A 72089-nucleotide genomic window follows, 5' to 3' on the forward strand; every position below is an offset into this window, starting at 1 on the left:
CTTTCCAAATAGTAGCCCAGGCGTTTAATATGCATTTATTTTTGCACCGGCCTCCACCAGGCCATTATTTGGTCACAGTTCTTGTCCAGCATGTTTTTTCTTTGTCATTTGATTTAATATTGAGAGAGAGCATTTCACCACACAGGTGTAGCCACTAAATGATCTGATTGAACAAGGGGCGGCAGCACTGAGAAATCGCAATAACGGCCTATCTCGGCCCCGACCCGCTCTCATTGTGTTTAGTCCACCAAGATGCCGGCAGCACCAGGAGGCGGTGGGGCGGAGGGGAGCGGGTGGGACAGATATAGGCCCTTATTGGACTGCATTCACACATTCAAGACACCCGTCTTGTGTCTTGTCTGTGTTTAATGGTCACTTAGTTACTTACTAATTGCCACTCCACGTATTTCCAATGGAAGCCCGATGGCTTGACCAAACATTTGTTTGATGGGGGGGAGTGGGGCAGAACACAGCCATCAAAGATGTGTTCAGACACAAGATGGGTGTCAGACACAAGACAGGTGTCTTGAATGTGTGAATGCAGCCCAATAAGGGCCTATCTCGGCCTCACTCCCCTCCGACCCACCCCATCCTGGTGCTGCCGCCGTCTTGATGCGGCTCAGGAGGTAGAGCAGGTCGTCCAATGATCCATGGGTCGGCGGTTCGAATCCCAGCTCCTCCTGTCTACATGTCGAAGTGTCCTTGGGCAAGACACTGAACCCCAAATTGCTCCCGATGTGCTGGTTGGTACCTTGCATGGCTTCCGCTGCAATCGGTGTATGAATGTGTGTGTGAATGGGTGAATGTAATGCACAATCTATGTAAACGCCTTGGATAAAGGCGCTATATAAATGCACCATTTACCATTTACCATTTTGATGCCTAAACACAATGTAAACAATGGGAGTGGGGCGGGGCCGAGATAGGCCCGCCTATCCTGCTGGGATTCTGTGGACCTGTTTAACATGTTTCATTAAGATTGTGTCGCTTGTACATTGTTATAAGTGTCGAGATGCCTACGCCTATGTACTATGTAGGCTATCTCCCACAGAATACTGATGATAGAAAATGTAATGACAAGCACAATCTATGTGAGCCGTCGCTTACACATGAACTCTTGGACGCTTGAACATTATTACCTGACGTCCGCCTCTCCGTATCGTTTGATAGCTTGTAGATCTGCTACTTTTATGTGACACTGTAGTAGAGTTTAAATATGGAGATAGGCCTACAAGGTTTCTGCCCGACATAGACGATACTGTGCATGCATGAGATCCCTGAATAATGCATGGATGTGTTTTGGAATTTTGTGTCTTCTTTTTTTTTTGTGATCATCTTCAGTTGAGTCTCCTCCTTCTATCTGCTTCTCAGCTCTCAGTTCCTCATCCTCACCTCCGCTCTCCTACAGGAGGGCAGGGACCATCCGTACCCCTGAAAGGTCATTCTTCATTCCCGTCACTGTGTGGTACAGAATATTATCAGCACGGACGTTCATGGAAGCGTCTTCCTCTTGTGTTCTCAGGTTCCTGAACTCAAAGTCACCTCCTTGAACGTCCTGGGTATGTAGACTTTCTTAAACACCTCTTCGTCCACACGGTCCCTGGTGGGGCCCCTGGGGTATGCTTATTCTGGATGGCTGGATTCTGAAAGCAAACACACAGGTAGGAGCGCACACCATAGTGTGCACAGCTCGTAGTCACGATGCAAAAAAAAAAACTTGTTATTGAGTTACCAACGTTTCGACAAAACAAAGTGCCTTAAGTAAGTTCATACCCTGGAGAAGCGTTGGTAACTCAATACAAAGATTGTTTGCATCGTTCGTGGCTACCTTTTGCATTCTAGGCTTAAAATAATTGATATAAATATTTTTGTAAATCTCTATGGGAAAAATGAATGGCTGATTTTTGAGTGGGTCCATGCTTTAGCCTCCCCTAAATGTACGTGTGAAATCAATGGCGAACAGTTCAAGGTCGCCTGCTGCTAAGGAACAAAACATTCTTAAAGAAGTTGGATTATTTAGGCTATATACGACATTATTTATTACCCTACTTGAGTATTTACTTGCGTTAGCCAGCCTACATGCTTATTTGGCTGAAAAACTGATTCTTTCTAGCGGTAACCTGTTTTCCCATCACTGACACTGACTGGAAAATACCTCTAGGTGTCAGTGTTGGAAGTGGAACACTGAATCGTCCGTCCGTCTGTCTGTCTGTCTGTCTGTCTGTCTGTCTGTCTGTCTGTCTGTCTGTCTGTCTGTCTGTCTGTCTGTCTGTCTGTCTGTCTGTCTGTCTGTCCGTCCGTCCGTCCGTCCGTCCGTGATCCATCCATCCATCCATGCATGACCCCCCCCCCCCCCCCGCTCTCGCTCTCTCTCTTATTGTGAAAGTGCAGACAGAATGTGTTGCTTGCTATCGCGTTTAACTTGATGCTTTGCTTTAACATTTCTGTTGACAGGCTGCAGCTTTTATATACTCTATGGGCTGCAGCCACGACTAAGATAAACATGGTGTTAAATCAGAGCAGAAACGGAGCAGACGACTACTGCTAGGCTTCATCTCACGGAGTGTTTATCAAACGCTGACTGCTCTTTGGGATTTTTAAAGTCAACAACAGAGTTGTCTCAGCGATGGAACTCGGTATGTGCTGTTTGATCATGGATGCATTCTCTTTGCTTGTGTTCACTCTATAGTCAGTTAGCTTAGCGGTTAGCTTAGGCGTTAAATCATTTCAAATCATAATTATTTCCTCTCGTGGTGATTTGAGAATATCTGTGGCCAAACTAACAGTCTGTCATGAACATTAAGATTTATGTAGGCCTAAGTTTAAACATACAAATCCTCCAGTGTATTTTGGTTAAGACATGGCCTGACATATAGACCTGAGCCCTAAACCAGATGTTCTCAAAGTGGGGTCCGGCAACCCCCAGGGTAGCCCTGGTCCAGTGCTTACAGCGAGTAGACTCGCTCTACTACTCGCTGTAAGCACTGGACCAGGGCTACCCCCAGGGGTCCCCATGGGTCCGGGTGGTCCCATGGGGTCTCCATGCAGCAACATGCGGTTGATGTTTACGATCCAAATGGACCCTTACGGCCTGTAACTTTGAGATTGTACAGGTCCATTTGGTTCCACTTGTACAACCTCACAGTTAAACACTAGACTCGTGACTCGTGTGTCAAACAAAGATTGACACAATAGGGAGATCTTATTCGCGATGTTAGTGATAGATTCACAAAGTATAAGTAGTGACTTCAAATCAGAGTGACTTGAACTGACTTCAGCTCTCTATGATCAGTCAATTTGGACAACTCTGTATTTGCTACTTGCAGACAGTGCAAGGTTACTTGCAGTGCAAGCTAGGTTGTCTTTCATCATAAAATTTATGCATATGTGGTACAGAATTGTGGCGATACTTAATATTGTCCTAGCCCTAGAATTGACCAGGGAAGCACAAATGTTTGGGGCACACAATTGACACTGACAGACCGCGTTTTGAATGGTGCTGGGTAATTAATCACAACGTGTGCCCCAAACATTTGTGCTTCCCTGGTCAATTTCAATTTGTGATGACGTTTGTGGTGATCAGAGGAGGTTTTGGTAAATTAATTCCGGGCCCCTCGCCCGGAGTGAAAGAAGTCTGTGTGCAGCTCGTGAAAAAGTGGAGATATTTTTTTGACTAAACAAACGTTTTAACCAGAACTTTCACATGGATATGAAAGTAGAGGACCATATCTGACTCCAAGTCTTTGGAATTATTTATTGAGTGAGTACACACGGAGCGCTGACAACATTTATGCCGCCGTTCTGCCGCCACTAACCGTAAGTCTATGGAAGCGTTCTATGGCTCTGTATAGTGGCTCTGTATATGCATGGTAAAATAAAATACATTTTTGGCTTCAGGTTTTTTTGGCATTGTGCGACCTCTCCTTTCCTTTTAAAAATATGGCTCTGTATAGTGAAATGCTTGCACATGTATGAAACATCAGAGACATTATAGGGCTAGTGTCCTACTAGCAGCGTAAAGTCTGTAGCTGATCGGTCCAGTGAGTTAGCTTGCTCACACTCCCTTTTTCCAAGCCCTCCTTGACTCTTGTGGATTCAGATCAAGAACGAGATCCCCTCTGTAAGGGTCAGTTTGGAACCCCCTCAAGGAACCCTGATGGTCTTTAGACCCCACTAATGAGTATGCATGGCTGCTCTTATCTATTAATTATTAATATAGCTGACAAAATATAACAGGAGTTGCAGCCTTCACAAATCAAAAAGGGTTTATTTGTCACATCTCACATACAATTAAAGCAGCCCTTTCTCCCTTCCTCAAATGTGTGTTTGGCTCCATATGGGACACGTCATTGTTATGTTTGTCTCTCTCCAGTCAGGGACAGAGAACATCAACGGATCTTTGAAATATTCGAAGAGGAGAGTGACGAAGAAGAGTTCCCTGGATTCCCTGCCTCAGGTATAGAGGATGATCCAAAGAAAGCACACACACACACACACACACACACACACACACACACACACACACACACACACACACACACACAAGCACACACACACACAAGCACACACACACACACACACACACACACACACACACACACACACACACACACACACACACACACACACACACAAACTCACACAAATGACCTGCCAGTTATGTTAAACACAATAGCAAACAAAAATAAATAAAATATCTGTTATCAACTTGATATTTGAGGACTTTTCCAAAAAGTGAAACATTGCTATTATCATATTCACATTAACACATTGAGACAGTAGGACGAGTAGAACTGTCATATAAATGAATTACGCCGGGTACAGATGACGAGCAGGCTCGTCTTAAGGCCTTTGATATCGCTATGACATTGCCTCGCTGTGTTTCAGCAAGCATACACGTGCATTCGTACCAGCACGACCACAATACGTGCGTGCTCTGCTTGCGCAAGTAATAAATGTATTTCATTTTTCACAGACATGAGAACATCAACATGCCCCCAAAAATCTATACACAAGTAGTATGATTTTTTTATATAAAAATCACACTTGAGAAGTGAGGGGTGCCCACTGTATTTATATCGGCCACATGACGTCTTATGTCGTCATTTAGTACCCTAAACAAACATTAAAGTCCATAGACTTGTCCAGCAAATGATTTACGTCATAAGTGCTCTAAACAAACATTAAAAACCCCATAGATGCGTTAAAGTTTCCGTGAGCCGAACCGGTTGTGTGAATGTGGGCGAAACATTTCATGGTTTTCTCTCATTTTATATTTTCCCTAGACTTCCTACACCTCCCTTTGTATGAAGAGGATTCATGTGAACAACATGAGAAGACTCCCCGTCTGGTCCAGGAGGGACCGGCACCACAGATTAAAGAGGAACAGGATAAGCTACTTCAAAGACCACATGAGGCTCATAGGTCAACAATGACATTACTAGCTGTGAAAATTGAAGATGAGTTTCTAGACAGCACCTCAGATGAACACATGAAAACACAAGCTTATGTAGACGATTGCGGAACATCACAAACAACTAGTGACCAGCTCCTCTCTTCACACTGTTCTGAATCTGACAGTGAAGCCAGTGATGAATGGGAGGAGACCAAGGATCATCAGTCAGCTTTAAACACACTGAACTCACATAAGACACAAAATGTGGAAGGACAGATATTGTCTTCGAGCAAGAAACTGTCCCAGGCCCAGAAATATTTTAGTTGTACTGTGTGTAGCAAAAGATTTAATACTAAGGACAATATGGATGCACACATGAGGACTCACACAGGAGAAAAACCCTTTACTTGTCAAATTTGTGGCAAAGGCTGTAGTCAAAAGAATGGGCTAAAACAACACATGAGGACCCATTCAGGGGAGAAACCCTTTATTTGTACAATTTGTGGCAAAGGATTTCGTCAAAATGAAACTCTAAAGAAACACACACGGATTCATACAGGGGAAAAACCATTTAGTTGTACAGTTTGTGGCATAGGCTGTAGTCAAATGAGTGATCTGAAAAGACACATGAGAACACATACTGGGGAAAAACCCTTTAGTTGTCTAGTTTGTGGCAAAGCCTGTAGTCGAATGAGTGATCTGAACAGGCACAAGAGGACTCATACGGGGGAAAAACCCTATATTTGTATAGTTTGTGGTAAAAGTTGTCGTCAAAAGGGTGATTTGAAAGTGCACATGAGGACTCATACAGGAGAAAAACCCTTTATCTGTACAGTTTGTGGCAAAGGCTTTCGTCAGAGATGTCAGCTGGAGACACACACAAGGACTCACACAGGGGAAAAACCCTTTGTTTGTCCAATTTGTGGCAAAGGCTGTGGGGAGAAGAGCAAGTTAAAACAACACATAGCGACTCATACAGGGGAAAAACCCTTCAGTTGTGAAATGTGTGAACAAATGTTCAGTAGGAATGATCATCTGAAAAGACACATGAGGACACATACTGGTGAAAATCCCCACATTAGTTGTATCGTTTGTGGCAAAGGCTGTGTTAGAATGAGTGATCTGAAAAGACACATGAGAACTCACACAGGAGACAAACCCTTTATATGTACAGTTTGTGGCAAAGGTTGTCGTGAAAAGGGTGATTTGAAAATACACATGAGGTTTCATACAGGGGAAAAACCCTTTATTTGCACAGTGTGTGGCAAAGGTTGTGGTCAAAGTGGCCATCTAAAAACACACATGAGAACTCATACAGGTGAAAAACCTTATACTTGTCCAGTTTGTGGCAAAGGCTGTGGTCGAATGGGTCAGCTTAAAATGCACATGAGGACTCATACTGGGGAAAAGCCCTTTAGTTGTACGGTTTGCGATCAAAGATTCAGTCGAAATGATAATCTGAAGACACACATGAGGATTCATACAGGTGAAAATGACCTTTAGTTGCTTTTATTGTTTTATTGTCAAATGTTTGGTCAAAATGCAAGATGCACATGAGGATATACAAGGCAGAAACTGTTAGTTGAACAGTAACAAATGTGTCTTCTTAGAGAAGAAGAAAAAAGTTTTTTGTTTTTAAAATTATGGAATTGTCATTCCAGTATGACAAAGCCAAGTCAAATACACTAAAGCAGAGGAATCACTCAATCAGACAATGTACAAAAAGGGAGAGAGAGGGAAAACATGCATACATGTTGCGTTACATTGCTTTTTATACGCCATTACCTGCAGCTCATGTGTAATAGAACAATATGAGCATCAGTGTATGTTCACATTTGTCAGGGTTTTAAAAATGTATATTCTTATACATATGTGCATGCAAAAATGCTGAAATAAAGTGCTGACAAGCTGCTAGATTTTTGTTCACTGTGTTGACTGTCAAATTATTACATTTGGTACTGTAGGTGCTAGAGAGACACAAGTAATCATTAAACCATGAATTAAATAGTTCATGTGCATTAAGCAGTATGTAGTATAATAAACAAATAATCACATTTAGATCTTAGTTTGATTTCTTCATACTGTATTAACTGGGAGGTGATCTGTAAAAAGTTTTTTTTAATAAAGGTTTTACCGTACATCGTTGTGTATTATATAATTTCAGAAAGATGATCCACTTAAGCCCTCAATACTTTGTGAACTTGACCTTTGGCTCAGTACTTGTACTGAACCTCTTTGCCAAAAATAGCAGATCTACAAGTTCACAAGGCGTGTCGGCGAATGTTTTAACAGCTTAGCGTCTCCACTTTCAGGTGGGGGGGGGGGGGGGGGTGTAGTTCCAGACTATACAGTCGCATTCTGAGATTGTGGAATAGTTGGCTGGCTAAGCAAGGCTACTGAACACGCACAGTGATAAAAATGGAAAATATTAAGGAAATTATGATTGAAATATCTAAACATACAATTGATATACAGTGGTGGAAAGTAACAAAGTATTTTAAATTAGGAGATCTGCTATATTCATAAGATTTGTATACAGTACATTTGAAAATGTGAAATGGGACATTCTTATTTAATTCATCTGCCAGTGCCAGTGTTTTCATCGACACGTTGACGTTGTGAGCTTGTAGATCGGCTATTTGAACTGTTTTAAAAAGTTTTTCAAAAAAGTAAAAAATGGCAAATAAATGTAGGGATAAGGGTAAGGGGGGTGCAAGATATAGCCCCTACAGTGCCCATGCAGCAGACTTACTTATGCCTACTACTTCTGGAGCATAACCAAGCTTAATTAAGTAGCTTGGCTGTAAATGTTCTTGGGTCTTTCAGCACCTCATCAAAAAGAATATCCATTAGGTTTTGGACATACACCTGTTTAGTAATTTACACCAGTATGCTGATGGTTCTTTGAAGCTGGGTTAGCTCATTTGTGGTACTGCCTGTTAGGAACCGAAAAACACTCCAGTGTGTGTCCGACCAGCAACTAACAGCTGATGAAAGTGAGTAATAATGGTGCATTCAAGTATTCATATTAAAACGTCTTGGTTGTACTTGTTCCATACTAAGTTATTTTCATTCACACAGATCAAAGAAGCAGAAACAGGTGGAGGAGGCAAATGTTTCCATTCAAGCGTCTCAAAGCCTCAACATAACTGCACAATGCTTCATGCTTCATGTTGCTTCATGTTGCAATAGAGCTATTGACCAAAGTAAGCAGGTTATGGCCCATAGTTTTTATGTAAATAAACCATGCAAACATAGTTTATATGCACCTGCATAATCTAATCTGTAACAAATCCTGGACAAATAATTTGACTTTTGTACATTAATTCATGATCCTAATGGGATTTTTCTGTCATGACATGTTTGTCATGGAAGAAAAAACAATTGAGGCAAGATGGATCTCAGCAGTCCATCCAGGGCAGCAATCGATATTGAAGGTTGGGATATGATTTAAAAAAAAAGGAGTTTGATTGATTGATTGATTGAAGTATTTATTAACAGTTTGCAGAATTACAGTACATTTCAAGCACAACTCAATACAAACAGTACTAAGTAATGTTCATAGAGAACATAATAATGTTTAATCTACATCTCCAACAGAAGAGGATGCTGACTCTGGAGACTGTCTTGAAATTTTCCTCTGGGGTGTCATCTGTGCCTCCACTTGGACTCCCCAACCAGCTACTGATCCACTTTCTCCACGAGGGCAACAGAATATTCCCAGAAGCAAATACTTGTCTTCTTGTACTCCGTCTGCCACTGCACTCTTCCTATGAAACCTTCAAGAAATTAATGTTAGAAGGTATTTCACAAGCCGATATGGTCGATTTCGATACGCTACCGATTATATTGTGCCATCATAAGTATCATAAAGATTACTTCTACTTTTGGCACTTTAAGTACATTTTGATGCCAATATATTATTTTAGTCAAGTACATTTTGAATACCGAGCTTGTACTTGTAAAAGACTATTGCTACAAGAAGGTATTGGTACTTTTACTTAACAGACAAAAAAACGTTTCCATCACTGGCTGGCAATGAATATTATTATGACGGGGACAAAAGAAATAAAATGGAAAAAGAACCCGTCTCAAATGCACACACGGATCCTCTATCCGTGTGAATAAAATTATAGAAAAGGAAATGTTATCCGATCTGTGTGAATATGATATGAGGCAGGCAGGCAGCTTTGGTAACATTATGTTGACCCAATACGTTTTACAAGGTGACATTGTTCTTTGATCTTGATTATGAAGCCTTAATGGGCCAACTTGTGATTCGTATCAAGGATCTATTGTATCTATTGTATTATAGTCTTTCTTAAGTTGTTTTATGTAGCAGGGTTTTATTGTTAGTCTATGGACGGGAAGGGAGCTCTGTCTATAGTGTTTATGAGCAACTGGTTCTGGCAGCACCATTCAAAGAACACACAGAACAAGTTGCTCTATTTACCAGTGGTGGAAAAAGTACTCACATTTTGCACTCGAGTAATACTGCAATATAGAAATAGCAACACGTTACAAGTACAAGTTCGGAATTCAACATTTACTTGAGTAAAAGTACAAAAGTATTGGTATCAAAATGTACTTAAAGTACCAAAAATAGAACAGAATGTCTCATTTCAAGTTTTCAAATGTATAAAAATCTAGCAGATCTACAAGCTCACAATCCATCACATCGTGATTCGTGACCTTGTCAGCTTGTAGATAGGCTATTTTCAAATGGTTAATGTATGTTTTGTAATAATAATCAAAATCTACACCACAGAGCCGACCAGTGCCATGGCAAATGCATCACCGGACCTAGCATTGTCGCGATTCTGCAACTTCTCCGTAACCTCCTTGAGCGTCTCAGAAGGGGGCTCGTACTTGTGCAGTACTTGGTCAGGTACTGGATCATGGCATGGAGGCTTGTGACCGGCTTGATGTCCATGTTGGCACGCCAGCACAGGAAGGCATCTGTCTTAATCGGGTAGTTATTCATCAGCGGATCATTTCGCTCTGGGACTTAGACGACAGGGGCCATATTGTCTCATATTGTCTCATGATAACTCCTGTTTCTCAACTGTATCATATTAAGAAGCTCTGTTGTTTCAGCGCGACCTTGCTTCTCGCCCTCAAGGCGTCTTACTGGTTAGATTTAGTGTCTTAGATTTGTTTGGTTGTTTGTCATATTATTATTATTATTATTATTATTATTATTATTATTATTATTATTATTATTATTATTATTATTATTATTATTATTATTATTATTACCATTATTATTATTATTATTATTATTATTATATTTTGAAATATATATTATTTCTTAAATGTAGAAACAAGAAAATGGGATTTTTACTCGAGTCGTGACCTACTGTTTATAAACAGTGATGTACAGTAGGTCGGGGTCGGGGTGACCTGTGCTCATTTGTTACTGTGGGTGCTGCTAAATGTGAGATGGCTTTATCGTTCATATCAGAATGTGTGGGTGTGGGAAGGCCGGTAATATTGAAACGTTTGTTTTTGTTAGACATGGACTAGATTGTGAAAAAAAAAACAAAAAAAAAACATGGGGAACAAGAACAACAGAACAGGTTGAATAATGCTTTTGTACCATAATAACAGAAGGTGATGGGCAACACATAATGATCAGGAGGAGTCTCACAGTGCGTGCGTGCGTGCGTGCGTGCGTGTGTGTGTGTGCGACTGTGTGTGAAGAAAGAGCAGAAGGGGGCGGAGGGACTTTGAAAGATATAAGGGGGTTTGGGTCGGCTCTCTCTGTCCGCCTGGTCCTCACACTCACACACACACCCATACAGACCCACACACATACACACCCACACAGACACATAAGCCTACAGACAGACACAGACCCACACCAAGCCGCAGCCATGAAAACCACTCCTCTGTTGACTCTCTGTGCTCTGCTGGGTACCCTGGCTACCTGCTCCAATCTCAGCCCTCCTGCTGACTTCGACCTGCCCCAGGTGAGAGGAAGAGATTGATTGATCGATTGATTGATTGAATACTTTATTTAACAACACAATTCATATAATCAACAAATGCAAACACTATACAAAAGACAGACAGACAGACACACACACACACACACACACACTAGGCTGTCATGGCGTGGCATTTGACTTACTCAAATATTTGTGATCAAGGATTTCATTGTATTTTGCATTGAAAAGTCCCACCCGTGTGAAGTGAGGTGCGCTCTTAATTATCATACATGATCTCATTCCAGCCAATCAGAATTTGCGTCCTCACCTTCAATGTTTGTGTTACGCAATGTTTGTGTTTACGCAAATACTCAAAATTATCCATTCATTGCCAATGACATTAATAATTGCCCGGGGTTATTTAATCCATTACATTATAGCGCCCAGTTGATTTATAAACACGGACCCCTTTTCCGGACGGACCGGCGGAAGTTGTTGATGTGTGTGTAGCAGCTAACAATAGCCGATCGACAACAACGGGAGACAAGAATAAATCTATCGAGACTAGCGACTGGACCGCGGAGTGCCGTCTAACACAGGATCTTTTTTCATAATTAGACGGGATGATTTAGATCGCGAGTTATGAACGTTTTAAGATTTTCGTTTTCATCAGCTAAACGGGGAGGGAGTTTTTCGATGACGTCTCACTCTTGCGCGTCACCGAGGATTGCCCAACAGGCGCTCCTGGGCTATAGAGCCATGCGATCCGTTCTCATATCAATAAACTTCGTCTTTTGGACAATACTTCGTCCTGGGTGTCGGGCGTTACTAATAGAAAGGACAAAGAACTTTGTCCTGGGCGATGGGAGTGTTAAATGTTTGTGTAGGACAAAGTTTGTGTTTATACACACACTAAAAGCTGGACATAGGAGGCCCTCAAAAATTAAATTCATTCATGTTTGGCTATTAGGCGTTGTAAACAAAAAGTTGCACAGGGTAGATGTGACAAAACAATCACACTTGTGTATTTATATTGGCCATGACGTCTTATGTTGTCAATAGTGTCCTAAACAAATATTAAACTCCACAGACTTGGCTGGCAATTTATGTCATAAGAATCCCATAGACTTGGCTGCCATAGGACGTAATCTTGGAGGCCCTCAAATTATATATCACACACACACAGTCGCTTTTAGGTGGTCAAATGTGGCAGATCTGTGAAAGCTTGTATTGGTTTGTATTTGTTTAAATCTGTCTTCTCCTGTTGTGTCTTTCTGTTTTCGTTTTTTAGTAGGCTACTTTGTTTTTTGTTTTATTTTTTGTTTGTTTTATTTCTTGTTTGTTTGTTTGTTTGTTTTTTGTTTGTTTCTCTGTTAGTTTTATGTCGTCGTCGTCCCCCTTGGGATAGGCACAATAAGCCATTGGCTTCAGCCTAGACCCTTTCGGTCTCTACAAAAAGTCAAAAATACGACGAAATGAATACATGTAATGTTTATTTTATGACCAAAATAAAACTGAACTGAACTGAACTGTTACACATGGTTAAATGTCTGAAAATATGCATTGACATATAAGTCTATATAAGTCTAACAACTAATAAGTCTATGAATACAATACCTCAATCTCTCAATCTCTCAATCTCTCAATCTCTCTCTCTCTCTCTCTCTCTCAGGTGTATGGTAAGTGGTACACGATAGGCCTGGCTACCAACGCTCCGTGGTTTGCCACCCATAAGGCATCCATAAAGATGTTGACAACCATGGTTCATCAAACGGCCACCGGAGACATCAACAGCACCTACAGCATGTTGCGGTGAGGTCATGACCTGTAACTATGGCAAGCCGTTTTAACTTTTAATCGAACCACGCTCCTGTCTGTAATATATGTTTTAGATATCCAAAACCACATTTCTCCTAGTCAAAACTGCATTCTCACTAGTAATAATTGTAATTAAAGATAGCCATAGTAACATTCTTACTAGTAGAAATTGTATTTCAAGATATCTATAATTCAGTTCTTCCTAGTAACAATTAACGTTTTGGATATCTACAATGACATTCCTCCTATCAACAACTGTCATTTCAGATATCCATAACCTCATTCTTCCTAGGAGGAATGACGTCACGTTTCCCATGCATGTGTATGGGGCTTTTAGTTTCAGATATCTGTAACTACGTTCTGGATATCTAGAATCAACATTCTGGATATCTACAATTGAATTCTTACTAGGAGAAACGACTATTTCGGATATCTACAATGCAATTCTTACTAGGAGAAACTACCATTTCAGATATCCAAAATTACATTTGTACTATAATATGAATTGTCGATATCCATAATTAGATTTCTACTAGTCACAATGTATTTTTGGATATACAAAATATAGTTATGGATGTCTGGAATGTTTTTTTAATTTTGGATATCTGAAATGGCAGTTTCTCCTAGTAAGAATTGCATTGTAGATATATTAAATGGTAGTTTCTCCTAGTATGAATTGTATTTTAGATATCTGAAATGGTAGTTTATCCTAGTAAGAATTCATTGTAGATATCCATAATGTGGATTTTAGATATCCAGAATGCAGTTATAGATATCTGAAACTAATACACATGCAAGCCGTTTTAACAGGAATGTATTCCAGATATCTGTAATTCAGTTATTCCTAGTCAAAACGAACGTTTCAGATATCCACAATGGCATTCCTCCTATCCAAAACTGTAATTTAAGATATCCACAATGACTTCTTCCTATCCAGAATTGCCATTTCAGATATCCATAACCTCATTCTTCCTAGGAGAAATGACATCACTTTTTTTTGTGTATTGGGCTTTTAGTTTCAGATATCCATAATTGCATTCTGGATATCTAAAATCCACATTATGGATATCAACAATTGAATTCTTACTAGGAGAAACTACCATTTCAGATATCTACAATACAATTCTTACTAGGAGAAACTACCATTTAATATATCTACAATGCAATTCTTACTAGGAGAAACTACCATTTCAGATATCCAAAATTAAAAGAAAACATTCCAGACATCCATAATTACATTTTGTATATCCAAAAATGCATTGTGACTAGTATAAATCTAATCATGGATATCCACAATTCATATTATGACTAGTACAAATGTAATTTTGGATATCTGAAATGGTAGTTTCTCCTAGTAAGAATTGCAATGTAGATATCCGAAATAGTAGTTTCTCCCAGTAAGAATTAAATTGTAGATATCCAGAATGTTGATTCTAGATATCCAGAATGCAGTTACAGATATCTGAAACTAAAAGCCCCATACACATGAATGGATATCTGAAATGACAGTTGTTGATAGGAGGAATGTCATAGATATCCAAAACGTTAATTGTTACTAGGAAGAACTGAATTATAGATATCTTGAAATACAATTTCTACTAGTAAGAATGTTACTATGGATATCTTTAATTACAATAATTATTACTAGTGAGAATGCAGTTTTGACTAGGAGAAATGCCTTTACGAGGCTACGAGCGCCGACTTTGATGAGTGGAATTCTCAATAATACATCCCGATCCCGACTGACTTTGTTCATTCATGTCTATTTTGAACATGTCATGGGCTTATATATATGCTCTACCTACCTCCGACGGTGTGTTTTACCGTTGTTAACTTGTTGTATAATTAACTAGGCTGAATAGTTGGGAAAATAACCCATCTAAATGGAGGAGCATATCCTGACATTTTCAACTACCTAGTGAATTCTCCAGATTAGTATTAATAATTAGTCTTGCAAGATGCTGTTTAGATAATTTTCAACAAATACATAACATATAAAACGAAACACAATAAATTAAAACCTCAAGGGATGCGACCGTGACATATATACCGTACGACCACTTTGACTTGAGATTTACAATGCTAGCACTTTTCACAAACTGATTTAGTATATAGTATAGTATATTATAGTACATTGTGGGTTGTATATATTGAGATGGCAGGTGACATTGAAAAGGACAAATCAAACATATGGGACACTTTATTAGAACACAAAAGAAATTGCTACAGCCTCAGTAATGAACCAGTGAAATTAGGGTATTTTCTCTCTTTCTCTCTCCCCACAGTCCTAACGGAAAGTGCTGGAGAATAAGTCACGTCGTTCAGAAGACAGAAACACCTGGGCGGTTCAGTTTCCACATCCACCACAGTGAGTAGCCACGCACGCACGCTATGGACTATGGCCCTCATTTATCAATGGAGTGTAAAATCTGCCCCAAATTTGAGCCTAGGTTTTGGAGTAGGCTACACTCACGTCGGCATGACATTTATGAAGTGATCCCAAACAGCTGATCCTTCCTTAATTTCATTCCTAGCAGTAATACATAATGTGACCGGTGGCCGAATGAGTCACATAGAACTTCAGCATAACTGACCAACTCTTGAGAAACACATTCATATAGGGCGCACTGTATAAAAGTGCAAGGTGCATATTACTGTGTAACTGTGTCGGGGGACAATCAGCCCCCCCTCTCATACACACACACAGATGCACGCACACGCAACTTGCAAGCCCAACTGGTGTGTTCTATCTTAAATAAATAAAGAATGAACACCTGCATGAATTAAATAATAGCTGTAGACCTACCCTACACTATTTCCCTCTCGCCACGCTTGTCTGGCTGTCATGTCCACGCACGCACGCACACACGCACCAAGGCTACATGACACATCACAGTTGCATCGCCATGAATGGAATACGTTTGTAAGCTACTTTATTAATTTTACCCATTCGTGTGCAGTGCCTTAAAGCAGTTATGTAGCCTAGACCGACGAAGGCGATCCCATGCTGCTCACTGCTGTGGGTGCATGCTGTAGTGTGAGTGTCGTGATGCCTGCAGCCCGCACCGCACGTTAATGAGAGATAACCTGGCTGGCAAGGCAGTCATAAATAATCAACGTTTATGGAGTGAATCATAAACATATGGATGAAGGCTGGTATATGTGCTGGGTGTCGCTGTTTAACCGGCGCCCGCCGCGGTCCCGTCCCGTCTCGCATAAGCGCTCATCCTGGCCCAGATGACCAGATCTGCCAATTATCTGAATGACTGTTAAAGCACTTATTTAAATGGATTAATGATTAAGCCCCAAGCTTAAACCTATAGGCCTATAGCCTACAATTGCAAATGGGCAAGCTATATGCTTGTCATTGTCACTTTGAAATAAAGGCGTGCAGTCCATTTATGTCTAAATATATTTTTTAAATATCACAGGGATTATAGGCATCTGATGTCACGCTGCGCTCCGAATCATCTCACAATTCTGCTCACATATAACAAGGCCAGTAAAGCACTGTTTGGTTAAGCATAAACTTGTACATTGTAAACATGTTATATTGTTTTTAATTGCTTGTATGTACAGTTGGAAATCTCACTTTTTCTCTCTGTATATACATAATACAGTTTTATATTAACATTTTAGGAGTGAATATATGTTTAGATGCCTGTGACAGCCTGTCAGCTGGTCAGTCAATGCTGCTCCACTTTTCTACGACAGAAAAACAGCTGAGGACAAAGCCTACGACAGCTCCCGAGGTGCTGGAGTCTCAAAAGTATAATGAGGAAAAAATAAAGCTGATGATCGGTGGCTTTTTTACATTTTAGCCATGCTACAACAGAAACCTAGTCACATTTTAACTTGCTCCAGTGATTGGCTATAGGCCTTCTGGCTCCTTTTGCCAACTCTGAGCTGAAAGCTGCTTTCAGCGTTGGTGCACCCAATTCTTGGAATCTTTTACAACAAGAACTTAAATGGAAAACACCCTAGCATCAATTGGCCATTTTAGGAACATACTTAATAATCTATTGTGCATTACCTGTATGTAACTGTTTTAAGTGATTGCTGTCAGCATTAACAGTTTTTAATTGTTGTTGTTAACTTAATGTTTTTCTTTGTCTCGGCATCATTGTAAATGAGGGTCTCCCTCAATGATCTCTCAGAGAATTTAAATAAAGGTTGAATGAACGCACGCACGCGCACGTTCATTCAACGCACGCACGCACGCACACACACGCACACACGCACACACGCACACACACACACACACACACACACACACACACACACACACACACACACACACACACACACACACACACACACACACACACACACACACACACTTACTTACTTATACTTACTCACTTAATATAATATTGAAATATTATTTTATATTCTTTTAGAGTATTATACTTTTACTTAAGTAAAAACATCCTTCCAACACTGTGTGTCTCTGTTGGTCAGATGATCAGGACATGGAGTACGTGGTGCGTGTGGTGCACGTGGTGTATGACAGCTACGCCATGCTCCACACCATCCAGACAAAGCCTGCTGTCTCCTCCCCCTATACTCTCTGCGAGTTCCACAGTGAGTTCACCTTTAACCTTCTGCCAGCATGAAGCGGCAACACTAAAAAGACATTGTTGAAGTTGAACTGATAAGGGAGCACATGCACGTTGCTACCTTATTTTGGATTATTAAGGTGTGTTAAGTATTATTAATGAGTGTTGCTGTGTGTTGGTATTATGCTGCAGATGTGTGTGTACATAGACTATAAGTATTAAAGCCTTCCTATGTAACTGTTTTTGATATGTCCAGCTTTGAGGGTCTGTGTAAACACAAACATTGAAAGTGAGGACGCAAATTGTGATTGGCCAGAATGAGATGTATGATGACGTATGATGATAGAGTGCCCCTCTATCATCATACGGGTGTGATTTTTATGAATCGAATGCAATTCTGTCCAATCTGTAGGGTGAAGTATGTTAATACAATACAACTTATTCAATATGTATTGTAGAGTATGTTAATAACATATAACTTATACAATCTGTATGGTAGAGTATATGTTAATATAACGTGTGTTAAGTTCACCCAAAAAAGGACAGATTTTTCTATCTATTACACAACCCATATTAAGCCTTGAATTCATGGAAATGTTTTTTGCATTCCTTAGCCAATAATTTGATGACCAGCAGAGTCTCCGGTAGGAGAATTAATTGGGTCTCCTACCGACCAGCCACGCATCGAATTATTGGCTCAGGAATACGACAAAAACGTTATAAAAATCTCTATGAATCCAAGGCCGCATGGTGTGTGTAATTGATAATTTTTTTGGGTGAACTCCTATACTGTGTGCTAAGCTGCTCTATAGAGGTGTGTGTGTGAAGGAGGAGCTTGTTGTGCTTTCAGGTCGCAACACCACGGTGAGCACTGACCTGCAGGACAAGTTTAAGCAGTTCGCCCTGGACGTCGGGGTGCTGCGCGACAACATCGTGTTCCTGCCCATGAATGGGGAATGCTAGGTTAAGGAAACGCACACACGCATGCACGCATCAGGCAGGCAGGCAGGCAGGCAGGCAGGCACGCACGCACGCGCACACGCATGCACACGCATGCACACGCATGCACACACATGCACACACACACACAAATACAAATTGCATGCACAAATGCATTTTGTGTATTGTCTCTGTTGACCCCGACATACATATACATACCCAGCCAATCACCAAACGTACCTTATGTTACGTCATCAAGAATGGTGGTCGCTTATTGGACGGTGGTCAACACCGACGTACATACATACCCATTGGCCGGTGGACAACACCAACATACCCAGTAACCCAGCCGACTGAGGAAGACCGTGGTTGGTCAGTTCACGTGTGTCACACCTTTTTGGGTTTTAGCTACTTAACCACTTAGGTCTAGTGTTTCTTAAACACTTCTGGATCAGGGCCCTTGAACTTGAAAATCTCAAATAGTGTTCGTGGCCCTCCCATCTGCCCACTAAAGGAGAGTTCCAAACAACTCGTTTTTGTACCGTGATATACAGTATGGTAATCCATTGATCACTGGAAAATTAGTTTTCTTTACATCTGTTGTTGATGTTGTGGGATATAACTCCACAAAGTATTGTCACTCTGTCGCTTCCTGCTTATGCTCCACATTGTTTGACCGGTTTGAGCCTGTCTACCTTTCTTAAAGCTGCAGCGCCTGTCATGTAATAAAGGCTTTTTTTAAAATGTAATCCTTGCGAGAGTGTGCTTGAAGCTTGTCTCGGTGGGACCCCCCTTCCCCCTGTAGCGCCCTGTATTTTCCTTTTTCCGCCACTAACGGATTCATACATACATTATCATCAGAATTCAGTAAAACATTCGGATAGTCTGGAACTCTCCTTGAACTAACAACTTAGTTCCTATACTGAGTTCCTATTCATCACAATTATGTAAAGCGTGTGCTTCCACCACTGACTGTGAGGCTACTGATTTTTTTTTCGTTTATTGTTTGTTGTTACAGATGAGCGTCCTGCCGAATGAAGAGCTTCATCTGTCCCTGTGCGACCTCAACAAATACACACACGCACACGCACACACACACACAGACACACACACACACACACACACACACACACACACACACACACACACACACACACACACACACACACACACACACACACACACACACACACACACTACTGCAGCTGATTTATTGTGTTGTGTGATTATTTTTTTTGTTGAGATAAACATTAATCAAAGTGACATCATACTGTAGTTTGAAAAATGTATGTATGCAATGCTTTTGGTACTGTCACCCCTTGTAGTAGATAATAGATTGCATAATTACACAACATTTCCAGCAACTGAATACTGCCATTATATTGTTTTTTTGAGGGGGAATTGGATAATTGGAATTTGCAGTCTTGCACATCAAAGGTTCTAGTAAAATACATTTTTCTACTTTAAATAAAAGCAGTGGTGGCCATTTTGTGGTGCCACATATCAAAAGCCTGTTATTTTGTCCCATAGAGATTTCCAAAAATATTTATATGATTATTGAAAGCCTGGAACCAAGACATCCAGGCTCCTGGTGAATCATGACCAAGACCATACAACATTTTAATTCCGAGTCAAACAATATTTGCATAAGAAATGTCTTTCTTTTCTTCTTTTTTTGCTGTTTTCATATATTTTTATATATATATTTATTTGACACAGAATCAAATGTGTTATGGTCAAACGATATTAGGTGAAATTAGAAAGGAAGAAGTAACACATACCATTTAATAGCTTAATGTAACAAAAGAAAAGAAAAAACATACATCCACAACCTGGGATTAACAAGGTAGATTGCATAACTAATTTCACCATGGATTGATGACAATGTTGCAAAAAAAAGTACACAGGAGCAATTTAGATAACCACAGACGAAAAACAGTCTAAGTCCAAATTTCATTCTGACCCCTCCACGAAAAGGCCTCGTTGTCCTGAACCCTTATCTATCATTTATACATTATGGATCAATAGTGTGGACTTAGACTGTTTTTCGTCTGTGGCATTCATTATGGACATTTGACATTGATGAATATATGATAAAATACTGGCCAAAGTAATAATGAATAATAATAATATTTTAGATCAAATTGTTGAACAAGCACAATTGAATTATAGAGACATTATAACATCAGCACTGAGAACAATTTCTACATAGGCCTATGTCGTGTTTTCATGATTTTCATCTTTTTTTCAAATCCTCCAAAATCACGAAAAACGACATGCTATAGTATGCCGTCCGACACCAAATTTGAGAAATGTATAACTTTGGCATGCTACTAGTCCTACATACTTACACCTAGAAACCCCATTCAAACCTATTTAGGTTCATCTTACGGTGGACATGTTTGCCTGAAAAGGAACCTTTGAAATGTTTCATAGTTTTAGAAATAGGCTATAGTGCTTTACATTTGAGAAATGTATAATGGCAGATAGTGGCACGTCAAAAAATCACTTTCACCTAGAAACTCCATTCACACTTTTTATAATTCAGCTTACTGTGGAGACACAAGCTGGAACTTTTTACTTTGAAATATTTTGTAGTTTATGAGTTATTTAACTTAAACGCCCAATGCATTCTCAATGGCAATAGCACAAACTTTGGCATGCTACTAGTCCTACATACTTAGACCTAGAAACCCCATTCAAACGTATTTACGTTCATCTTACGGTGGACATGTTTGCCTGAAAAGTAATCTTTGAAATGTTTCATATTTTTAGAAATATAGTGCTTTTAAATTTGAGAAATTCAGAATGGGGGTCATCATTTATCATTTATCATCATTTATCAGTTATCATTTATCATCATTTATCATTTATCATCATTTATCATTTATCATCATTCATCATTTATCATCATTCATCATTTATCATTTATCATTTATCATTTATCATTTATAATCATTTATCATCATTTATCATCATTTATCATTTATCAACTATATGGACTATAGTCCATGGACTATATAAAAAAGAAAACGTGACGAAAAAGCGTGACGAAACGCCCAATGCATTCTCAATGGCAATAGCACACACTTTGGCATGCTACTAGTCCTACATACTTAGACCTAGAAACCCCATTCAAACCTATTTAGGTTCATCTTACGGGGGACATGTTTGCCTGAAAAGGAATCTTTGAAATGTTTCAAAGTTTTAGAAATATAGTGCTTTCAAATTTGAGACATTTAGAATGGGGCTCAATGGCAGCTCTATGGCACGTCAAAAAGTCACTTTCACCTAGAAACTCCATTCACACTTTTTATAATTCAGCTTACTGTGGGCACACATGCTGGAACTTTTTACTTTGAATTTTTTTGTAGTTTCTGAGTTATTTAACTTAAATGCCCAATGCATTCTCAATGGCAATAGCACAAACTTTGGCATGCTACTAGTCCTACATACTTAGACCTAGAAACCCCATTCAAACGTATTTAGGTTCATCTTACGGTGGACATGTTTGCCTGAAAAGTAATCTTTGAAATGTTTCATAGTTTTAGAAATATAGTGCTTTAAATTTGAGAAATTCAGAATGGGGCTCAATGGCAGATTTTGGCAAGTAAAGATTTGAGTGGGGTTTGAACCCACAACCTCCAGATCATGCAGCCAGTGTGCTAAGTCACTGATCTACTTGCTACCTGCCACAATGCAGTCTGCTGTTCCCTTTGAGTACAACATTGATACAAAAAAATATATACAAAAAATAAAATAACAGATTTGTCTATTGTTTTGCTGTTGTTTATCTCTAGACGTTTGAATGTTTATGAACCACAATGGAAACAAGTCTCTGGCTCTTCTGTCATTATCTATTTGGCCTTTTAAGAACAGCATGCGCAGTGGCTCACTGGGTACAGAGCCTGCCTGGGAATCAGGAGGCCGCAGGTTCAAGTCCTGGCTCTGACATGGTGTCCCGAAAACATGACATACTATAGTATGCCGTCCCAAACCATGGACTATAGTATGTTGTTTTTTCATGATTTTCATCTTTTTTTCAAATCCTCCAAAATCACGAAAAACGACATGCTATAAAGTATGCCGTCCGAAACCAAATTTGAGAGATGTATAACTTTGGCATGCTACAAGTCCTACATACTTACACCTAGAAACCCCATTCAAACCTATTTAGGTTCATCTTACGGGGGACATGTTTGCCTGAAAAGGAATCTTTGAAATGTTTCAAAGTTTTAGAAATATAGTGCTTTCAAATTTGAGAAATTTAGAATGGGGCTCAATGGCAGCTCTATGGCATGTCAAAAAGTCACTTTCACCTAGAAACTCCATTCACACTTTTTATAATTCAGCTTACTGTGGGCACACATGCTGGAACTTTTTACTTTGCAATGTTTTGTAGTTTCTGAGTTATTTAACTTAAACGGCCAATGCATTCTCAATGGCAATAGCACAAACTTTGGCATGCTACTAGTCCTACATACTTAGACCTAGAAACCCCATTCAAACGTATTTAGGTTCATCTTACGGTGGACATGTTTGCCTGAAAAGTAATCTTTGAAATGTTTCATAGTTTTAGAAATATAGGTCCTCATTCACAAAGGAGAAATACGCCAGAGTGTAACGGAAGCGTAAAGGCCATGCGTATAGATAGCGGAAAATCCGTCCGATCACGCTACGGTTAAGTCCCGTGTTATTCAGGGAACCAGGTTTAATCACTTCATTTGTGCGGATCGGCGAGTGTATCATTTCCGCATTTTTTCCAAGCGATTCGCCTGGTGTCGCCTGGTTTGATGGAACATCCACGACCATATAAGGCAACAGGAAATATCGAAATACGTCATCATAGACTGCACAGAGGATTCCCAAGTTTTAAATTATATACAACAGCCGCGATGAGCTTGTAGAGCAGTTCATTTTGACAGGCGGGTCTCTGCACGGACAGATCTTCAAGCAAACAGCGCGAGTTATATGTATATATTATATTAGGCCTATAAACGAAACTTGCCAACTTGGCACGCATTGCTTCACTCCTTGTTAAATGTCAGAACGTTAATAAGTTAACTGATGTTACAGTTACTTTCACATAATGAGAAAGAAGTTAATTTGTACTGTTCACCACACGACCAAATGCTATATTAAAACTCGGCAATGATAAAAGGCCCTATTGATTAGTCTACTCCGGTGATTGATTCCCTGCCCTGCACTGTCGGATTTGGAAAGCAAATATATGGACATGCATGGACACAGGACATATTTTCTTTCTTTTTTTTCTTGTGGGATTTGGACTAAAGGCTATATTTCATCCGGTTGTATGTTTCCTCAGCTGCAGGTAAGAGTGTGTGGCGTCCGCATGTGATCAATATACATTATTATAAATTAATACCACGACGCAAATGGAGGCAGATAGGTGCTTGCAGCAAAGGCATTTAGGCCTACGTGAAACTTTAATTGCCTGAGTCTCTGTCAACATGCTGATCAGCGAGTTACAGTGGTAATAATAATCATCATCAACAGCCTTTCTTGTCTGTCTGTCCGTCATGTTTGTGAACAAGCGCGAGTGGAGGTGAGCTGGCTTAAAACTATGATATGACTGGCCGACTTTCAAACACGCTGATGCCATTCATTCAAATAGGCTAATGTGGTCTTCTATTTTTTATATAGGGCTAATCCCTCACACCGACAGTCAGACTGACTCAAAGGAGCTCCGTAACAAAACAATTTCAATAGGCCTATACTGCAGACATTTACTACACTAAACAACGTTGGATTCGTAGAGTGCAGAATGCATAAGTCAAAGTGTATGTTCTTATTATAATTGTTTTTTAACATGCAGCGCGAGTCTGCGAGAGCCGATATACAAGCTCACAACGCGTTGCACTGCGAGTAGAAAGCTGTCAAGTGAGCAGCGCAATCGCGCATGCTAGAAATATCCTAATAAATAAATAAATAAAAAGGTGTCGGGCTTGCAGGGGCAGTTTCTGTATGGGACTCTAGGCTAACCTGCCTCTAGAATGCATGCATTTAGGCATACAAGTGATACTTGGCTTTTATATAAGCTATCATTTTGTTATGTGCTGACCAATGTTTTGGACACATGCTTACATATTTTATCTGAGATTTGGGGACTTTTAATTGATTCAGCATGAAGACTAAAGCCTTCTGAATAAATCTACGCAAGCCGTACACGACCCTCTGAGCTGGCGCAGCTTAGCGGATTTTCCGAACAAACAACGTCACCGTCAAGTTCACGTTCAAGTTCATGAATTCCCACGTAATGTGGGAATCCACGTAAATGCCTGTCCGCTCACGCTCCGCTCACGTAACGTCACTTTATGAGCGTAAACGCCGTTGTGAATGAGGACCATAGTGCTTTAAATTTGAGAAATTCAGAATGGGGCTCAATGGCAGATTTTGGCAAGTAAAGATTTGAGTGGGGTTTGAACCCACAACCTCCAGATCATGCAGCCAGTGTGCTAAGTCACTGATCTACTTGCTACCTGCCACAATGCAGTCTGCTGTTCCCTTTGAGTACAACATTGATACAAAAATAAAATACAAAAAATAAAATAACAGGATATTTGTCTATTGTTTCTTTTGCTGTTGTTTATCTCTAGACGTTTGAATGTTTATGAACCACAATGGAAACAAGTCTCTGGCTCTTCTGTCATTATCTATTCGGCCTTTTAAGAACAGCATGCGCAGTGGCTCACTGGGTACAGAGCCTACCTGGGAATCAGGAGGCCGCAGGTTCAAGTCCTGGATCTGACATAGTGTCCCGAAAACATGACATACTATAGTATGCCGTCCCAAACCATGGACTATATTATGTCGTTTTTTCATGATTTTCATCTTTTTTTCAAATCCTCCAAAATCACGAAAAACGACATGCTATAGTATGCCGTCCGAAAACATGAACTATAGTATGTAGTTTTTTCATGATTTTCATCTTTTTTTCAAATCCTCCAAAATCACGAAAAACGACATGCTATAGTATGCCGTCCGAAACCAAATTTGAGAAATGTATAACTTTGGCATGCTACTAGTCCTACATACTTACACCTAGAAACCCCATTCAAACCTATTTAGGTTAATCTTACGGGGGACATGTTTGCCTGAAAAGGAATCTTTGAAATGTTTCAAAGTTTTAGAAATATAGTGCTTTCAAATTTGAGAAATTTAGAATGGGTCTCAATGGCAGCTCTATGGCATGTCAAAAAGTCACTTTCACCTAGAAACTCCATTCACACTTTTTATAATTCAGCTTACTGTGGGCACACATGCTGGAACTTTTTACTTTGAAATGTTTTGTAGTTTCTGAGTTATTTAACTTAAACGGCCAATGCATTCTCAATGGCAATAGCACAAACTTTGGCATGCTACTAGTCCTACATACTTAGACCTAGCAACCCCATTCAAACGTATTTTGGTTCCTCTTACGGTGGACATGTTTGCCTTAAAAGGAATCTTTGAAATGTTTCATAGTTTTAGAAATATAGTGCTTTTAAATTTGAGAAATTCAGAATGGGGGTCAATGGCAGATTTTGGCAAGTAAAGACTTGAGTGGGGTTTGAACGGTCAGGGGACCTTAGTATAATTGCCTTATTTGAATATGAATCCAACATATGAAAAACATATTTGTGATTTTTGTTTGTTTAATTTGATTCCAGCAAACAGAAATTTGCTAGGTTTTCCTTTTTTTGTTCAGAATTGAAAAATGGGAAAACGTAACAGAAAAATCACAAAAATGGTGGTGCCTTAGTATAATTCTGTTTGAGTCCAGCAAATTGAAATTTGCTAATTTTTCCTTTTTTTCAGAATTGAAAAATGGGATAACGCTAACCGAAAAATCACAAAAATGGTGGTGCCTTAGTATAATTCTGTTTGAGTCCAGGAAACAGAAATTTGCTATTGTTTTCCTTTTTTTGTTCAGAATTGAAAAATGGGAAAACGTTATTCGAAAAATCACAAAAACTGTTCAAGGGACCTTAGTATAAGTATGTTTGTTCAATTTAATCCAGCAAACAGAAATTTGCAATTTTTTCCTTTTTTTGTTCAGAATTGAAAAATGTGAAAACGCTAACTGAAAAATCACAACAATGGTGGTGGCTTAGTATAATTCAGTTTGAGTCCAGCAAACAGAAATTTGCTAATTTTTCTTTTTGTTTCCGTATGAATCGAAAAATTATGAAAACACTAATAGAAAAATCACAAAAATGGTCAAGGAACCTTATTAAAATGTCTTGGTTCAATTTGAATCCAACAAACAAATTGTGGTTCGTTTTCCTGTTTTTTAAATATTCAGTCTCATTCCCTAAAGTCAGCACTGCTCCATTAGTCCATTTTTTGTTTCTGAATAATAAAAACAGAAGTCTGTTCCCTTGGTCACGTGATTACATCACATGGTCTTGGTCTTTCTACAACTTCAAAATAAAATACTATAAGTTAGGCAGGCTGACCGACAGACAGATAGTAGACAGATAGATAGATAGATAGATAGATAGATAGATAGATAGATAGATAGATAGATAGATAGATAGATAGATACAGTGTTATTAAATACCTTGATGCCAAACTCGCTGAAACTACAGGTCTGGGATGGACCTTTTTAATTGACGTTTTCAGGCTGAGGGGGCGAAAATTGTGCTAATTAGTAAGACCGATTTCAGGAGAAGAAAACCAACAAAAAAGCAGTGTGTTATTGTCTGGACCCAGTGGGACAGTGTGTTAAAATGCTGCCACATGATCGGGAGATGGTGAGTTCAAAACCTACTCAAGTCTTTACTTTCAAGACCGATTTCAGAAGAAGAAAACCAACAAAAATGCAGTGAGATTTGTCTGGACCCAGTGGCTCAGTGTGTTAGGACGCTGCCACATGATTGGGAGATGGTGAGTTCAAACCCCACTCAAGTTCAAACCAAAAAATAAAGGTCCCACCCCAGTCTTGATGATGAAAAACGTCATGCTATAGTATGCCATCTGAGATGGGCTACAGCCCATGGTCAAAAATTATGAAAAACAAGGATTTGAGAAAAAGACGAAAATCACTCCGAGACCATGGGCTATAGTCCATTTTCTCGAGTGATTTTCGTCTTTTTTTCAAATCCTCAAAAATGATGAAAAACGGCATGCTATAGTATGCCGTCTGAGATGGGCTACAGCCCATGGTCAAAAATGATGAAAAACAAGGATTTGAGAAAAAGACGAAAATCAATCCGAGACCATGGGCTATAGTCCATTGTCTCGAGAGATTTCCGTCTTTTTTTCAAATCCTCAAAAATGATGAAAAACGGCATGCTATAGTATGCCGTCTGAGATGGGCTACAGCCCATGGTCAAAAATGATGAAAAACAAGGATTTGAGAAAAGACGAAAATCACTCCGAGACCATGGGCTATAGTCCATTGTCTCGAGTGATTTCCGTCCTTTTTTCAAATCCTCAAAAATGATGAAAAACGGCATGCTATAGTATGCTGTCTGAGATGGGCTACAGCCCATGGTCAAAAATGAAAAACGAGGATTTGAAAAAAAGACGGAAATCACTCCGAGACCATGGGCTATAGTCCCCCACTCAAGTCTTTACTTTCAAGACCAATTTCAGGAGAACTAAACAAACAAAAGCAGTGTGAATTATCTGGACCCAGTGGCTCAGTGTGTTAGGACGCTGCCACATGATTGGGAGATGGTGAGTTCAAACCCCACTCAAGTCTTTACTTTCAAGACCGATTGCAGAAGAAGAAAACCAACAAAAAAGCAGTGTGAATTGTCTGGACCCAGTGGCTCAGTGTGTTAGGACGCTGTCACATGATCGGGAGATGGTGAGTTCAAACCCCACTCAAGTTCAAAGCAAAAAATAAAAGTACAGGGTGCAATCCCACCCCAGTCTTTACTGTGACACTTTACTTTCCACACTGACATCAAGTAGAACAGAAAAGCTATGTTGTAGTAACCAGCAGTTAGCTCAGTGTGGTGAGAGGCTGTCCTTGGGAGCCACAGGTCCATGGTTCAAATCCCACATTAGTCATAACTCTGACACTTTGCTTTGCACACTGATTTCCAGAAGGACAACTTTAAAGCAGCTCAGAAATTCACCATGATTGTGTGCCGGTAAGTGGCCCAGCGGATAAGTCAGATGATATCTGTAGTATACCAAGTAGAAGGGTGCCGGTTCAAACCCGACATAGGACGGTGCTGGTTCAAACCCGACATAGGACGGTGCTGGTTCAAATCACCAACACCTAGAGTTGTAGGAGTGTGCCGTTAAGTGGCCTGGTGGATAAATCAGATAATATCCTTAGAATACCTAGTAGGACGGTGCTGGTTCAAATCACCAACACCTAGAGCAGGTGTGGCCAGGCGGATAAATCAGATGATACATAGTAGAAGTGTGCCGGTTCAAACCCGACCAACTCCTAGTAGGGCGGTGATGGTTCAAATCACGAAAGAATTGAGTGGGGGACTATAGCCCATGGTCTCGGAGTGATTTTCGTTTTTGACCATGGGCTCTAGCCCATCTCAGACGGCATACTATAGCATGCCGTTTTTCATCATTTTTGAGGATTTGAAAAAAAGACGAAAATCACTCGAGACAATGGACTATAGCCCATGGTCTCGGAGTGATTTTCGTCTTTTTCTCAAATCCTCATTTACATTATTTTTGACCATGGGATGTAGCCCATCTCAGACGGCATACTATATAGCATGCCGTTTTTCATCATTTTTGAGGATTTGAAAAAAAGACGAAAATCACTCGAGACAATGGACTATAGCCCATGGTCTCGGAGTGATTTTCGTATTTTTTCAAATCCTCGTTTTTCATTTTTGACCATGGGCTGTAGCCCATCTCAGACGGCATACTATAGCATGCCGTTTTTCATCATCTTTGAGGATTTGAAAAAAAGACGAAAATCACTCGAGACAATGGACTATAGCCCATGGTCTCGGAGTGATTTTCGTCTCTTTCTCAAATCCTTGTTTTTCATCATTTTTGACCATGGGCTGTAGCCCATCTCAGACGGCATACTATAGCATGCCGTTTTTCATCATTTTTGAGGATTTGAAAAAAAGACGAAAATCACTCGAGACAATGGACTATAGCCCATGGTCTCGGAGTGATTTTCGTCTTTTTCTCAAATCCTCATTTACATCATTTTTGACCATGGGATGTAGCCCATCTCAGACGGCATACTATAGCATGCCGTTTTTCATCATTTTTGAGGATTTGAAAAAAAGACGAAAATCACTCGAGACAATGGACTATAGCCCATGGTCTCGGAGTGATTTTCGTCTTTTTTCAAATCCTCATTTACATCATTTTTGACCATGGGCTGTAGCCCATCTCAGACGGCATACTATAGCATGCCGTTTTTCATCATTTTTGAGGATTTGAAAAAAAGACGAAAATCACTCGAGACAATGGACTATAGCCCATGGTCTCGGAGTGATTTTCGTATTTTTTCAAATCCTCGTTTTTCATTTTTGACCATGGGCTGTAGCCCATCTCAGATGGCATACTATAGCATGCCGTTTTTCATCATTTTTGAGGATTTGAAAAAAAGACGAAAATCACTCGAGACAATGGACTATAGCCCATGGTCTCGGAGTGATTTTCGTCTTTTTCTGAAATCCTCATTTACATTATTTTTGACCATGGGATGTAGCCCATCTCAGACGGCATACTATATAGCATGCCGTTTTTCTACATTTTTGAGGATTTGAAAAAAAGACGGAAATCACTCGAGACAATGGACTATAGCCCATGGTCTCGGAGTGATTTTCGTTTCTTTCTCAAATCCTTGTTTTTCATCATTTTTGACCATGGGCTGTAGCCCATCTCAGACGGCATACTATAGCATGCCGTTTTTCATCATTTTTGAGGATTTGAAAAAAAGACGAAAATCACTCGAGACAATGGACTATAGCCCATGGTCTCGGAGTGATTTTCGTCTTTTTCTCAAATCCTTGTTTTTCATCATTTTTGACCATGGGCTGTAGCCCATCTAGGACGGCATACTATAGCATGCCGTTTTTCATCATCTTGGAGGATTTGAAAAAAAGACGAAAATCACTCGAGACAATGGACTATAGCCCATGGTCTCGGAGTGATTTTCGTCTTTTTCTCAAATCCTCATTTACATCATTTTTGACCATGGGATGTAGCCCATCTCAGACGGCATACTATAGCATGCCGTTTTTCATCATTTTTGAGGATTTGAAAAAAAGACGAAAAACACTCGAGACAATGGACTATAGCCCATGGTCTCGGAGTGATTTTCGTCTTTTTTCAAATCCTCATTTACATTATTTTTGACCATGGGCTGTAGCCCATCTCAGACGGCATACTATAGCATGCCGTTTTTCATCATTTTTGAGGATTTGAAAAAAAGACGAAAATCACTCGAGACAATGGACTATAGCCCATGGTCTCGGAGTGATTTTCGTCTTTTTTCAAATCCTCGTTTTTCATTTTTGACCATGGGCTGTAGCCCATCTCAGACGGCATACTATAGCATGCCGTTTTTCATCATTTTTGAGGATTTGAAAAAAAGACGGAAATCACTCGAGACAATGGACTATAGCCCATGGTCTCGGAGTGATTTTCGTATTTTTTCAAATCCTCGTTTTTCATTTTTGACCATGGGCTGTAGCCCATCTCAGACGGCATACTATAGCATGCCGTTTTTCATCATTTTTGAGGATTTGAAAAAAAGACGAAAATCACTCGAGACAATGGACTATAGCCCATGGTCTCGGAGTGATTTTCGTCTTTTTCTCAAATCCTCATTTACATTATTTTTGACCATGGGATGTAGCCCATCTCAGATGGCATACTATATAGCATGCCGTTTTTCATCATTTTTGAGGATTTGAAAAAAAGACGAAAATAACTCGAGACAATGGACTATAGCCCATGGTCTCGGAGTGATTTTCGTATTTTTTCAAATCCTCGTTTTTCATTTTTGACCATGGGCTGTAGCCCATCTCAGACGACATACTATAGCATGCCGTTTTTCATCATTTTTGAGGATTTGAAAAAAAGACGGAAATCACTCGAGACAATGGACTATAGCCCATGGTCTCGGAGTGATTTTCGTCTTTTTCTCAAATCCTTGTTTTTCATCATTTTTGACCATGGGCTGTAGCCCATCTCAGACGGCATACTATAGCATGCTGTTTTTCATCATCTTTGAGGATTTGAAAAAAAGACGAAAATCACTCGAGACAATGGACTATAGCCCATGGTCTCGGAGTGATTTTCGTCTCTTTCTCAAATCCTTGTTTTTCATCATTTTTGACCATGGGCTGTAGCCCATCTCAGACGGCATACTATAGCATGCCGTTTTTCATCATTTTTGAGGATTTGAAAAAAAGACGAAAATCACTCGAGACAATGGACTATAGCCCATGGTCTCGGAGTGATTTTCGTCTTTTTCTCAAATCCTTGTTTTTCATCATTTTTGACCATGGGCTGTAGCCCATCTCAGACGGCATACTATAGCATGCCGTTTTTCATCATTTTTGAGGATTTGAAAAAAAGACGAAAATCACTCGAGACAATGGACTATAGCCCATGGTCTCGGAGTGATTTTCGTCTTTTTCTCAAATCCTTGTTTTTCATCATTTTTGACCATGGGCTGTAGCCCATCTCAGACGGCATACTATAGCATGCCGTTTTTCATCATTTTTGAGGATTTGAAAAAAAGACGAAAATCACTCGAGACAATGGACTATAGCCCATGGTCTCGGAGTGATTTTCGTCTTTTTTCAAATCCTCATTTACATTATTTTTGACCATGGGCTGTAGCCCATCTCAGACGGCATACTATAGCATGCCGTTTTTCATCATTTTTGAGGATTTGAAAAAAAGACGAAAATCACTCGAGACAATGGACTATAGCCCATGGTCTCGGAGTGATTTTCGTCTTTTTTCAAATCCTCGTTTTTCATTTTTGACCATGGGCTGTAGCCCATCTCAGACGGCATACTATAGCATGCCGTTTTTCATCATTTTTGAGGATTTGAAAAAAAGACGGAAATCACTCGAGACAATGGACTATAGCCCATGGTCTCGGAGTGATTTTCGTATTTTTTCAAATCCTCGTTTTTCATTTTTGACCATGGGCTGTAGCCCATCTCAGACGGCATACTATAGCATGCCGTTTTTCATCATTTTTGAGGATTTGAAAAAAAGACGAAAATCACTCGAGACAATGGACTATAGCCCATGGTCTCGGAGTGATTTTCGTCTTTTTCTCAAATCCTCATTTACATTATTTTTGACCATGGGATGTAGCCCATCTCAGATGGCATACTATATAGCATGCCGTTTTTCATCATTTTTGAGGATTTGAAAAAAAGACGAAAATAACTCGAGACAATGGACTATAGCCCATGGTCTCGGAGTGATTTTCGTATTTTTTCAAATCCTCGTTTTTCATTTTTGACCATGGGCTGTAGCCCATCTCAGACGACATACTATAGCATGCCGTTTTTCATCATTTTTGAGGATTTGAAAAAAAGACGGAAATCACTCGAGACAATGGACTATAGCCCATGGTCTCGGAGTGATTTTCGTCTTTTTCTCAAATCCTTGTTTTTCATCATTTTTGACCATGGGCTGTAGCCCATCTCAGACGGCATACTATAGCATGCTGTTTTTCATCATCTTTGAGGATTTGAAAAAAAGACGAAAATCACTCGAGACAATGGACTATAGCCCATGGTCTCGGAGTGATTTTCGTCTCTTTCTCAAATCCTTGTTTTTCATCATTTTTGACCATGGGCTGTAGCCCATCTCAGACGGCATACTATAGCATGCCGTTTTTCATCATTTTTGAGGATTTGAAAAAAAGACGAAAATCACTCGAGACAATGGACTATAGCCCATGGTCTCGGAGTGATTTTCGTCTTTTTCTCAAATCCTTGTTTTTCATCATTTTTGACCATGGGCTGTAGCCCATCTCAGACGGCATACTATAGCATGCCGTTTTTCATCATTTTTGAGGATTTGAAAAAAAGACGAAAATCACTCGAGACAATGGACTATAGCCCATGGTCTCGGAGTGATTTTCGTATTTTTTCAAATCCTCGTTTTTCATTTTTGACCATGGGCTGTAGCCCATCTCAGACGACATACTATAGCATGCCGTTTTTCATCATTTTTGAGGATTTGAAAAAAAGACGGAAATCACTCGAGACAATGGACTATAGCCCATGGTCTCGGAGTGATTTTCGTCTCTTTCTCAAATCCTTGTTTTTCATCATTTTTGACCATGGGCTGTAGCCCATCTCAGACGGCATACTATAGCATGCCGTTTTTCATCATTTTTGAGGATTTGAAAAAAAGACGAAAATCACTCGAGACAATGGACTATAGCCCATGGTCTCGGAGTGATTTTCGTCTTTTTCTCAAATCCTTGTTTTTCATCATTTTTGACCATGGGCTGTAGCCCATCTCAGACGGCATACTATAGCATGCCGTTTTTCATCATTTTTGAGTATTTGAAAAAAAGACGTAAATCACTCGAGACAATGGACTATAGCCCATGGTCTCGGAGTGATTTTCGTATTTTTTCAAATCCTCGTTTTTCATTTTTGACCATGGGCTGTAGCCCATCTCAGACGGCATACTATAGCATGCCGTTTTTCATCATTTTTGAGGATTTGAAAAAAAGACGAAAATCACTCGAGACAATGGACTATAGCCCATGGTCTCGGAGTGATTTTCGTCTTTTTCTCAAATCCTCATTTACATTATTTTTGACCATGGGATGTAGCCCATCTCAGACGGCATACTATATAGCATGCCGTTTTTCATCATTTTTGAGGATTTGAAAAAAAGACGAAAATCACTCGAGACAATGGACTATAGCCCATGGTCTCGGAGTGATTTTCGTCTTTTTCTCAAATCCTTGTTTTTCATCATTTTTGACCATGGGCTGTAGCCCATCTCAGACGGCATACTATAGCATGCCGTTTTTCATCATCTTTGAGGATTTGAAAAAAAGACGAAAATCACTCGAGACAATGGACTATAGCCCATGGTCTCGGAGTGATTTTCGTCTCTTTCTCAAATCCTTGTTTTTCATCATTTTTGACCATGGGCTATAGCCCATCTCAGACGGCATGCTATAGCATGCCGTTTTTCATCATTTTTGAGGATTTGAAAAAAAGACGGAAATCACTCGAGACAATGGACTATAGCCCATGGTCTCGGAGTGATTTTCGTCTTTTCTCAAATCCTTGTTTTTCATAATTTTTGACCATGGGCTGTAGCCCATCTCAGACGGCATACTATAGCATGCCGTTTTTCATCATTTTTGAGGATTTGAAAAAAAGACGGAAATCACTCGAGACAATGGACTATAGCCCATGGTCTCGGAGTGATTTTCGTCTTTTTTTCAAATCCTCGTTTTTCATTTTTGACGATGGGCTGTAGCCCATCTCAGACGGCATACTATAGCATGCCGTTTTTCATCATTTTTGAGGATTTGAAAAAAAGACGGAAATCACTCGAGACAATGGACTATAGCCCATGGTCTCGGAGTGATTTTCGTCTTTTTCTCAAATCCTCATTTACATCATTTTTGACCATGGGCTGTAGCCCATCTCAGACGGCATACTATAGCATGCTGTTTTTCATCATTTTTGAGGATTTGAAAAAAAGACGAAAATCACTCGAGACAATGGACTATAGCCCATGGTCTCGGAGTGATTTTCGTCTTTTTCTCAAATCCTTGTTTTTCAACATTTTTGACCATGGGCTGTAGCCCATCTCAGACGGCATACTATAGCATGCCGTTTTTCATCTTTTTTGAGGATTTGAAAAAAAGACGAAAATCACTCGAGACAATGGACTATAGCCCATGGTCTGGGAGTGATTTTCGTCTTTTTCTCAAATCCTCATTTACATCATTTTTGACCATGGGATGTAGCCCATCTCAGACGGCATACTATAGCATGCCGTTTTTCATCTTTTTTGAGGATTTGAAAAAAAGACGAAAATCACTCGAGACAATGGACTATAGCCCATGGTCTCGGAGTGATTTTCGTCTTTTTTTCAAATCATCGTTTTTCATTTTTGACCATGGGCTGTAGCCCATCTCAGACGGCATACTATAGCATGCCGTTTTTCATCATTTTTGAGGATTTGAAAAAAAGACGGAAATCACTCGAGACAATGGACTATAGCCCATGGTCTCGGAGTGATTTTCGTCTTTTTCTCAAATCCTCATTTACATCATTTTTGACCATGGGCTGTAGCCCATCTCAGACGGCATACTATAGCATGCTGTTTTTCATCATTTTTGAGGATTTGAAAAAAAGACGGAAATCACTCGAGACAATGGACTATAGCCCATGGTCTCGGAGTGATTTTCGTCTTTTCTCAAATCCTTGTTTTTCATAATTTTTGACCATGGGCTGTAGCCCATCTCAGACGGCATACTATAGCATGCCGTTTTTCATCTTTTTTGAGGATTTGAAAAAAAGACGAAAATCACTCGAGACAATGGACTATAGCCCATGGTCTGGGAGTGATTTTCGTCTTTTTCTCAAATCCTCATTTACATCATTTTTGACCATGGGATGTAGCCCATCTCAGACGGCATACTATAGCATGCCGTTTTTCATCATTTTTGAGGATTTGAAAAAAAGACGGAAATCACTCGAGACAATGGACTATAGCCCATGGTCTCGGAGTGATTTTCATCTTTTTTTCAAATCATCGTTTTTCATTTTTGACCATGGGCTGTAGCCCATCTCAGACGGCATACTATAGCATGCCGTTTTTCATCATTTTTGAGGATTTGAAAAAAAGACGGAAATCACTCGAGACAATGGACTATAGCCCATGGTCTCGGAGTGATTTTCGTCTTTTCTCAAATCCTTGTTTTTCATCATTTTTGACCATGGGCTGTAGCCCATCTCAGACGGCATACTATAGCATGCCGTTTTTCATCATTTTTGAGGATTTGAAAAAAAGACGAAAATCACTCGAGACAATGGACTATAGCCCATGGTCTCGGAGTGATTTTCGTCTTTTTTTCAAATCATCGTTTTTCATTTTTGACCATGGGCTGTAGCCCATCTCAGACGGCATACTATAGCATGCCGTTTTTCATCATTTTTGAGGATTTGAAAAAAAGACGGAAATCACTCGAGACAATGGACTATAGCCCATGGTCTCGGAGTGATTTTCGTCTTTTCTCAAATCCTTGTTTTTCATCATTTTTGACCATGGGCTGTAGCCCATCTCAGACGGCATACTATAGCATGCCGTTTTTCATCATTTTTGAGGATTTGAAAAAAAGACGGAAATCACTCGAGACAATGGACTATAGCCCATGGTCTCGGAGTGATTTTCGTCTTTTTTTCAAATCCTCGTTTTTCATTTTCGATGATGGGCTGTAGCCCATCTCAGACGGCATACTATAGCATGCCGTTTTTCATCATTTTTGAGGATTTGAAAAAAAGACGGAAATCACTCGAGACAATGGACTATAGCCCATGGTCTCGGAGTGATTTTCGTCTTTTTCTCAAATCCTCATTTACATAATTTTTGACCATGGGATGTAGCCCATCTCAGACGGCATACTATAGCATGCTGTTTTTCATCCTTTTTGAGGATTTGAAAAAAAGACGGAAATCACTCGAGACAATGGACTATAGCCCATGGTCTCGGAGTGATTTTCGTCTTTTTCTCAAATCCTTGTTTTTCAACATTTTTGACCATGGGCTGTAGCCCATCTCAGACGGCATACTATAGCATGCCGTTTTTCATCTTTTTTGAGGATTTGAAAAAAAGACGAAAATCACTCGAGACAATGGACTATAGCCCATGGTCTCGGAGTGATTTTCGTCTTTTTCTCAAATCCTCATTTACATCATTTTTGACCATGGGATGTAGCCCATCTTTGACGGCATACTATAGCATAACGTTTTTCATCATTTTTGAGGATTTGAAAAAAAGACGAAAATCACTCGAGACAATGGACTATAGCCCATGGTCTCGGAGTGATTTTCGTCTTTTTCTCAAATCCTCATTTACATCATTTTTGACCATGGGCTGTAGCCCATCTCAGACGGCATACTATAGCATGCCGTTTTTCATCATTTTTGAGGATTTGAAAAAAAGACGGAAATCACTCGAGACAATGGACTATAGCCCATGGTCTCGGAGTGATTTTCGTCTTTTCTCAAATCCTTGTTTTTCATCATTTTTGACCATGGGCTGTAGCCCATCTCAGACGGCATACTATAGCATGCCGTTTTTCATCATTTTTGAGGATTTGAAAAAAAGACGGAAATCACTCGAGACAATGGACTATAGCCCATGGTCTCGGAGTGATTTTCGTCTTTTTTTCAAATCCTCGTTTTTCATTTTTGACGATGGGCTGTAGCCCATCTCAGACGGCATACTATAGCATGCCGTTTTTCATCATTTTTGAGGATTTGAAAAAAAGACGGAAATCACTCGAGACAATGGACTATAGCCCATGGTCTCGGAGTGATTTTCGTCTTTTCTCAAATCCTTGTTTTCCATCATTTTTGACCATGGGCTGTAGCCCATCTCAGACGGCATACTATAGCATGCCGTTTTTCATCATTTTTGAGGATTTGAAAAAAAGACGGAAATCACTCGAGACAATGGACTATAGCCCATGGTCTCGGAGTGATTTTCGTCTTTTTTTCAAATCCTCGTTTTTCATTTTTGACGATGGGCTGTAGCCCATCTCAGACGGCATACTATAGCATGCCGTTTTTCATCATTTTTGAGGATTTGAAAAAAAGACGGAAATCACTCGAGACAATGGACTATAGCCCATGGTCTCGGAGTGATTTTCGTCTTTTTCTCAAATCCTTGTTTTTCAACATTTTTGACCATGGGCTGTAGCCCATCTCAGACGGCATACTATAGCATGCCGTTTTTCATCTTTTTTGAGGATTTGAAAAAAAGACGAAAATCACTCGAGACAATGGACTATAGCCCATGGTCTCGGAGTGATTTTCGTCTTTTTCTCAAATCCTCATTTACATCATTTTTGACCATGGGATGTAGCCCATCTTTGACGGCATACTATAGCATGCCGTTTTTCATCATTTTTGAGGATTTGAAAAAAAGACGAAAATCACTCGAGACAATGGACTATAGCCCATGGTCTCGGAGTGATTTTCGTCTTTTTTTCAAATCATCGTTTTTCATTTTTGACCATGGGCTGTAGCCCATCTCAGACGGCATACTATAGCATGCCGTTTTTCATCATTTTTGAGGATTTGAAAAAAAGACGGAAATCACTCGAGACAATGGACTATAGCCCATGGTCTCGGAGTGATTTTCGTCTTTTTCTCAAATCCTCATTTACATCATTTTTGACCATGGGCTGTAGCCCATCTCAGACGGCATACTATAGCATGCCGTTTTTCATCATTTTTGAGGATTTGAAAAAAAGACGGAAATCACCCGAGACAATGGACTATAGCCCATGGTCTCGGAGTGATTTTCGTCTTTTCTCAAATCCTTGTTTTTCATCATTTTTGACCATGGGCTGTAGCCCATCTCAGACGGCATACTATAGCATGCCGTTTTTCATCATTTTTGAGGATTTGAAAAAAAGACGGAAATCACTCGAGACCATGGGCTATAGTCCATTGTCTCGAGTGATTTCCGTCTTTTTTTCAAATCCTCATTTACATCATTTTTGACCATGGGCTTTAGCCCATCTCAGACGGCATACTATAGCATGCTGTTTTTCATCAATTTTGAGGATTTGAAAAAAAGACGGAAATCACTCGAGACAATGGACTAGCCCATGGTCTTGGAGTGATTTTGGTATCTTTCTCAAATCCTTGTTTTTCATCATTTTTGACCAGGGGTGTAGCCCATCTCAAACGGCATACTATAGCATGCCGTTTTTCATCATCAAGACTGGGGCGGGATTGCACCCTGGACCTTTATTTTTTGGTTTGAACTTGAGTGGGGTTTGAACTCACCATCTCCCGATCATGTGGCAGCGTCCTAACACACTGAGACACTGGGTCCAGACAATTCACACTGCTTTTTTGTTGGTTTTCTTCTTCTGAAATCGGTCTTGAAAGTAAAGACTTGAGTGGGGTTTGAACTCACCATCTCCTGATCATGTGGCAGCGTCCTAACACACTGAGCCACTGGTTCCAGACAATTCACACTGCTTTTTTGTTCGTTTTCTTCTTCTGAAATCGGTCTTGAAAGTAAAGACTTGAGTGGGGTTTGAACTCACCATCTCCCGATCATGTGGCAGCGTCCTAACACACTGAGCCACTGGGTCCAGACAATTCACACTGCTTTTGTTTGTTTAGTAATCCTGAAATTGGTCTTGAAAGTAAAGACTTGAGTGGGGGACTATAGCCCATAGTCTCGGAGTGATTTTCGTCTTTTTCTCAAATCCTCATTTACATCATTTTTGACCATGGGATGTAGCCCATCTTTGACGGCATACTATAGCATGCTGTTTTTCATCATTTTTGAGGATTTGAAAAAAAGACGAAAATCACTCGAGACAATGGACTATAACCCATGGTCTCGGAGTGATTTTCGTCTTTTTTTCAAATCATCGTTTTTCATTTTTGACCATGGGCTGTAGCCCATCTCAGACGGCATACTATAGCATGCCGTTTTTCATCATTTTTGAGGATTTGAAAAAAAGACGGAAATCACTCGAGACAATGGACTATAGCCCATGGTCTCGGACTGATTTTCGTCTTTTTTTCAAATCATAGTTTTTCATTTTTGACCATGGGCTGTAGCCCAGCTCAGACGGAATACTATAGCATGCCGTTTTTCATCATTTTTGAGGATTTGAAAAAAAGACGGAAATCACTCGAGACAATGGACTATAGCCCATGGTCTCGGAGGTATTTTCGTCTTTTTCTCAAATCCTCATTTACATCATTTTTGACCATGGGCTGTAGCCCATCTCAGACGGCATACTATAGCATGCTGTTTTTCATCATTTTTGAGGATTTAAAAAAAAAAGACGAAAATCACTCGAGACAATGGACTATAGCCCATGGTCTCGGACTGATTTTCGTCTTTTTTTCAAATCATAGTTTTTCATTTTTGACCATGGGCTGTAGCCCATCTCAGACGGCATACTATAGCATGCCGTTTTTCATCATTTTTGAGGATTTGAAAAAAAGACGGAAATCACTCGAGACAATGGACTATAGCCCATGGTCTCGGAGTGATTTTCGTCTTTTTCTCAAATCCTCATTTACATAATTTTTGACCATGGGCTGTAGCCCATCTCAGACGGCATACTATAGCATGCTGTTTTTCATCATTTTTGAGGATTTAAAAAAAAAAGACGAAAATCAATCGAGACAATGGACTATAGCCCATGGTCTCGGACTGATTTTCGTCTTTTTTTCAAATCCTCGTTTTTCATTTTTGACCATGGGCTTTAGCCCATCTCAGACGGCATACTATAGCATGCCGTTTTTCATAATTTTTGAGGATTTGAAAAAAAGACGGAAATCACTCGAGACAATGGACAATAGCCCATGGTCTTGGAGTGATTTTGGTATCTTTCTCAAATCCTTGTTTTTCATCATTTTTGACCAGGGGTGTAGCCCATCTCAAACGGCATACTATAGCATGCCGTTTTTCATCATCAATACTGGGGCGGGATTGCACCCTGGACCTTTATTTTTTGGCTTGAACTTGAGTGGGGTTTGAACTCACCATCTCCCGATCATGTGGCAGCATCCTAACACACTGAGACACTGGGTCCAGACAATTCACACTGCTTTTTTGTTGGTTTTCTTCTTCTGAAATCGGTCTTGAAAGTAAAGACTTGAGTGGGGTTTGAACTCACCATCTCCTGATCATGTGGCAGCGTCCTAACACACTGAGCCACTGGTTCCAGACAATTCACACTGCTTTTTTGTTCGTTTTCTTCTTCTGAAATCGGTCTTGAAAGTAAAGACTTGAGTGGGGTTTGAACTCACCATCTCCCGATCATGTGGCAGCGTCCTAACACACTGAGCCACTGGGTCCAGACAATTCACACTGCTTTTGTTTGTTTAGTAATCCTGAAATTGGTCTTGAAAGTAAAGACTTGAGTGGGGGACTATAGCCCATGGTCTCGGAGTGATTTTCGTCTTTTTCTCAAATCCTCATTTACATCATTTTTGACCATGGGATGTAGCCCATCTTTGACGGCATACTATAGCATGCTGTTTTTCATCATTTTTGAGGATTTGAAAAAAAGACGAAAATCACTCGAGACAATGGACTATAACCCATGGTCTCGGAGTGATTTTCGTCTTTTTTTCAAATCATCGTTTTTCATTTTTGACCATGGGCTGTAGCCCATCTCAGACGGCATACTATAGCATGCCGTTTTTCATCATTTTTGAGGATTTGAAAAAAAGACGGAAATCACTCGAGACAATGGACTATAGCCCATGGTCTCGGACTGATTTTCGTCTTTTTTTCAAATCATAGTTTTTCATTTTTGACCATGGGCTGTAGCCCAGCTCAGACGGAATACTATAGCATGCCGTTTTTCATCATTTTTGAGGATTTGAAAAAAAGACGGAAATCACTCGAGACAATGGACTATAGCCCATGGTCTCGGAGTGATTTTCGTCTTTTTCTCAAATCCTCATTTACATCATTTTTGACCATGGGCTGTAGCCCATCTCAGACGGCATACTATAGCATGCTGTTTTTCATCATTTTTGAGGATTTAAAAAAAAAAGACGAAAATCACTCGAGACAATGGACTATAGCCCATGGTCTCGGACTGATTTTCGTCTTTTTTTCAAATCATAGTTTTTCATTTTTGACCATGGGCTGTAGCCCATCTCAGACGGCATACTATAGCATGCCGTTTTTCATCATTTTTGAGGATTTGAAAAAAAGACGGAAATCACTCGAGACAATGGACTATAGCCCATGGTCTCGGACTGATTTTCGTCTTTTTTTCAAATCATAGTTTTTCAACATTTTTGACCATGGGCTGTAGCCCATCTCAGACGGCATACTATAGCATGCCGTTTTTCATCTTTTTTGAGGATTTGAAAAAAAGACGAAAATCACTCGAGAAAATGGACTATAGCCCATGGTCTCGGAGTGATTTTCGTCTTTTTCTCAAATCCTCATTTACATCATTTTTGACCATGGGCTGTAGCCCATCTCAGACGGCATACTATAGCATGCCGTTTTTCATCATTTTTGAGGATTTGAAAAAAAGACGGAAATCACTCGAGACAATGGACTATAGCCCATGGTCTCGGAGTGATTTTCGTCGTTTCTCAAATCCTTGTTTTTCATCATTTTTGACCATGGGCTGTAGCCCATCTCAGACGGCATACTATAGCATGCCGTTTTTCATCATTTTTGAGGATTTGAAAAAAAGACGGAAATCACTCGAGACAATGGACTATAGCCCATGGTCTCGGAGTGATTTTCGTCTTTTTTTCAAATCCTCGTTTTTCATTTTTGACGATGGGCTGTAGCCCATCTCAGACGGCATACTATAGCATGCCGTTTTTCATCATTTTTGAGGATTTGAAAAATAAGACGGAAATCACTCGAGACAATGGACTATAGCCCATGGTCTCGGAGTGATTTTCGTCTTTTTCTCAAATCCTTGTTTTTCAACATTTTTGACCATGGGCTGTAGCCCATCTCAGACGGCATACTATAGCATGCCGTTTTTCATCTTTTTTGAGGATTTGAAAAAAAGACGGAAATCACTCGAGACAATGGACTATAGCCCATGGTCTCGGACTGATTTTCGTCTTTTTTTCAAATCAGTTTTTCATTTTTGACCATGGGCTGTAGCCCATCTCAGACGGCATACTATAGCATGCCGTTTTTCATCTTTTTTGAGGATTTGAAAAAAAGACGAAAATCACTCGAGACAATGGACTATAGCCCATGGTCTCGGACTGATTTTCGTCTTTTTCTCAAATCCTTGTTTTTCAACATTTTTGACCATGGGCTGTAGCCCATCTCAGACGGCATACTATAGCATGCCGTTTTTCATCTTTTTTGAGGATTTGAAAAAAAGACGGAAATCACTCGAGACAATGGACTATAGCCCATGGTCTCGGACTGATTTTCGTCTTTTTTTCAAATCAGTTTTTCATTTTTGACCATGGGCTGTAGCCCAGCTCAGACGGCATACTATAGCATGCCGTTTTTCATCATTTTTGAGGATTTGAAAAAAAGACGGAAATCACTCGAGACAATGGACTATAGCCCATGGTCTCGGAGTGATTTTCGTCTTTTTCTCAAATCCTCATTTACATCATTTTTGACCATGGGCTGTAGCCCATCTCAGACGGCATACTATAGCATGCCGTTTTTCATCATTTTTGAGGATTTGAAAAAAAGACGGAAATCACTCGAGACAATGGACTATAGCCCATGGTCTCGGACTGATTTTCGTCTTTTTTTCAAATCATAGTTTTTCATTTTTGACCATGGGCTGTAGCCCAGCTCAGACGGAATACTATAGCATGCCGTTTTTCATCATTTTTGAGGATTTGAAAAAAAGACGGAAATCACTCGAGACAATGGACTATAGCCCATGGTCTCGGAGTGATTTTCGTCTTTTTCTCAAATCCTCATTTACATCATTTTTGACCATGGGCTGTAGCCCATCTCAGACGGCATACTATAGCATGCCGTTTTTCATCATTTTTGAGGATTTGAAAAAAAGACGGAAATCACTCGAGACAATGGACTATAGCCCATGGTCTCGGAGTGATTTTCGTCGTTTCTCAAATCCTTGTTTTTCATCATTTTTGACCATGGGCTGTAGCCCATCTCAGACGGCATACTATAGCATGCCGTTTTTCATCATTGTTGAGGATTTGAAAAAAAGACGGAAATCACTCGAGACAATGGACTATAGCCCATGGTCTCGGACTGATTTTCGTCTTTTTTTCAAATCCTCGTTTTTCATTTTTGACGATGGGCTGTAGCCCATCTCAGACGGCATACTATAGCATGCCGTTTTTCATCATTTTTGAGGATTTGAAAAAAAAGACGGAAATCACTCGAGACAATGGACTATAGCCCATGGTCTCGGAGTGATTTTCGTCTTTTTCTCAAATCCTTGTTTTTCAACATTTTTGACCATGGGCTGTAGCCCATCTCAGACGGCATACTATAGCATGCCGTTTTTCATCTTTTTTGAGGATTTGAAAAAAAGACGAAAATCACTCGAGACAATGGACTATAGCCCATGGTCTCGGACTGATTTTCGTCTTTTTTTCAAATCAGTTTTTCATTTTTGACCATGGGCTGTAGCCCAGCTCAGACGGCATACTATAGCATGCCGTTTTTCATCATTTTTGAGGATTTGAAAAAAAGACGGAAATCACTCGAGACAATGGACTATAGCCCATGGTCTCGGAGTGATTTTCGTCTTTTTCTCAAATCCTCATTTACATCATTTTTGACCATGGGCTGTAGCCCATCTCAGACGGCATACTATAGCATGCCGTTTTTTATCATTTTTGAGGATTTGAAAAAAAGACGGAAATCACTCGAGACAATGGACTATAGCCCATGGTCTCGGAGTGATTTTCGTCTTTTTCTCAAATCCTTGTTTTTCAACATTTTTGACCATGGGCTGTAGCCCATCTCAGACGGCATACTATAGCATGCCGTTTTTCATCTTTTTTGAGGATTTGAAAAAAAGACGAAAATCACTCGAGACAATGGACTATAGCCCATGGTCTCGGAGTGATTTTCGTCTTTTTCTCAAATCCTCATTTACATCATTTTTGACCATGGGATGTAGCCCATCTTTGACGGAATACTATAGCATGCCGTTTTTCATCATTTTTGAGGATTTGAAAAAAAGACGAAAATCACTCGAGACAATGGACTATAGCCCATGGTCTCGGAGTGATTTTCGTCTTTTTTTCAAATCCTTGTTTTTCAACATTTTTGACCATGGGCTGTAGCCCATCTCAGACGGCATACTATAGCATGCCGTTTTTCATCTTTTTTGAGGATTTGAAAAAAAGACGAAAATCACTCGAGACAATGGACTATAGCCCATGGTCTCGGAGTGATTTTCGTCTTTTTCTCAAATCCTCATTTACATCATTTTTGACCATGGGATGTAGCCCATCTTTGACGGCATACTATAGCATGCCGTTTTTCATCATTTTTGAGGATTTGAAAAAAAGACGAAAATCACTCGAGACAATGGACTATAGCCCATGGTCTCGGAGTGATTTTCGTCTTTTTTTCAAATCATCGTTTTTCATTTTTGACCATGGGCTGTAGCCCATCTCAGACGGCATACTATAGCATGCCGTTTTTCATCATTTTTGAGGATTTGAAAAAAAGACGGAAATCACTCGAGACAATGGACTATAGCCCATGGTCTCGGAGTGATTTTCGTCTTTTTCTCAAATCCTTGTTTTTCAACATTTTTGACCATGGGCTGTAGCCCATCTCAGACGGCATACTATAGCATGCCGTTTTTCATATTTTTTGAGGATTTGAAAAAAAGACGAAAATCACTCGAGACAATGGACTATAGCCCATGGTCTCGGAGTGATTTTCGTCTTTTTCTCAAATCCTCATTTACATCATTTTTGACCATGGGATGTAGCCCATCTTTGACGGCATACTATAGCATGCCGTTTTTCATCATTTTTGAGGATTTGAAAAAAAGACGAAAATCACTCGAGACAATGGACTATAGCCCATGGTCTCGGAGTGATTTTCGTCTTTTTCTCAAATCCTTGTTTTTCAACATTTTTGACCATGGGCTGTAGCCCATCTCAGACGGCATACTATAGCATGCCGTTTTTCATCTTTTTTGAGGATTTGAAAAAAAGACGAAAATCACTCGAGACAATGGACTATAGCCCATGGTCTCGGAGTGATTTTCGTCTTTTTCTCAAATCCTCATTTACATCATTTTTGACCATGGGATGTAGCCCATCTTTGACGGCATACTATAGCATGCCGTTTTTCATCATTTTTGAGGATTTGAAAAAAAGACGAAAATCACTCGAGACAATGGACTATAGCCCATGGTCTCGGAGTGATTTTCGTCTTTTTTTCAAATCATCGTTTTTCATTTTTGACCATGGGCTGTAGCCCATCTCAGACGGCATACTATAGCATGCCGTTTTTCATCATTTTTGAGGATTTGAAAAAAAGACGGAAATCACTCGAGACAATGGACTATAGCCCATGGTCTCGGAGTGATTTTCGTCTTTTTCTCAAATCCTCATTTACATCATTTTGGACCATGGGCTGTAGCCCATCTCAGACGGCATACTATAGCATGCCGTTTTTCATCATTTTTGAGGATTTGAAAAAAAGACGGAAATCACTCGAGGCAATGGACTATAGCCCATGGTCTCGGAGTGATTTTCGTCTTTTCTCAAATCCTTGTTTTTCATCATTTTTGACCATGGGCTGTAGCCCATCTCAGACGGCATACTATAGCATGCCGTTTTTCATCATTTTTGAGGATTTGAAAAAAAGACGGAAATCACTCGAGGCAATGGACTATAGCCCATGGTCTCGGAGTGATTTTCGTCTTTTCTCAAATCCTTGTTTTTCATCATTTTTGACCATGGGCTGTAGCCCATCTCAGACGGAATACTATAGCATGCCGTTTTTCATCATTTTTGAGGATTTGAAAAAAAGACGGAAATAACTCGAGACAATGGACTATAGCCCATGGTCTCGGACTGATTTTCGTCTTTTTTTCAAATCCTCGTTTTTCATTTTTGACGATGGGCTGTAGCCCATCTCAGACGGCATACTATAGCATGCCGTTTTTCATCATTTTTGAGGATTTGAAAAAAAGACGAAAATCACTCGAGACAATGGACTATAGCCCATGGTCTCGGAGTGATTTTCGTCTTTTTCTCAAATCCTCATTTACATCATTTTTGACCATGGGATGTAGCCCATCTTTGACGGCATACTATAGCATGCCGTTTTTCCTCATTTTTGAGGATTTGAAAAAAAGACGGAAATCACTCGAGACAATGGACTATAGCCCATGGTCTCGGAGTGATTTTCGTCTTTTTCTCAAATCCTCATTTACATCATTTTTGACCATGGGCTGTAGCCCATCTCAGACGGCATACTATAGCATGCCGTTTTTCATCATTTTTGAGGATTTGAAAAAAAGACGGAAATCACTCGAGACAATGGACTATAGCCCATGGTCTCGGAGTGATTTTCGTCTTTTCTCAAATCCTTGTTTTTCATCATTTTTGACCATGGGCTGTAGCCCATCTCAGACGGCATACTATAGCATGCCGTTTTTCATCATTTTTGAGGATTTGAAAAAAAGACGGTAATCACTCGAGACAATGGACTATAGCCCATGGTCTCGGAGTGATTTTCATCTTTTTTTCAAATCCTCGTTTTTCATTTTTGACGATGGGCTGTAGCCCATCTCAGACGGCATACTATAGCATGCCGTTTTTCATCATTTTTGAGGATTTGAAAAAAAGACGGAAATCACTCGAGACAATAGACTATAGCCCATGGTCTCGGAGTGATTTTCGTCTTTTTCTCAAATCCTCATTTACATCATTTTTGACCATGGGCTGTAGCCCATCTCAGACGGCATACTATAGCATGCTGTTTTTCATCAATTTTGAGGATTTGAAAAAAAGACGGAAATCACTCGAGACAATGGACTATAGCCCATGGTCTCGGAGTGATTTTCGTCTTTTTTTCAAATCCTCGTTTTTCATTTTTGACCATGGGCTTTAGCCCATCTCAGACGGCATACTATAGCATGCCGTTTTTCATCATTTTTGAGGATTTGAAAAAAAGACGGAAATCACTCGAGACAATGGACTATAGCCCATGGTCTTGGAGTGATTTTGGTATCTTTCTCAAATCCTTGTTTTTCATCATTTTTGACCAGGGGTGTAGCCCATCTCAAACGGCATACTATAGCATGCCGTTTTTCATCATCAAGACTGGGGCGGGATTGCACCCTGGACCTTTATTTTTTGGTTTGAACTTGAGTGGGGTTTGAACTCACCATCTCCCGATCATGTGGCAGCGTCCTAACACACTGAGACACTGGGTCCAGACAATTCACACTGCTTTTTTGTTGGTTTTCTTCTTCTGAAATCGGTCTTGAAAGTAAAGACTTGAGTGGGGTTTGAACTCACCATCTCCTGATCATGTGGCAGCGTCCTAACACACTGAGCCACTGGTTCCTGACAATTCACACTGCTTTTTTGTTCGTTTTCTTCTTCTGAAATCGGTCTTGAAAGTAAAGACTTGAGTGGGGTTTGAACTCACCATCTACCGATCATGTGGCAGCGTCGTAACACACTGAGCCACTGGGTCCAGACAATTCACACTGCTTTTTTTGTTGGTTTTCTTCTTCTGAAATCGGTCTTGAAAGTAAATATTTGAGTGGGGTTTGAACTCACCATCTCCCGATCATGTGGCAGCGTCCTAACACACTGAGCCACTGGGTCCAGTCAATTCACACTGCTTTTGTTTGTTTAGTAATCCTGAAATTGGTCTTGAAAGTAAAGACTTGAGTGGGGGACTATAGCCCATGGTCTCGGAGTGATTTTCGTCTTTTTCTCAAATCCTTGTTTTTCAACATTTTTGACCAGGGGTGTAGCCCATCTCAAACGGCATACTATAGCATGCCGTTTTTCATCATCAAGACTGGGGCGGGATTGCACCCTGGACCTTTATTTTTTGGTTTGAACTTGAGTGGGGTTTGAACTCACCATCTCCCGATCATGTGGCAGCGTCCTAACACACTGAGACACTGGGTCCAGACAATTCACACTGCTTTTTTGTTGGTTTTCTTCTTCTGAAATCGGTCTTGAAAGTAAAGACTTGAGTGGGGTTTGAACTCACCATCTACCGATCATGTGGCAGCGTCGTAACACACTGAGCCACTGGGTCCAGACAATTCACACTGCTTTTTTTGTTGGTTTTCTTCTTCTGAAATCGGTCTTGAAAGTAAATATTTGAGTGGGGTTTGAACTCACCATCTCCCGATCATGTGGCAGCGTCCTAACACACTGAGCCACTGGGTCCAGACAATTCACACTGCTTTTGTTTGTTTAGTAATCCTGAAATTGGTCTTGAAAGTAAAGACTTGAGTGGGGGACTATAGCCCATGGTCTCGGAGTGATTTTCGTCTTTTTCTCAAATCCTTGTTTTTCAACATTTTTGACCAGGGGTGTAGCCCATCTCAAACGGCATACTATAGCATGCCGTTTTTCATCATCAAGACTGGGGCGGGATTGCACCCTGGACCTTTATTTTTTGGTTTGAACTTGAGTGGGGTTTGAACTCACCATCTCCCGATCATGTGGCAGCGTCCTAACACACTGAGACACTGGGTCCAGACAATTCACACTGCTTTTTTGTTGGTTTTCTTCTTCTGAAATCGGTCTTGAAAGTAAAGACTTGAGTGGGGTTTGAACTCACCATCTACCGATCATGTGGCAGCGTCGTAACACACTGAGCCACTGGGTCCAGACAATTCACACTGCTTTTTTTGTTGGTTTTCTTCTTCTGAAATCGGTCTTGAAAGTAAATATTTGAGTGGGGTTTGAACTCACCATCTCCCGATCATGTGGCAGCGTCCTAACACACTGAGCCACTGGGTCCAGACAATTCACACTGCTTTTGTTTGTTTAGTAATCCTGAAATTGGTCTTGAAAGTAAAGACTTGAGTGGGGGACTATAGCCCATGGTCTCGGAGTGATTTTCGTCTTTTTCTCAAATCCTTGTTTTTCAACATTTTTGACCATGGGCTGTAGCCCATCTCAGACGGCATACTATAGCATGCCGTTTTTCATCTTTTTTGAGGATTTGAAAAAAAGACGGAAATCACTCGAGACAATGGACTATAGCCCATGGTCTCGGAGTGATTTTCGTCTTTTTTTCAAATCCTCGTTTTTCATTTTTGACGATGGGCTGTAGCCCATCTCAGACGGCATACTATAGCATGCCGTTTTTCATCATTTTTGAGGATTTGAAAAAAAGACGGAAATCACTCGAGACAATGGACTATAGCCCATGGTCTCGGAGTGATTTTCGTCTTTTTCTCAAATCCTTGTTTTTCAACATTTTTGACCATGGGCTGTAGCCCATCTCAGACGGCATACTATAGCATGCCGTTTTTCATCTTTTTTGAGGATTTGAAAAAAAGACGAAAATCACTCGAGACAATGGACTATAGCCCATGGTCTCGGACTGATTTTCGTCTTTTTTTCAAATCAGTTTTTCATTTTTGACCATGGGCTGTAGCCCATCTCAGACGGCATACTATAGCATGCCGTTTTTTATCATTTTTGAGGATTTGAAAAAAAGACGGAAATCACTCGAGACAATGGACTATAGCCCATGGTCTCGGAGTGATTTTCGTCTTTTTCTCAAATCCTTGTTTTTCAACATTTTTGACCATGGGCTGTAGCCCATCTCAGACGGCATACTATAGCATGCCGTTTTTCATCTTTTTTGAGGATTTGAAAAAAAGACGAAAATCACTCGAGACAATGGACTATAGCCCATGGTCTCGGAGTGATTTTCGTCTTTTTCTCAAATCCTCATTTACATAATTTTTGACCATGGGATGTAGCCCATCTTTGACGGCATACTATAGCATGCCGTTTTTCATCATTTTTGAGGATTTGAAAAAAAGACGAAAATCACTCGAGACAATGGACTATAGCCCATGGTCTCGGAGTGATTTTCGTCTTTTTCTCAAATCCTTGTTTTTCAACATTTTTGACCATGGGCTGTAGCCCATCTCAGACGGCATACTATAGCATGCCGTTTTTCATCTTTTTTGAGGATTTGAAAAAAAGACGAAAATCACTCGAGACAATGGACTATAGCCCATGGTCTCGGAGTGATTTTCGTCTTTTTCTCAAATCCTCATTTAAATCATTTTTAACCATGGGATGTAGCCCATCTTTGACGGCATACTATAGCATGCCGTTTTTCATCATTTTTGAGGATTTGAAAAAAAGACGGAAATCACTCGAGACAATGGACTATAGCCCATGGTCTCGGAGTGATTTTCGTCTTTTTCTCAAATCCTCATTTACATCATTTTTGACCATGGGCTGTAGCCCATCTCAGACGGCATACTATAGCATGCCGTTTTTCATCATTTTTGAGGATTTGAAAAAAAGACGGAAATCAATCGAGACAATGGACTATAGCCCATGGTCTCGGAGTGATTTTCGTCTTTTCTCAAATCCTTGTTTTTCATCATTTTTGACCATGGGCTGTAGCCCATCTCAGACGGCATACTATAGCATGCCGTTTTTCATCATTTTTGAGGATTTGAAAAAAAGACGGAAATCAATCGAGACAATGGACTATAGCCCATGGTCTCGGAGTGATTTTCGTCTTTTTCTCAAATCCTCATTTACATCATTTTTGACCATGGGCTGTAGCCCATCTCAGACGGCATACTATAGCATGCTGTTTTTCATCATTTTTGAGGATTTGAAAAAAAGACGAAAATCACTCGAGACAATGGACTATAGCCCATGGTCTCGGACTGATTTTCGTCTTTTTTTCAAATCATAGTTTTTCCTTTTTGACCATGGGCTGTAGCCCAGCTCAGACGGCATACTATAGCATGCCGTTTTTCATCATTTTTGAGGATTTGAAAAAAAGACGGAAATCACTCGAGACAATGGACTATAGCCCATGGTCTCGGAGTGATTTTCGTATTTTTCTCAAATCCTCATTTACATCATTTTTGACCATGGGCTGTAGCCCATCTCAGACGGCATACTATAGCATGCCGTTTTTTATCATTTTTGAGGATTTGAAAAAAAGACGGAAATCACTCGAGACAATGGACTATAGCCCATGGTCTCGGAGTGATTTTCGTCTTTTTCTCAAATCCTTGTTTTTCAAAAATTTTGACCATGGGCTGTAGCCCATCTCAGACGGCATACTATAGCATGCCGTTTTTCATCTTTTTTGAGGATTTGAAAAAAAGACGAAAATCACTCGAGACAATGGACTATAGCCCATGGTCTCGGAGTGATTTTCGTCTTTTTCTCAAATCCTCATTTACATCATTTTTGACCATGGGATGTAGCCCATCTTTGATGGCATACTATAGCATGCCGTTTTTCATCATTTTTGAGGATTTGAAAAAAAGACGAAAATCACTCGAGACAATGGACTATAGCCCATGGTCTCGGAGTGATTTTCGTCTTTTTCTCAAATCCTTGTTTTTCAACATTTTTGACCATGGGCTGTAGCCCATCTCAGACGGCATACTATAGCATGCCGTTTTTCATCTTTTTTGAGGATTTGAAAAAAAGACGAAAATCACTCGAGACAATGGACTATAGCCCATGGTCTCGGAGTGATTTTCGTCTTTTTTTCAAATCATCGTTTTTCATTTTTGACCATGGGCTGTAGCCCATCTCAGACGGCATACTATAGCATGCCGTTTTTCATCATTTTTGAGGATTTGAAAAAAAGACGGAAATCACTCGAGACAATGGACTATAGCCCATGGTCTCGGAGTGATTTTCGTCTTTTTCTCAAATCCTCATTTACATCATTTTTGACCATGGGCTGTAGCCCATCTCAGACGGCATACTACAGCATGCCGTTTTTCATCATTTTTGAGGATTTGAAAAAAAGACGGAAATCACTCGAGACAATGGACTATAGCCCATGGTCTCGGAGTGATTTTCGTCTTTTCTCAAATCCTTGTTTTTCATCATTTTTGACCATGGGCTGTAGCCCATCTCAGACGGCATACTATAGCATGCCGTTTTTCATCATTTTTGAGGATTTGAAAAAAAGACGGAAATCACTCGAGACAATGGACTATAGCCCATGGTCTCGGACTGATTTTTGTCTTTTTTTCAAATCCTCGTTTTTCATTTTTGACCATGGGCTGTAGCCCATCTCAGACGGCATACTATAGCATGCCGTTTTTCATCATTTTTGAGGATTTGAAAAAAAGACGGAAATCACTCGAGACAATGGACTATAGCCCATGGTCTCGGAGTGATTTTCGTCTTTTCTCAAATCCTTGTTTTTCATCATTTTTGACCATGGGCTGTAGCCCATCTCAGACGGCATACTATAGCATGCCGTTTTTCATCATTTTTGAGGATTTGAAAAAAAGACGGAAATCACTCGAGACAATGGACTATAGCCCATGGTCTCGGAGTGATTTTCATCTTTTTTTCAAATCCTCGTTTTTCATTTTTGACGATGGGCTGTAGCCCATCTCAGACGGCATACTATAGCATGCCGTTTTTCATCATTTTTGAGGATTTGAAAAAAAGACGGAAATCACTCGAGACAATAGACTATAGCCCATGGTCTCGGAGTGATTTTCGTCTTTTTCTCAAATCCTCATTTACATCATTTTTTACCATGGGCTGTAGCCCATCTCAGACGGCATACTATAGCATGCTGTTTTTCATCAATTTTGAGGATTTGAAAAAAAGACGGAAATCACTCGAGACAATGGACTATAGCCCATGGTCTCGGAGTGATTTTCGTCTTTTTTTCAAATCCTCGTTTTTCATTTTTGACCATGGGCTTTAGCCCATCTCAGACGGCATACTATAGCATGCCGTTTTTCATCATTTTTGAGGATTTGAAAAAAAGACGGAAATCACTCGAGACAATAGACTATAGCCCATGGTCTCGGAGTGATTTTCGTCTTTTTCTCAAATCCTCATTTACATCATTTTTGACCATGGGATGTAGCCCATCTTTGATGGCATACTATAGCATGCCGTTTTTCATCATTTTTGAGGATTTGAAAAAAAGACGAAAATCACTCGAGACAATGGACTATAGCCCATGGTCTCGGAGTGATTTTCGTCTTTTTCTCAAATCCTTGTTTTTCAACATTTTTGACCATGGGCTGTAGCCCATCTCAGACGGCATACTATAGCATGCCGTTTTTCATCTTTTTTGAGGATTTGAAAAAAAGACGAAAATCACTCGAGACAATGGACTATAGCCCATGGTCTCGGAGTGATTTTCGTCTTTTTTTCAAATCATCGTTTTTCATTTTTGACCATGGGCTGTAGACCATCTCAGACGGCATACTATAGCATGCCGTTTTTCATCATTTTTGAGGATTTGAAAAAAAGACGGAAATCACTCGAGACAATGGACTATAGCCCATGGTCTCGGAGTGATTTTCGTCTTTTTCTCAAATCCTCATTTACATCATTTTTGACCATGGGCTGTAGCCCATCTCAGACGGCATACTACAGCATGCCGTTTTTCATCATTTTTGAGGATTTGAAAAAAAGACGGAAATCACTCGAGACAATGGACTATAGCCCATGGTCTCGGAGTGATTTTCGTCTTTTCTCAAATCCTTGTTTTTCATCATTTTTGACCATGGGCTGTAGCCCATCTTTGACGGCATACTATAGCATGCCGTTTTTCATCATTTTTGAGGATTTGAAAAAAAGACGGAAATCACTCGAGACAATGGACTATAGCCCATGGTCTCGGAGTGATTTTCGTCTTTTTCTCAAATCCTCATTTACATCATTTTTGACCATGGGCTGTAGCCCATCTCAGACGGCATACTATAGCATGCCGTTTTTCATCATTTTTGAGGATTTGAAAAAAAGACGGAAATCAATCGAGACAATGGACTATATCCCATGGTCTCGGAGTGATTTTCGTCTTTTCTCAAATCCTTGTTTTTCATCATTTTTGACCATGGGCTGTAGCCCATCTCAGACGGCATACTATAGCATGCCGTTTTTCATCATTTTTGAGGATTTGAAAAAAAGACGGAAATCACTCGAGACAATGGACTATAGCCCATGGTCTCGGAGTGATTTTCGTCTTTTTTTCAAATCCTCGTTTTTCATTTTTGACCATGGGCTTTAGCCCATCTCAGACGGCATACTATAGCATGCCGTTTTTCATCATTTTTGAGGATTTGAAAAAAAGACGGAAATCACTCGAGACAATAGACTATAGCCCATGGTCTCGGAGTGATTTTCGTCTTTTTCTCAAATCCTCATTTACATCATTTTTGACCATGGGCTGTAGCCCATCTCAGACGGCATACTATAGCATGCTGTTTTTCATCAATTTTGAGGATTTGAAAAAAAGACGGAAATCACTCGAGACAATGGACTATAGCCCATGGTCTCGGAGTGATTTTCGTCTTTTTTTCAAATCCTCGTTTTTCATTTTTGACCATGGGCTTTAGCCCATCTCAGACGGCATACTATAGCATGCCGTTTTTCATCATTTTTGAGGATTTGAAAAAAAGACGGAAATCACTCGAGACAATGGACTATAGCCCATGGTCTTGGAGTGATTTTGGTATCTTTCTCAAATCCTTGTTTTTCATCATTTTTGACCAGGGGTGTAGCCCATCTCAAACGGCATACTATAGCATGCCGTTTTTCATCATCAAGACTGGGGCGGGATTGCACCCTGGACCTTTATTTTTTGGTTTGAACTTGAGTGGGGTTTGAACTCACCATCTCCCGATCATGTGGCAGCGTCCTAACACACTGAGACACTGGGTCCAGACAATTCACACTGCTTTTTTGTTGGTTTTCTTCTTCTGAAATCGGTCTTGAAAGTAAAGACTTGAGTGGGGTTTGAACTCACCATCTCCTGATCATGTGGCAGCGTCCTAACACACTGAGCCACTGGTTCCAGACAATTCACACTGCTTTTTTGTTCGTTTTCTTCTTCTGAAATCGGTCTAGAAAGTAAAGACTTGAGTGGGGTTTGAACTCACCATCTACCGATCATGTGGCAGCGTCCTAACACACTGAGCCACTGGGTCCAGACAATTCACACTGCTTTTTTTGTTGGTTTTCTTCTTCTGAAATCGGTCTTGAAAGTAAATATTTGAGTGGGGTTTGAACTCACCATCTCCCGATCATGTGGCAGCGTCCTAACACACTGAGCCACTGGGTCCAGACAATTCACACTGCTTTTGTTTGTTTAGTAATCCTGAAATTGGTCTTGAAAGTAAAGACTTGAGTGGGGGACTATAGCCCATGGTCTCGGAGTGATTTTCGTCTTTTTCTCAAATCCTTGTTTTTCAACATTTTTGACCATGGGCTGTAGCCCATCTCAGACGGCATACTATAGCATGCCGTTTTTCATCTTTTTTGAGGATTTGAAAAAAAGTCGAAAATCACTCGAGACAATGGACTATAGCCCATGGTCTCGGAGTGATTTTCGTATTTTTCTTAAATCCTCATTTACATCATTTTTACCATGGGATGTAGCCCATCTTTGACGGCATACTATAGCATGCCGTTTTTCATCATTTTTGAGGATTTGAAAAAAAGACGAAAATCACTCGAGACAATGGACTATAGCCCATGGTCTCGGACTGATTTTCGTCTTTTTTTCAAATCATCGTTTTTCATTTTTGACCATGGGCTGTAGCCCATCTCAGACGGCATACTATAGCATGCCGTTTTTCATCATTTTTGAGGATTTGAAAAAAAGACGGAAATCACTCGAGACAATGGACTATAGCCCATGGTCTCGGAGTGATTTTCGTCTTTTTCTCAAATCCTCATTTACATCATTTTTGACCATGGGCTGTAGCCCATCTCAGACGGCATACTACAGCATGCCGTTTTTCATCATTTTTGAGGATTTGAAAAAAAGACGAAAATCACTCGAGACAATGGACTATAGCCCATGGTCTCGGAGTGATTTTCGTCTTTTCTCAAATCCTTGTTTTTCATCATTTTTGACCATGGGCTGTAGCCCATCTCAGACGGCATACTATAGCATGCCGTTTTTCATCATTTTTGAGGATTTGAAAAAAAGACGGAAATCAATCGAGACAATGGACTATAGCCCATGGTCTCGGAGTGATTTTCGTCTTTTTCTCAAATCCTCATTTACATCATTTTTGACCATGGGCTGTAGCCCATCTCAGACGGCATACTATAGCATGCTGTTTTTCATCATTTTTGAGGATTTGAAAAAAAGACGAAAATCACTCGAGACAATGGACTATAGCCCATGGTCTCGGACTGATTTTCGTCTTTTTTTCAAATCATAGTTTTTCCTTTTTGACCATGGGCTGTAGCCCAGCTCAGACGGCATACTATAGCATGCCGTTTTTCATCATTTTTGAGGATTTGAAAAAAAGACGGAAATCACTCGAGACAATGGACTATAGCCCATGGTCTCGGAGTGATTTTCGTCTTTTTCTCAAATCCTCATTTACATCATTTTTGACCATGGGCTGTAGCCCATCTCAGACGGCATACTATAGCATGCCGTTTTTTATCATTTTTGAGGATTTGAAAAAAAGACGGAAATCACTCGAGACAATGGACTATAGCCCATGGTCTCGGAGTGATTTTCGTCTTTTTCTCAAATCCTTGTTTTTCAAAATTTTTGACCATGGGCTGTAGCCCATCTCAGACGGCATACTATAGCATGCCGTTTTTCATCTTTTTTGAGGATTTGAAAAAAAGACGAAAATCACTCGAGACAATGGACTATAGCCCATGGTCTCGGAGTGATTTTCGTCTTTTTCTCAAATCCTCATTTACATCATTTTTGACCATGGGATGTAGCCCATCTTTGATGGCATACTATAGCATGCCGTTTTTCATCATTTTTGAGGATTTGAAAAAAAGACGAAAATCACTCGAGACAATGGACTATAGCCCATGGTCTCGGAGTGATTTTCGTCTTTTTCTCAAATCCTTGTTTTTCAACATTTTTGACCATGGGCTGTAGCCCATCTCAGACGGCATACTATAGCATGCCGTTTTTCATCTTTTTTGAGGATTTGAAAAAAAGACGAAAATCACTCGAGACAATGGACTATAGCCCATGGTCTCGGAGTGATTTTCGTCTTTTTTTCAAATCATCGTTTTTCATTTTTGACCATGGGCTGTAGCCCATCTCAGACGGCATACTATAGCATGCCGTTTTTCATCATTTTTGAGGATTTGAAAAAAAGACGGAAATCACTCGAGACAATGGACTATAGCCCATGGTCTCGGAGTGATTTTCGTCTTTTTCTCAAATCCTTGTTTTTCAACATTTTTGACCATGGGCTGTAGCCCATCTCAGACGGCATACTACAGCATGCCGTTTTTCATCTTTTTTGAGGATTTGAAAAAAAGACGGAAATCACTCGAGACAATGGACTATAGCCCATGGTCTCGGAGTGATTTTCGTCTTTTCTCAAATCCTTGTTTTTCATCATTTTTGACCATGGGCTGTAGCCCATCTCAGACGGCATACTATAGCATGCCGTTTTTCATCATTTTTGAGGATTTGAAAAAAAGACGGAAATCACTCGAGACAATGGACTATAGCCCATGGTCTCGGACTGATTTTTGTCTCTTTTTCAAATCCTCGTTTTTCATTTTTGACCATGGGCTGTAGCCCATCTCAGACGGCATACTATAGCATGCCGTTTTTCATCATTTTTGAGGATTTGAAAAAAAGACGGAAATCACTCGAGACAATGGACTATAGCCCATGGTCTCGGAGTGATTTTCGTCTTTTCTCAAATCCTTGTTTTTCATCATTTTTGACCATGGGCTGTAGCCCATCTCAGACGGCATACTATAGCATGCCGTTTTTCATCATTTTTGAGGATTTGAAAAAAAGACGGAAATGACTCGAGACAATGGACTATAGCCCATGGTCTCGGAGTGATTTTCATCTTTTTTTCAAATCCTCGTTTTTCATTTTTGACGATGGGCTGTAGCCCATCTCAGACGGCATACTATAGCATGCCGTTTTTCATCATTTTTGAGGATTTGAAAAAAAGACGGAAATCACTCGAGACAATAGACTATAGCCCATGGTCTCGGAGTGATTTTCGTCTTTTTCTCAAATCCTCATTTACATCATTTTTGACCATGGGATGTAGCCCATCTTTGATGGCATACTATAGCATGCCGTTTTTCATCATTTTTGAGGATTTGAAAAAAAGACGAAAATCACTCGAGACAATGGACTATAGCCCATGGTCTCGGAGTGATTTTCGTCTTTTTCTCAAATCCTTGTTTTTCAACATTTTTGACCATGGGCTGTAGCCCATCTCAGACGGCATACTATAGCATGCCGTTTTTCATCTTTTTTGAGGATTTGAAAAAAAGACGAAAATCACTCGAGACAATGGACTATAGCCCATGGTCTCGGAGTGATTTTCGTCTTTTTTTCAAATCATCGTTTTTCATTTTTGACCATGGGCTGTAGCCCATCTCAGACGGCATACTATAGCATGCCGTTTTTCATCATTTTTGAGGATTTGAAAAAAAGACGGAAATCACTCGAGACAATGGACTATAGCCCATGGTCTCGGAGTGATTTTCGTCTTTTTCTCAAATCCTCATTTACATCATTTTTGACCATGGGCTGTAGCCCATCTCAGACGGCATACTACAGCATGCCGTTTTTCATCATTTTTGAGGATTTGAAAAAAAGACGGAAATCACTCGAGACAATGGACTATAGCCCATGGTCTCGGAGTGATTTTCGTCTTTTCTCAAATCCTTGTTTTTCATCATTTTTGACCATGGGCTGTAGCCCATCTCAGACGGCATACTATAGCATGCCGTTTTTCATCATTTTTGAGGATTTGAAAAAAAGACGGAAATCACTCGAGACAATGGACTATAGCACATGGTCTCGGACTGATTTTTGTCTTTTTTTCAAATCCTCATTTTTCATTTTTGACCATGGGCTGTAGCCCATCTCAGACGGCATACTATAGCATGCCGTTTTTCATCTTTTTTGAGGATTTGAAAAAAAGACGAAAATCACTCGAGACAATGGACTATAGCCCATGGTCTCGGAGTGATTTTCGTCTTTTTCTCAAATCCTCATTTACATCATTTTTAACCATGGGATGTAGCCCATCTTTGACGGCATACTATAGCATGCCGTTTTTCATCATTTTTGAGGATTTGAAAAAAAGACGGAAATCACTCGAGACAATGGACTATAGCCCATGGTCTCGGGGTGATTTTCGTCTTTTTCTCAAATCCTCATTTACGTCATTTTTGACCATGGGCTGTAGCCCATCTCAGACGGCATACTATAGCATGCCGTTTTTCATCATTTTTGAGGATTTGAAAAAAAGACGGAAATCAATCGAGACAATGGACTATATCCCATGGTCTCGGAGTGATTTTCGTCTTTTCTCAAATCCTTGTTTTTCATCATTTTTGACCATGGGCTGTAGCCCATCTCAGACGGCATACTATAGCATGCCGTTTTTCATCATTTTTGAGGATTTGAAAAAAAGACGGAAATCACTCGAGACAATGGACTATAGCCCATGGTCTCGGAGTGATTTTCGTCTTTTTTTCAAATCCTCGTTTGTCATTTTTGACCATGGGCTTTAGCCCATCTCAGACGGCATACTATAGCATGCCGTTTTTCATCATTTTTGAGGATTTGAAAAAAAGACGGAAATCACTCGAGACAATAGACTATAGCCCATGGTCTCGGAGTGATTTTCGTCTTTTTCTCAAATCCTCATTTACATCATTTTTGACCATGGGCTGTAGCCCATCTCAGACGGCATACTATAGCATGCTGTTTTTCATCAATTTTGAGGATTTGAAAAAAAGACGGAAATCACTCGAGACAATGGACTATAGCCCATGGTCTCGGAGTGATTTTCGTCTTTTTTTCAAATCCTCGTTTTTCATTTTTGACCATGGGCTTTAGCCCATCTCAGACGGCATACTATAGCATGCCGTTTTTCATCATTTTTGAGGATTTGAAAAAAAGACGGAAATCACTCGAGACAATGGACTATAGCCCATGGTCTTGGAGTGATTTTGGTATCTTTCTCAAATCCTTGTTTTTCATCATTTTTGACCAGGGGTGTAGCCCATCTCAAACGGCATACTATAGCATGCCGTTTTTCATCATCAAGACTGGGGCGGGATTGCACCCTGGACCTTTATTTTTTGGTTTGAACTTGAGTGGGGTTTGAACTCACCATCTCCCGATCATGTGGCAGCGTCCTAACACACTGAGACACTGGGTCCAGACAATTCACACTGCTTTTTTGTTGGTTTTCTTCTTCTGAAATCGGTCTTGAAAGTAAAGACTTGAGTGGGGTTTGAACTCACCATCTCCTGATCATGTGGCAGCGTCCTAACACACTGAGCCACTGGTTCCAGACAATTCACACTGCTTTTTTGTTCGTTTTCTTCTTCTGAAATCGGTCTTGAAAGTAAAGACTTGAGTGGGGTTTGAACTCACCATCTACCGATCATGTGGCAGCGTCCTAACACACTGAGCCACTGGGTCCAGACAATTCACACTGCTTTTTTTGTTGGTTTTCTTCTTCTGAAATCGGTCTTGAAAGTAAATATTTGAGTGGGGTTTGAACTCACCATCTCCCGATCATGTGGCAGCGTCCTAACACACTGAGCCACTGGGTCCAGACAATTCACACTGCTTTTGTTTGTTTAGTAATCCTGAAATTGGTCTTGAAAGTAGAGACTTGAGTGGGGGACTATAGCCCATGGTCTCGGAGTGATTTTCGTCTTTTTCTCAAATCCTTGTTTTTCAACATTTTTGACCATGGGCTGTAGCCCATCTCAGACGGCATACTATAGCATGCCGTTTTTCATCTTTTTTGAGGATTTGAAAAAAAGTCGAAAATCACTCGAGACAATGGACTATAGCCCATGGTCTCGGAGTGATTTTCGTATTTTTCTTAAATCCTCATTTACATCATTTTTGACCATGGGATGTAGCCCATCTTTGACGGCATACTATAGCATGCCGTTTTTCATCATTTTTGAGGATTTGAAAAAAAGACGAAAATCACTCGAGACAATGGACTATAGCCCATGGTCTCGGACTGATTTTCGTCTTTTTTTCAAATCATAGTTTTTCATTTTTGACCATGGGCTGTAGCCCAGCTCAGACGGCATACTATAGCATGCCGTTTTTCATCTTTTTTGAGGATTTGAAAAAAAGACGAAAATCACTCGAGACAATGGACTATAGCCCATGGTCTCGGAGTGATTTTCGTCTTTTTCTCAAATCCTCATTTACATCATTTTTAACCATGGGATGTAGCCCATCTTTGACGGCATACTATAGCATGCCGTTTTTCATCATTTTTGAGGATTTGAAAAAAAGACGGAAATCACTCGAGACAATGGACTATAGCCCATGGTCTCGGAGTGATTTTCGTCTTTTTCTCAAATCCTCATTTACATCATTTTTGACCATGGGCTGTAGCCCATCTCAGACGGCATACTATAGCATGCCGTTTTTCATCATTTTTGAGGATTTGAAAAAAAGACGGAAATCAATCGAGACAATGGACTATATCCCATGGTCTCGGAGTGATTTTCGTCTTTTCTCAAATCCTTGTTTTTCATCATTTTTGACCATGGGCTGTAGCCCATCTCAGACGGCATACTATAGCATGCCGTTTTTCATCATTTTTGAGGATTTGAAAAAAAGACGGAAATCACTCGAGACAATGGACTATAGCCCATGGTCTCGGAGTGATTTTCGTCTTTTTTTCAAATCCTCGTTTTTCATTTTTGACCATGGGCTTTAGCCCATCTCAGACGGCATACTATAGCATGCCGTTTTTCATCATTTTTGAGGATTTGAAAAAAAGACGGAAATCACTCGAGACAATAGACTATAGCCCATGGTCTCGGAGTGATTTTCGTCTTTTTCTCAAATCCTCATTTACATCATTTTTGACCATGGGCTGTAGCCCATCTCAGACGGCATACTATAGCATGCTGTTTTTCATCAATTTTGAGGATTTGAAAAAAAGACGGAAATCACTCGAGACAATGGACTATAGCCCATGGTCTCGGAGTGATTTTCGTCTTTTTTTCAAATCCTCGTTTTTCATTTTTGACCATGGGCTTTAGCCCATCTCAGACGGCATACTATAGCATGCCGTTTTTCATCATTTTTGAGGATTTGAAAAAAAGACGGAAATCACTCGAGACAATGGACTATAGCCCATGGTCTTGGAGTGATTTTGGTATCTTTCTCAAATCCTTGTTTTTCATCATTTTTGACCAGGGGTGTAGCCCATCTCAAACGGCATACTATAGCATGCCGTTTTTCATCATCAAGACTGGGGCGGGATTGCACCCTGGACCTTTATTTTTTGGTTTGAACTTGAGTGGGGTTTGAACTCACCATCTCCCGATCATGTGGCAGCGTCCTAACACACTGAGACACTGGGTCCAGACAATTCACACTGCTTTTTTGTTGGTTTTCTTCTTCTGAAATCGGTCTTGAAAGTAAAGACTTGAGTGGGGTTTGAACTCACCATCTCCTGATCATGTGGCAGCGTCCTAACACACTGAGCCACTGGTTCCAGACAATTCACACTGCTTTTTTGTTCGTTTTCTTCTTCTGAAATCGGTCTTGAAAGTAAAGACTTGAGTGGGGTTTGAACTCACCATCTACCGATCATGTGGCAGCGTCCTAACACACTGAGCCACTGGGTCCAGACAATTCACACTGCTTTTTTTGTTGGTTTTCTTCTTCTGAAATCGGTCTTGAAAGTAAATATTTGAGTGGGGTTTGAACTCACCATCTCCCGATCATGTGGCAGCGTCCTAACACACTGAGCCACTGGGTCCAGACAATTCACACTGCTTTTGTTTGTTTAGTAATCCTGAAATTGGTCTTGAAAGTAAAGACTTGAGTGGGGGACTATAGCCCATGGTCTCGGAGTGATTTTCGTCTTTTTCTCAAATCCTTGTTTTTCAACATTTTTGACCATGGGCTGTAGCCCATCTCAGACGGCATACTATAGCATGCCGTTTTTCATCTTTTTTGAGGATTTGAAAAAAAGTCGAAAATCACTCGAGACAATGGACTATAGCCCATGGTCTCGGAGTGATTTTCGTATTTTTCTTAAATCCTCATTTACATCATTTTTGACCATGGGATGTAGCCCATCTTTGACGGCATACTATAGCATGCCGTTTTTCATCATTTTTGAGGATTTGAAAAAAAGACGAAAATCACTCGAGACAATGGACTATAGCCCATGGTCTCGGACTGATTTTCGTCTTTTTTTCAAATCATAGTTTTTCATTTTTGACCATGGGCTGTAGCCCAGCTCAGACGGCATACTATAGCATGCCGTTTTTCATCTTTTTTGAGGATTTGAAAAAAAGACGAAAATCACTCGAGACAATGGACTATAGCCCATGGTCTCGGAGTGATTTTCGTCTTTTTCTCAAATCCTCATTTACATCATTTTTAACCATGGGATGTAGCCCATCTTTGACGGCATACTATAGCATGCCGTTTTTCATCATTTTTGAGGATTTGAAAAAAAGACGGAAATCACTCGAGACAATGGACTATAGCCCATGGTCTCGGAGTGATTTTCGTCTTTTTCTCAAATCCTCATTTACATCATTTTTGACCATGGGCTGTAGCCCATCTCAGACGGCATACTATAGCATGCCGTTTTTCATCATTTTTGAGGATTTGAAAAAAAGACGGAAATCACTCGAGACAATGGACTATAGCCCATGGTCTCGGAGTGATTTTCGTCTTTTTCTCAAATCCTCATTTACATCATTTTTGACCATGGGCTGTAGCCCATCTCAGACGGCATACTATAGCATGCCGTTTTTCATCATTTTTGAGGATTTGAAAAAAAGACGGAAATCAATCGAGACAATGGACTATAGCCCATGGTCTCGGAGTGATTTTCGTCTTTTCTCAAATCCTTGTTTTTCATCATTTTTGACCATGGGCTGTAGCCCATCTCAGACGGCATACTATAGCATGCCGTTTTTCATCATTTTTGAGGATTTGAAAAAAAGACGGAAATCACTCGAGACTATGGACTATAGCCCATGGTCTCGGAGTGATTTTCGTCTTTTTTTCAAATCCTCGTTTTTCATTTTTGACCATGGGCTTTAGCCCATCTCAGACGGCATACTATAGCATGCCGTTTTTCATCATTTTTGAGGATTTGAAAAAAAGACGGAAATCACTCGAGACAATAGACTATAGCCCATGGTCTCGGAGTGATTTTCGTCTTTTTCTCAAATCCTCATTTACATCATTTTTGACCATGGGCTGTAGCCCATCTCAGACGGCATACTATAGCATGCTGTTTTTCATCAATTTTGAGGATTTGAAAAAAAGACGGAAATCACTCGAGACACTGGACTATAGCCCATGGTCTCGGAGTGATTTTCGTCTTTTTTTCAAATCCTCGTTTTTCATTTTTGACCATGGGCTGTAGCCCATCTCAGACGGCATACTATAGCATGCCGTTTTTCATCATTTTTGAGGATTTGAAAAAAAGACGGAAATCACTCGAGACAATGGACTATAGCCCATGGTCTCGGAGTGATTTTCGTCTTTTCTCAAATCCTTGTTTTTCATCATTTTTGACCATGGGCTGTAGCCCATCTCAGACGGCATACTATAGCATGCCGTTTTTCATCATTTTTGAGGATTTGAAAAAAAGACGGAAATGACTCGAGACAATGGACTATAGCCCATGGTCTCGGAGTGATTTTCATCTTTTTTTCAAATCCTCGTTTTTCATTTTTGACGATGGGCTGTAGCCCATCTCAGACGGCATACTATAGCATGCCGTTTTTCATCATTTTTGAGGATTTGAAAAAAAGACGGAAATCACTCGAGACAATAGACTATAGCCCATGGTCTCGGAGTGATTTTCGTCTTTTTCTCAAATCCTCATTTACATCATTTTTGACCATGGGATGTAGCCCATCTTTGATGGCATACTATAGCATGCCGTTTTTCATCATTTTTGAGGATTTGAAAAAAAGACGAAAATCACTCGAGACAATGGACTATAGCCCATGGTCTCGGAGTGATTTTCGTCTTTTTCTCAAATCCTTGTTTTTCAACATTTTTGACCATGGGCTGTAGCCCATCTCAGACGGCATACTATAGCATGCCGTTTTTCATCTTTTTTGAGGATTTGAAAAAAATACGAAAATCACTCGAGACAATGGACTATAGCCCATGGTCTCGGAGTGATTTTCGTCTTTTTTTCAAATCATCGTTTTTCATTTTTGACCATGGGCTGTAGCCCATCTCAGACGGCATACTATAGCATGCCGTTTTTCATCATTTTTGAGGATTTGAAAAAAAGACGGAAATCACTCGAGACAATGGACTATAGCCCATGGTCTCGGAGTGATTTTCGTCTTTTTCTCAAATCCTCATTTACATCATTTTTGACCATGGGCTGTAGCCCATCTCAGACGGCATACTACAGCATGCCGTTTTTCATCATTTTTGAGGATTTGAAAAAAAGACGGAAATCACTCGAGACAATGGACTATAGCCCATGGTCTCGGAGTGATTTTCGTCTTTTCTCAAATCCTTGTTTTTCATCATTTTTGACCATGGGCTGTAGCCCATCTCAGACGGCATACTATAGCATGCCGTTTTTCATCATTTTTGAGGATTTGAAAAAAAGACGGAAATCACTCGAGACAATGGACTATAGCACATGGTCTCGGACTGATTTTTGTCTTTTTTTCAAATCCTCATTTTTCATTTTTGACCATGGGCTGTAGCCCATCTCAGACGGCATACTATAGCATGCCGTTTTTCATCTTTTTTGAGGATTTGAAAAAAAGACGAAAATCACTCGAGACAATGGACTATAGCCCATGGTCTCGGAGTGATTTTCGTCTTTTTCTCAAATCCTCATTTACATCATTTTTAACCATGGGATGTAGCCCATCTTTGACGGCATACTATAGCATGCCGTTTTTCATCATTTTTGAGGATTTGAAAAAAAGACGGAAATCACTCGAGACAATGGACTATAGCCCATGGTCTCGGAGTGATTTTCGTCTTTTTCTCAAATCCTCATTTACGTCATTTTTGACCATGGGCTGTAGCCCATCTCAGACGGCATACTATAGCATGCCGTTTTTCATCATTTTTGAGGATTTGAAAAAAAGACGGAAATCAATCGAGACAATGGACTATATCCCATGGTCTCGGAGTGATTTTCGTCTTTTCTCAAATCCTTGTTTTTCATCATTTTTGACCATGGGCTGTAGCCCATCTCAGACGGCATACTATAGCATGCCGTTTTTCATCATTTTTGAGGATTTGAAAAAAAGACGGAAATCACTCGAGACAATGGACTATAGCCCATGGTCTCGGAGTGATTTTCGTCTTTTTTTCAAATCCTCGTTTGTCATTTTTGACCATGGGCTTTAGCCCATCTCAGACGGCATACTATAGCATGCCGTTTTTCATCATTTTTGAGGATTTGAAAAAAAGACAGAAATCACTCGAGACAATAGACTATAGCCCATGGTCTCGGAGTGATTTTCGTCTTTTTCTCAAATCCTCATTTACATCATTTTTGACCATGGGCTGTAGCCCATCTCAGACGGCATACTATAGCATGCTGTTTTTCATCAATTTTGAGGATTTGAAAAAAAGACGGAAATCACTCGAGACAATGGACTATAGCCCATGGTCTCGGAGTGATTTTCGTCTTTTTTTCAAATCCTCGTTTTTCATTTTTGACCATGGGCTTTAGCCCATCTCAGACGGCATACTATAGCATGCCGTTTTTCATCATTTTTGAGGATTTGAAAAAAAGACGGAAATCACTCGAGACAATGGACTATAGCCCATGGTCTTGGAGTGATTTTGGTATCTTTCTCAAATCCTTGTTTTTCATCATTTTTGACCAGGGGTGTAGCCCATCTCAAACGGTATACTATAGCATGCCGTTTTTCATCATCAAGACTGGGGCGGGATTGCACCCTGGACCTTTATTTTTTGGTTTGAACTTGAGTGGGGTTTGAACTCACCATCTCCCGATCATGTGGCAGCGTCCTAACACACTGAGACACTGGGTCCAGACAATTCACACTGCTTTTTTGTTGGTTTTCTTCTTCTGAAATCGGTCTTGAAAGTAAAGACTTGAGTGGGGTTTGAACTCACCATCTCCTGATCATGTGGCAGCGTCCTAACACACTGAGCCACTGGTTCCAGACAATTCACACTGCTTTTTTGTTCGTTTTCTTCTTCTGAAATCGGTCTTGAAAGTAAAGACTTGAGTGGGGTTTGAACTCACCATCTACCGATCATGTGGCAGCGTCCTAACACACTGAGCCACTGGGTCCAGACAATTCACACTGCTTTTTTTGTTGGTTTTCTTCTTCTGAAATCGGTCTTGAAAGTAAATATTTGAGTGGGGTTTGAACTCACCATCTCCCGATCATGTGGCAGCGTCCTAACACACTGAGCCACTGGGTCCAGACAATTCACACTGCTTTTGTTTGTTTAGTAATCCTGAAATTGGTCTTGAAAGTAAAGACTTGAGTGGGGGACTATAGCCCATGGTCTCGGAGTGATTTTCGTCTTTTTCTCAAATCCTTGTTTTTCAACATTTTTGACCATGGGCTGTAGCCCATCTCAGACGGCATACTATAGCATGCCGTTTTTCATCTTTTTTGAGGATTTGAAAAAAAGTCGAAAATCACTCGAGACAATGGACTATAGCCCATGGTCTCGGAGTGATTTTCGTATTTTTCTTAAATCCTCATTTACATCATTTTTGACCATGGGATGTAGCCCATCTTTGACGGCATACTATAGCATGCCGTTTTTCATCATTTTTGAGGATTTGAAAAAAAGACGAAAATCACTCGAGACAATGGACTATAGCCCATGGTCTCGGACTGATTTTCGTCTTTTTTTCAAATCATAGTTTTTCATTTTTGACCATGGGCTGTAGCCCAGCTCAGACGGCATACTATAGCATGCCGTTTTTCATCTTTTTTGAGGATTTGAAAAAAAGACGAAAATCACTCGAGACAATGGACTATAGCCCATGGTCTCGGAGTGATTTTCGTCTTTTTCTCAAATCCTCATTTACATCATTTTTAACCATGGGATGTAGCCCATCTTTGACGGCATACTATAGCATGCCGTTTTTCATCATTTTTGAGGATTTGAAAAAAAGACGGAAATCACTCGAGACAATGGACTATAGCCCATGGTCTCGGAGTGATTTTCGTCTTTTTCTCAAATCCTCATTTACATCATTTTTGACCATGGGCTGTAGCCCATCTCAGACGGCATACTATAGCATGCCGTTTTTCATCATTTTTGAGGATTTGAAAAAAAGACGGAAATCAATCGAGACAATGGACTATAGCCCATGGTCTCGGAGTGATTTTCGTCTTTTCTCAAATCCTTGTTTTTCATCATTTTTGACCATGGGCTGTAGCCCATCTCAGACGGCATACTATAGCATGCCGTTTTTCATCATTTTTGAGGATTTGAAAAAAAGACGGAAATCACTCGAGACTATGGACTATAGCCCATGGTCTCGGAGTGATTTTCGTCTTTTTTTCAAATCCTCGTTTTTCATTTTTGACCATGGGCTTTAGCCCATCTCAGACGGCATACTATAGCATGCCGTTTTTCATCATTTTTGAGGATTTGAAAAAAAGACGGAAATCACTCGAGACAATAGACTATAGCCCATGGTCTCGGAGTGATTTTCGTCTTTTTCTCAAATCCTCATTTACATCATTTTTGACCATGGGCTGTAGCCCATCTCAGACGGCATACTATAGCATGCTGTTTTTCATCAATTTTGAGGATTTGAAAAAAAGACGGAAATCACTCGAGACAATGGACTATAGCCCATGGTCTCGGAGTGATTTTCGTCTTTTTTTCAAATCCTCGTTTTTCATTTTTGACCATGGGCTGTAGCCCATCTCAGACGGCATACTATAGCATGCCGTTTTTCATCATTTTTGAGGATTTGAAAAAAAGACGGAAATCACTCGAGACAATGGACTATAGCCCATGGTCTCGGAGTGATTTTCGTCTTTTCTCAAATCCTTGTTTTTCATCATTTTTGACCATGGGCTGTAGCCCATCTCAGACGGCATACTATAGCATGCCGTTTTTCATCATTTTTGAGGATTTGAAAAAAAGACGGAAATGACTCGAGACAATGGACTATAGCCCATGGTCTCGGAGTGATTTTCATCTTTTTTTCAAATCCTCGTTTTTCATTTTTGACGATGGGCTGTAGCCCATCTCAGACGGCATACTATAGCATGCCGTTTTTCATCATTTTTGAGGATTTGAAAAAAAGACGGAAATCACTCGAGACAATAGACTATAGCCCATGGTCTCGGAGTGATTTTCGTCTTTTTCTCAAATCCTCATTTACATCATTTTTGACCATGGGATGTAGCCCATCTCAGACGGCATACTATAGCATGCCGTTTTTCATCATTTTTGAGGATTTGAAAAAAAGACGGAAATCACTCGAGACAATGGACTATAGCCCATGGTCTCGGAGTGATTTTCGTCTTTTTCTCAAATCCTCATTTACATCATTTTTGACCATGGGCTGTAGCCCATCTCAGACGGCATACTACAGCATGCCGTTTTTCATCATTTTTGAGGATTTGAAAAAAAGACGGAAATCACTCGAGACAATGGACTATAGCCCATGGTCTCGGAGTGATTTTCGTCTTTTCTCAAATCCTTGTTTTTCATCATTTTTGACCATGGGCTGTAGCCCATCTCAGACGGCATACTATAGCATGCCGTTTTTCATCATTTTTGAGGATTTGAAAAAAAGACGGAAATCACTCGAGACAATGGACTATAGCACATGGTCTCGGACTGATTTTTGTCTTTTTTTCAAATCCTCATTTTTCATTTTTGACCATGGGCTGTAGCCCATCTCAGACGGCATACTATAGCATGCCGTTTTTCATCTTTTTTGAGGATTTGAAAAAAAGACGAAAATCACTCGAGACAATGGACTATAGCCCATGGTCTCGGAGTGATTTTCGTCTTTTTCTCAAATCCTCATTTACATCATTTTTAACCATGGGATGTAGCCCATCTTTGACGGCATACTATAGCATGCCGTTTTTCATCATTTTTGAGGATTTGAAAAAAAGACGGAAATCACTCGAGACAATGGACTATAGCCCATGGTCTCGGAGTGATTTTCGTCTTTTTCTCAAATCCTCATTTACGTCATTTTTGACCATGGGCTGTAGCCCATCTCAGACGGCATACTATAGCATGCCGTTTTTCATCATTTTTGAGGATTTGAAAAAAAGACGGAAATCAATCGAGACAATGGACTATATCCCATGGTCTCGGAGTGATTTTCGTCTTTTCTCAAATCCTTGTTTTTCATCATTTTTGACCATGGGCTGTAGCCCATCTCAGACGGCATACTATAGCATGCCGTTTTTCATCATTTTTGAGGATTTGAAAAAAAGACGGAAATCACTCGAGACAATGGACTATAGCCCATGGTCTCGGAGTGATTTTCGTCTTTTTTTCAAATCCTCGTTTGTCATTTTTGACCATGGGCTTTAGCCCATCTCAGACGGCATACTATAGCATGCCGTTTTTCATCATTTTTGAGGA

At 40.1% G+C, this 72089-nt stretch overlaps 1 protein-coding gene and 1 long non-coding RNA gene across 2 annotated transcripts; both read left to right on the forward strand.

The window, feature by feature from the left end:
- The first annotated feature begins 2493 nt into the window (after positions 1-2493).
- Positions 2494-7175, forward strand: LOC306943190. Its single transcript, XR_013792364.1, has 3 exons — positions 2494-2636; positions 4373-4456; positions 5286-7175. It is a non-coding gene; the product is annotated as an uncharacterized lncRNA (long non-coding RNA).
- Positions 7176-11233: 4058 nt separating this feature from the next.
- LOC306943535 (lipocalin-like) lies at positions 11234-19835 on the forward strand. Its single transcript, XM_079529931.1, has 6 exons — positions 11234-11367; positions 12998-13137; positions 15429-15511; positions 17605-17727; positions 18553-18665; positions 19660-19835. The coding sequence occupies exons 1-5, from the start codon at positions 11272-11274 to the stop codon at positions 18663-18665; spliced, it is 555 nt and encodes a 184-aa protein (XP_079386057.1). The 5' UTR covers positions 11234-11271; the 3' UTR covers positions 19660-19835.
- Positions 19836-72089: the final 52254 nt, after the last annotated feature.

This window comes from Electrona antarctica (assembly GCF_951216825.1).
Source record: "Electrona antarctica genome assembly, chromosome: 19".
NCBI lineage: Eukaryota > Metazoa > Chordata > Actinopteri > Myctophiformes > Myctophidae > Electrona > Electrona antarctica.

Excerpts from the sequence above, each read along its gene's own strand:
- LOC306943535 (XM_079529931.1), top strand. The coding sequence starts at position 11,272 with ATGAAAACCACTCCTCTGTTGACTCTCTGTGCTCTGCTGGGTACCCTG. Across the intron at positions 13,138-15,428 it reads AGCACCTACAGCATGTTGCG|TCCTAACGGAAAGTGCTGGA; the intron begins GTGAGGTCATGA and ends CTCTCCCCACAG. Across the intron at positions 15,512-17,604 it reads CAGTTTCCACATCCACCACA|ATGATCAGGACATGGAGTAC; the intron begins GTGAGTAGCCAC and ends TCTGTTGGTCAG.